This window comes from Astyanax mexicanus, chromosome 13 (assembly GCF_023375975.1).
Source record: "Astyanax mexicanus isolate ESR-SI-001 chromosome 13, AstMex3_surface, whole genome shotgun sequence".
Taxonomy (NCBI): Eukaryota; Metazoa; Chordata; class Actinopteri; order Characiformes; family Acestrorhamphidae; genus Astyanax; species Astyanax mexicanus.
The window spans coordinates 44,628,369-44,699,443 of NC_064420.1; the positions used below are offsets into that span (position 1 = coordinate 44,628,369).

A 71,075-nucleotide genomic window follows, 5' to 3' on the forward strand; every position below is an offset into this window, starting at 1 on the left:
TTTTATTATTTTATTTATTACATTACATATATTGTTTTTAAATGCATTGCAGACAGAAAAAAAACATTCTTATATTATAAAAATCATTCTTATATTTTTTAGCACTGGAATTAGTTCAGGTCTGAAAGGGATGTATTGGATTTTGAGGGGGTCAGACTGTGATGGTGGTGTCTGCAGCAGGTGTTGTGCCGCAGAGTGACCCGCGTGCAGTCTGTGCTCCCGGAAGCGGAATCGGGCTGTATTGTTGTTGTTTTGAATGGCTGGAGTGATGAGCAGAGGAGCCACCGCTAATTCCCTTCATATTCTCACAGTATGACCTTCATATTCACATTTATAGCCTGTGCTGAAACACCGGACTATATTATTCCTATAGCTAGAGTTACAGCGCCCTTGAGTTTTTATTTTCTCTGAAATTCACTGTTTTATATGGAATGTGCAGCTTTAGCACGAGAGCTAATGCTAACGGTCTGTAGGCTTTGCTGGCTGGATACTGGATAGCTAGTTAAAAAACGGGGGTTTTAACTCAAAAACTAATATTATATTGTCGCGTAATATTGTTTTAGCCTGAGGAGAAGCAGGGCAATTATATTAAAACACAGTTAGGTTAACTAGCTGGCTAGTTAACCTAGTAGTGCTGGGTGGTATGACCGAAAATGTCTTTATATCACGGTATTTTTAATATTAATTACAGCTCTGGAAAAAAACAAGGGACCACTTCAGCTTTTAAATTAGTTTCTCTGATTTTGCTGTTTATTGGTAAAAAGTTGTATGTTTGAGTAAAATGAACATTGTTGTATTATTCTACGGACAACATTTCTCCCAAATTCCAAATAAAAATTGAGACGTGTATTTGCAGCATGAGAAATAACAAAAAAGATGCAGAGCTTCCAGACCTCAAATAATGCAAATAAAATAAGTTTTAGAGTTCAGAAATTAATATTTGGTGGAATAACTCTTGTTTTAATCACAGTTTTATGCATCTTGGCATGTTCACTTCCACCAGTCTTACACACTGTTTTTAGATAACTTTATGCCACTGCTGGTGCAAAAATTCAAGCAGTTCAGCTTGGTTTGATGGCTTGTCATCCATCTTCCTCTTGATTATATTCCAGAGCTATATATAAGATTGTATATTAGTTTTTTCATGACTGGAGTTTTAATTAGGTTTCTGACTTACTGCCTTAAATTAAGTTAATTTAGTTCAATTCATATTTAGCTACTTATATAGCACTTTGTAAAAAAAAGTTGTCACAAAGTAGCTTTACAGAGAAAACAGGTCCAAGCATTTTTGAACAAGCACCACAGAGATGCCAATAATTGTGGAGGCAACAGTGGCAAGGAAAAACTCTCTTACATAAAGAGAAAGAAAACCTAGGAGGAACCAAGTCAGAGAAACCCATCCCCCTCGGGTCGACCCACACAGTACAAACAAATAACAGAACAAGACAACATTACAGAGAGATAATGTGGAGCTATAGCTAATGTAAAACAGGTTCTGAGTTATGAGTGTAACAGGTAATGGGCACATAATGGATAATGGAGAGCTATAGCTATTAATATATTTAAAAGGGCTATAGTTACTGGTCTTGAATGTTTTTTTAACCTCATATCCAGTGTTCTGGGGAGTTTTATCACTGGTGCTGAATAAATGATTTTGTATCCAGGACTGATTCTGGCTCGCCTGGGAGACAAGAGAAACTGTTTTCAAACTGTTTGCTTAATTGCTTATTGCTTTTGCTATTGCTATTGCTTAATTCCATTCGTTACTGTTTGCTGTTGTTTTTTATTTTACTCGGACAAAAACACTCATACAGTGAGGAGCAGCAGCAGGAGCTCCTTAGGTAAAGCGCTGTTCTCATTTTTCTCCAGGCAGGATAGCTCTAGACAAGCGTTTGACTCCACAGAGCTGAGCTTCTAGTGTGTTAGCTAGTGAGCTGTGCCAGTTTGCTTTTTTTGTGAAAGAATATGTAAAGAAATATATTTGGCTGTTTATACTCTTTCTCTGGTCCTAGAGACCTTCTCCTACCTTGCAATATTTTTGGTTCTTCCTTTCTCTAAAAGACCTGATTTGAATGATCAGCTGGTTATCAAAAGTCAAAATCTAAATTTAAGTTTGCATATACACAGAGACACCTAAGCTTCCAAAAGTTATATTTTCCTCTCATAAATATGATTAATGGCATTAAGGATTAAATCACTCCTTCAGTGTAATTAACCCAAAAGAGCCCAGACCCATTTCTGAACATTGATACCAATTTCAAAATCAGACCAGACTAAATTAAATAAGCAGCTCATTCACGTTTGTTTCTTATTGAGAGCAAATGACTGTAAATATTTTAGTTAAAATCCTAATGTAAAATAGCTAAAGAGTACAACAACAATTTTATAGAATGCAACATTCTGTATAGAGTAGATCAAACTCTCTGTAGTTTTACCACTCCTGCAATTTAACAATTTGTTCTCTTAGTTAGTTAATCGTTCCTTCAGTTTAATTAATGTGTTGCCTCAATTTAATCAATTGCCCCACAGTTTTAAAAACCTGTTCCTTCAGTTTAATACATTGTTCCCAGTGCAATTTAAGTTCCTTAGATTAAAAAAAAATCCATTTCCTCAATTTAATCAATGGTTTCTCAGTTTAAAGAAGTTTAGTTAACCTGAGCAAATCATTTATTAAATTAAGGGGAGCCTTTTTAGAGCTTTAAAGCTAGCTACCTTGATATTTTAGAAGCTTTCTCTTAACCTGTTGAGGACATATAGTCCTCCAAAGATCCTTATTTGCAGTAGAACTGAGTATTCAGTGCTTTTCAGTATGTTTCAGTATGTCTTTAACTGTATGTTTTGTTTGTGCTCCACAGTAGCACCTCCGTCCTCATGATGAACTTCGAGGGTTTGGATCCAGGCCTGGGCGACTATGCCCCGGGCCTGCACGGGAGCCTGGAGCCCGGCCTGGATTCCTCCCTCGACCCTGCTCTGCTCCAGGGTGTGGAGCTGGACCCTGACGCCCTGGCCGTGCCTGTGCCCGAGTCCGTGCACCTGCTGGAAGGCATGTACTCTGAGCTCCACAGCGTGGCTGCAGAAGTCGGCATTCCTGTGACAGCCACTCACTTTGACCTGCAGGAAGAGCTGCTGTGGATGGGGAACCACCGGGTAAGCTGACACACTCAACCACAGATGACACCATCTATTGTTGTTACTTTGACAAGGGTTGTGAAAATGCAGTCAGTCACGCATGACAGTTTGTGAAGTTTCCAGGTATACACTGGATATGCTTAATACAGTAGTTACACTGTATTGGAAGTGGATGATGACACTTGGGTGACATCAGTCACAGTGGATGTGCATCCTTTTGAAGGGATGTTGCAGCAGCTGGTCATTCCAATTTTGTAATTTCATCGTTGAATGTGATTATACTTAAGACAGTGCAGAAGGTCATGTTTGGTACCGTTTTTTATTTCTAAGGTCAAAATACTGATACACTTTTATGACCTATGACTCACAGGAAGATCCAATTTATTAACAGTATAGCTAATACAGTATTAAATAACAGTATTCACACAGAGAGGGGGTTTAATCTCTTACGGGTAGTTGGCAGCAGGATGGAGCAATCAGTGGCAGCTGTCGATTGCTTCTGGTTGTAGGGTAGATCTGCCAGTGGTGGTGGTGGGCTTGAGTCATGCCTGACAGTGAAGTGCAGTCGCTTTGACAATTAAAACTACATTAGCTTACAAACTACTCTTCACCTTACTAACTTCACCAACATCCAGATCATTACGACATTAAGTGGGTCTAACTTTTGGTGTTCCTTGTACATATTGTAAAAAATTCTTCATAGTTTATAGTACAAAACCATTCTAACATTGGTAACATTAATAGTATAAGGTCGTTATTTGGCTTAATCAGGGGTTCTTATCCTAGAATTTTACTTTGACTCAGTTCAGTTTTTTTAATCAGAGTCTTCACATCCATACTTTAAAAATGGAGAGCTTTTTGGAAGGTGATAAATTGAGGTTGAAACAGAAACTGTGAAATTTAAAATATCAATGTGTTTCCGGCTCTTGAGTTTTTGAACTCTATCTGTCTCCATATGTGTGCTCATCTTGATGAAATGATAGTAAAACAACACTGATTATATCTTCACCATGCATCTGAGCTAACTCCATCTTATTAGCTATATATTTTGGCTAAATAACTAGCATTATGACTGTACTAGCAGCCAATATATATTTGTGTAGTATTTTGTGTAGATAGCTTTTGTATAATTAAATAGGTGCTATTTTTTTCTATGTGAAATTTGCAAGCCCTGATATGTACTAATAAAAGTATTGGACACAAGAAGAAAAAAAATTAAGTTAACAGAAAAATAATAAATCAATATTTTAGTAGAATGCAGAGACCCCTAAGAATTAAGAAATCATGGACTGTGATTAAAGAAAACATAATTTTTTATTACTGGGAATGCATGGTCCGTGGTCAGTAGTTAAAATGTGCTTTCGTTCAATAAAGTTATTAATATGCTAGAACCTCACAGTTAGAAGAAGACAGGTGTGGATGCTTTTATAGCTCAGTTGGTTTTCTTTAAAAAATGACAAGAAGGACGTTTTAGATGAACTAGGTATAAGTGGAAAACAGTGGACTTCTTCCAGGTGAGCTCTGGAAATGGTCATTGTCTTGTTGCATAGCCCAGTTGTGCTGCAGCTTTAGCTCACAGATCATGACCTGACATTGTCTAATGTTTAAATATTTGTTTGTTTCTGTTACCTCAGGGACATGCAAGCTCCTTTTTCGGACCTACCATGGGTCGCTACTCGTCCTTTCAGGTGCACCTGACCGACGATATCCGCCACATTCAGAGCATGGACACGGGCGTCCTGTTTCTGACCAAGAGCAACTTGAAGTGCCTTACACGTGGAGGCCTCATCATGTTCGACTACCCGTTAGTATCTCCTGTTATGCTGCAGTGTGAGATTGTTTAATCTCTGAAGTACTTTTGTTGTAGAGTGCTTACTTACTGCTTACTGAACTGTACAGTTAATAACAGAGAGGAGTTGTTAATGGTTAATATCAAAACTAATAAACAAAAAACGTTTATTATGCAAAAACATGTGTTGTCTTGCTCCTGGGCTCCCTCTACAGCTAGGACGTGGAATCTCCCATTTAAGCCACCAATATAGGTCACATTTCCTGTGCATTTTATATGTTGAGAGATAGAAAAGCATTACATGGTTCTTGTGAGTTTTTTCTTCGCTTTTGAACCTGGAGTGGCAACAATGGCTACACTTTTCTGCATATTGTAGGTGCAGTGAAGCATAACGTTAATTATAAAGCTGTAATATCAACATAAAAATATTGCATGATGTAGCTTGGAAATATGTGTAAGGCTTAATTTATTGTTGGATGCACTTTTATATTTTGTTTTTAGAGCACACTTCAGACTGGTATGTGTTTTATTATTGATATTATTAGAATCAGTTATAGTTAGAGTACTGAACTGAACTAAAAACTGCACATGTGTAAATTATATTCTGATCCATGTGCTTTATTGATTACAAAATAAACTAAACTGTATTAATATTTGGTTATCAATTTAATTTCAGCCTTCAGGTGATCTGGGGGGGTGGGGGTTTAACTGTATGTAGTTATAGAAATAATGTAGGTTTTTGTAGGCTTATGTAGATAATGTAGACTTTTTGTTCACACTCCAGGATGGAAGAGGGTGCCGACATGCACAGCTTGCTGCTCACTGACAACAACACACTGATCATGGGAGGCTTACAGAACTACGTTGCTGAGGTGGATTTAAACACTGTTCAGGAAACACAGAAAGTAAGTTTTTCAGTGTTCTGTAGTTGTAAACTATCCTATAAAAGTTGCTATTTGAATCTTATGAAGCTTATTTGTATATATGTATTTACACCTTCAAAATCAATGATGGATTTTCTTTGCCCAACATACTGAAGCCTTGGTTGCCAATAGTTGTTTAAGAATTATGTATGAACTATTATGTATGATGTTTTGTTAGTTTTATTTGGGCAGATATTTAGGCAAATACGGATTATTTTAATATAGTAATAAAATATGGTATAATCTTTAGGCTGTTTTTTCTTGATGGATAAATAAAGAAACATTTCTGTAATTCTAAAGATGTTAATTTCAATAGCTAAACTGTCCCATTTGACCTCACACCTCTGTTATAATGCAGTTCACTGTAGAGGTTCCTGGCGTGGCCATCATGAGGCAGTCCAATCGGTTCTTTTTTTGTGGACACACGTCTGGAAAGGTATCGTTCATCATATGATACGTTTTCTTGTTGTTTTTGGTTTTGACTTATAAAAGTAAACAAAATTTTTACTATTTCAGTCACAGTGCTGTAAACGGTCTACACACAGTAAAAGGTTCAGCAGTACATTTTTCAGGTCTGTTCCCTCTGTGTTTTCAGGTGTCTCTGCGAGATATGCGCACCTTTAAAATGGAGCATGAATTTGACGCATTCTCTGGCAGCCTGTCCGATTTTGACGTGCATGGCAACCTGCTGGCGGCGTGTGGGTTCTCGAGTCGGGGTCTAAACGGCTTGTCCTGTGATCGCTTCCTCATGGTGTACGACCTGCGCATGATGCGGGCCGTGACCCCTCTGCAGGTGCATGTGGATCCCCTCTTCCTCCGCTTCATCCCCACCTACACCTCCCGCCTGGCCATCATCTCCCAGACAGGTAGGTGGAGCAGATTTGTAACAGTAACTGTTAAAAGTATAATCTTAAATATTTCAGATTAGGAGATTAAGGACTGTTTGGGGAGAAAATGCACAGATACTATTTTACAAGCCTATTTACCACCTATTGTGCCTGAGAATTTGCCTGAGAAACATGCTCATTTGTATTTTATAGAGGGCGTGTAATAAAAATGATAAGCTCTGTTTTTATTTGCTGGTTTATGACAATAGTGCGTCTCACTGGTGCCAAGCAGAATAGTTTAGCATGGTGTAGCTTAACATGCATTTTATTTTTCAGGGATTTCCTCTTCTTCCCTGAGTGCTTATATGGCATTAATAGGCATGTCTTTTCTGCTTTTGTGGTTCCACTGAATTTTATTTATGTTTGATTTTATTATAATTGAATTTTACTTAACTTTGTATTATGTTTAGTAATTTAACCTTAAGATAAACCTTTTTTATCCATTAACCAAAACTTCATTATACTGTGCCATCAGTGGGCTTAGAAGAAAATAGACCACCAATTATCAAAACTGTATTTAATTTGCTATTGAATTCCTGAAAATACTGAGTAACATATAAGTTGAAGCATTGAATATGAAGACAGTGTTTGCTAGTATTTTTGAAGTCTTTACATGCTGCTTTCTGCCCCTGGTGGACTAAAAACAGTATTAATTTACTCTGTAAACTACTAATACATTTTTTTCCCAAATTCCAGATAAAAATATTCTCGTTTAGAGCACTTATTTGCCGAAAATGAGAAATGGCCAAAACAACAAAAAAAAAGCAAAGCTTCCAGACCTCAAACAATGCAAAGAAAACAAGTTCATATTTATTTACTAAACAATACTAATATTCAGAAATCAGTATTTGGTGGAATAACTCAGATTCTTAATCACAGCTTTCTTGCGTCTTTGCATGTTCTCCAGCAGTCTTTCACACTGCTTTTGGGTAACCTTATGCCTTATACTCCTGGCACAAAACTTCAAGCAGTTCAGCATTGTTCTATAACTTGTAACCATCCATCTTCTTTTTGATTACATTACAGTGGTTTCAGTAAAGGTTCAGTTCTGGAGATTGACAGTCACTTTATTCAAATGTCAGTCAGAAACTGCAGGATGACATCAAGTGACCTACAAATACAAAAGGAATGGCAAATGGCAGCTGAGGAATGAACTGTTCAAAACAGACTCCTAGAGGCAGGGCTCAAGTCATGTATAGCTATGCTTTTATTATAAATAAATGATCTCAATTACTATTTTTATTAGGAATTTGTGAGAAATGTGTTCACTAGTTTATAGGACAAAACAACAATGTTTATTTTACTCAAACATATACTATAAATAGTAAAATCATAGACACTGATCATTTTAAGTGGTCTCTTTATTTTTTTTTTCAGAGCTCTAAATATCCTTCTTTATGTGTTGAATGTCTCCCCCTGCAGGGCAGTGCCAGTTCTGCGAGCCCACTGGTCTGGCCAGTCTGGCTGATATCTTCCATGTTAACACGGTGGGTCAGCTTGTTATGAGCTTCGACGTTTCCTCCAGCAAGCAGGCGCTGGCGTTTGGTGACTCGGGAGGAGGCGTTCATCTCTGGTCCAGCGCCCCAGAAGTGTCCTACAATGACTATTCCAGAGAGACAGAACTGGCTCTGACCTGCCTGGTGGACTCTTTACCACATCTGGACTGGAACAACGAGCTGGTGCCTCTGTCCCTGCTGCCCATGCCCCTCACCAACACAGAGCCTCTGCTCTCAGACTGGCCCAGCAACCTTGTTGCTCCCAGCCCCAGGTATCACTTAGCTGTTATAATATACTATAATTATAAAGTTACTATTGATTTATCTGTTGACTCTTCTTCTGTTACTCTGTCTAAAACATTGTAAACAGTGTAAAAACTTCTTCTTATTTTGCCTCCATGACCGCATCAATGTCATTTAAATTCAGTCAAAATGCCATCTTTTTTTTATACAAGTAGTTACTTCATCTAGTTAGCAAAAAATCTTTTTAACGTGATTAAGAAATGCATTGGCCCACTGGCAAGCCAGAATTCCTTTAATTTGTTCCTCATATCTTATATTTCTGAAACTATCTGACAGTCTACATAGTCAATATAGGCAACCACAATACAATCTTAAAGCTCAGAATCTCAGCTTCTAAAATCTTTTGGGTACAGAATATTTTGCATAGGAAGTTTTTTCTGGAAAAACTACACTATGAATTCATATTTTTCATACAGCCATATTTAGCCAAATAGGACATAATTATAAATCAATCAAATGGGCTGACTCTGAGGATTACGATGATGGTAGACAATATCCTCTAAAATGTACAACTATTGAATTAGAATCAAAATAATTTATTAAGTTATTCCAAACAGCATTTTTTTCTCTTTGAGAAAGCGAAAGTAGCATAGAGAAAAAACAGAGCACACAGATCACACCAGCACTTACCCCTTCAAAACAACACAAGACTTGCTTTTTTCCTTCAAACCAGTCGTTAGCAGTGCTCCTTTGTGTGTAATAAGCAACAGGACAAAGATAAAAAAGAAAAACAAAAAAAATAATGTAAAATGAACCCCTAAAACTTGGAAACACAAACCTGAGATACCCGAGACCTTGCCTGGTCAAAAGCATTGCAGGTGTCCAAAGGGCTTTTAGAGACCCACAGAAACTCCATGCAATGCTGCCATTAAGTGTAGATAATACATTAACCTAAGATTTTTTTTTTTTTAAATGTTTGATTCTAAAAAAAAAAAAAAAAAAACATGTTGAGAAACAGCCTGTTTCATGTTTACAGTAGGTAATTTGAGATGACACAGGTTTGGCACCAGTTTTAACTGTAGAAAATGTTCAAGAACAAGGACTGTTAAATTCATAGACTCTAACATTGGAATTTAATATATTTAATATATTTAGTATTTTCTAATGAAACCTTAAATGCAATACTTCATGAAACGCTGCATGAAATACTACTGAAACAATACTTCATGAAACGCTGTTTAGTTCATGTTCTGAGTATAAGGCCTCAAGATTTGGGTGTGCAATTTCAGGCAGAAAATGCCAAAAATGGCTGGCATGTTAAGCGGTTAATCACTTACACTGATAAACACGAACCTGTTAGCTCCATGCCTAATGCCAGGTAACGAACACAGAAATTTATAAATCAATTCCTTTTTTTTATTGTAGACGAGCACCACCCGTGGACCCAGAGATTCTAAGGACAATGAAGACAGTAGGATTTATTGGATATGCCCCTAACCCTCGCACTCGTCCCAGAAATCAGGTAAATGACAATACAGTCTCTGACTACACTTTTAGATTTTACAGCATTGTATTTTATTATACATTGCCTGCTTGACTTTTGAGACCAGATTCATTATTAGTCTTTATTATTGTGTTAATATTTATTTAATACATATATTTTACATATACAAATATTAAGAAAATATTGATTCTGAATGTCTCAAACATGTATCTCTCAGCATGTATTTTGTATGTTTATATATGTGTATTTTATCTTGTAGGTCCCCTATAAGATAAAGGAGGTGGAGCTGGAGTATGACAGCTATAACCAAGTCCCTGAGTCTCCAATCGGTCGAGATGAGGAGCCTCATCTTTACATGGTGCCAAAGAAGTTCAGAAAGGTAAATTATGATGTTTGATTATAGATAATTACTCATTATGCTGCATTAAATTCAAGCCTTTAAGACTTTTGTATATCACTGTCAGGTCACCATCAAATACTCCAAACTGGGACTGGAAGATTTTGACTTTAAACACTACAACAGGACTTTATTCGCTGGACTGGAGCCTCACATACCCAATGCTTACTGTAACTGCATGATCCAGGTGTGTCCACATTCAACACAACACAAATCACAAGGATCATTTTATCTGAATTTGCATAATACTTTGCTAATTTGGCAGTTAGGCTTTCAGTTCAGGTTTTCTAAGTAAGAGATTTGTTGTCTTTTATGGACTTTGACTTCAGGAATTGCCTAAAGACGTTTTCATATCTCTTCATGCATCACTAATATTCCACAAATTCCCTTTGGAGTTTTGTGAGGAATATTGGAAATTCACAGTGTTCGCAGGGAACGGTCCCTCATTTTACTGCTGTGGTTAATGATTAATTTTTCTCTCTGTGGCGGGAAGGTGCTGTATTTCCTGGAGCCAATCAGGTGCCTGGTGCAGAACCACTTGTGCCAGAAGGAGTTCTGTTTGGCCTGTGAGCTTGGATTCCTCTTTCACATGCTGGATCTGAGCAGAGGAGACCCCTGCCAGGTATCTTGTCACCCCTCACTGTTCAGGATTTTTTTTAATACAATGTAAAATATCATGCAATATTATGTTACACTCTCTCAGCTGTTTAACAAGTATGACATTCATTAAATATTCCAGTATTACAGGAATTGTTGTAACAGTCTTTTTATAGGGCAGTGTATTTGGAGCCCTTTCCTTGAAATCATTCTCCAGAAATGCATTTTAATGGTCCTAAAGCCACCATGAAATGTTTAGGTTCTGTCACTTGTCTCATTTTATATGCAAGGGTGTCTAACATGCAAAAACTCACAGATTCTTGTAAAATGGAGAGTAGTTCTAGTAAAAAACTAAAAAGAGTACTATCTATGCTCAATATTGACATTGATGAATAAAGATGATGACTGTATTAGGCCTGTAGCAATAAGTAGGTTATTGATTTATCATGCAATAAATTGACATTAACTCAATTATTTTTAATTACCTTGATATTGTTCATTGTGTTTTCTTGTATATTAGTTTACATACAAATAAACTTGGCCTATTTTGAACTAGTCACACAATGATCAATAAATCACTAATGGCACCTCCATAAGTGTACTGTGACAGGTGAAGAAAAAAGTATGCAGTTATTGTATTGTCCATTAAAAGAGTGTAAAAAATGACAATGCTATTATATTATTATATCGATGGTATACATTTTTTATACTGTTTTTATAGTATGACAGTATTTTAGTTTATCATAATTATTTCTGAGACTGTATTGTCCAAAAAAAAATAGTTATCTAATCATGACAGGCGTAGACTGTAGAAAATTAACTAGATCACAGATTATTTTTTATATACGAGAGTCCTTTTCTATTGGCTTCTCTAAAGAGATTAGACAAGCTTTATTTAGATTGTATCCTTTTTTTAAACCTATTAAGATGGATAGTAGATTAAATGCTTGGATTACTAAAAGAGTAACATCATTTTAGTCATTAACAGAAAAGACACTTGGGACAGTTATAAGATTTTTTTTTTTTAGATGGAAGTATGACCTAGAAAACCCTTTTATTTTTTTTCTCAGATATCTTTAGATGCACCATCATTATGACATCAACATTAACTTAGATACACACAAAGAATATGCCTATACATATAAAAGAAACTATGTCTTCTCTCTCCAGGCCAGTAATTTTCTCCGAGCCTTCAGGACCATCCCTGAGGCCTCGGCACTGGGACTGATTTTAGCAGACTCGGATGAGCAGACAGGGAAGGCCAGACTAGGTCGTCTGATCCAGAGCTGGAACCGCTTCATCCTCACACAACTACACCAGGAGACCCAGGAGCAGGAGGGTCCTCAGGCCTACAGAGGAGCCAGCAGCAGGTGAGAGAGGGCCGCATTGTGGAGCTCTGTCCAAGAGCCCCAGTGTTTTATTATGATATTGGCCACTATTTTACACATTAGTGATTTTAGGCTTCCATGAAAAAAATATTATACATACATCTCTGATAAAAATTGATTGATTTTACCAAATTAAAAACCTCTGGAATATAATCAAGAGGAAAATGGATGATCACAAGCCATCAAACCAAACTGAGCTGCTTGAATGTTTGCCAAAGCCGTGTGTAAGACTGGTGGAGGAGATGATGAAAACTGTGATGCATGAAAACTGTAATTACAAACCAGGGTTATTCCACCAAATATTCTGAACTTTTTAAGCTTTATAAATAGAAACTTGGCATTTTCTTTGCATTATTTGAGGTCTGAAAGCTCTGCATCTTTTTTGCTATTTTAGCCATTTCTCATTTTCTGCAAATAAATGCTCTAAATGACAATATTGTTTTTTTTAATTTGGGAGAAATTTGGCCATATTTTTTTTGAATAAAACAACAATGTTCATTTTACTCTAACATATACCTATAAATAGCAAAATCAGAACTGATTCAGAAACTAAAGTGGTCCCTTAATTGTTTCCAGAGCCGTGTATTTAATTAACAGTTGATGTATATTTTTTTCAGTGTGTTATATTATTTAGTAATGATTTGGGCCACTACCTCTGTTCTGTAGTGTGAATATCTATGTACTTTTGCTAACTGGTTAAAAGTGCCCACTAGTGGTGTGAGAAAATATGAATATTGTGTGTTTGATGTGTTTAAATCTCGCCCAATGCCATTGCATAAAAAGTTCAATTTTCTTTTATTCAGATTTTATTGACAAAAATCTGTTTTTGTTAATAGTAAAAGCTCTCTCTGACTCCTAAGTTTGTGTGTGTGTTTGTGTTGTAGTTCCCTGGGCTCATCAGGGGAGTCTGTGATTGGCCGGCTGTTTGGCTGTGAAGTGGAGAACAGCAGTCTGTGTCGCTGTGGGAAAGAGACAGTGCGATCTTCTCTCACTCTGCTCTTCACCATGCACTACCCTGAGCAGAGCTCTGCTGGTCAGAACACCCTTACTACTCAACATTAACTATAACATTACATATACAACATTACACAACATTAGCCACAAGTCAGCTATAACATTTGCACATTTTTACAATTCCATTTTTTTTAGTTTATTTTTAGGTACTTTGCAAAAAATACTTCAGGAAATATTTAATCTTAGTGTGAGAGACTCTTATTTCATTGTTAAGGGGTACACATTATGCTAGAAGTAATAATGAATTAATATTTTTTGTAGATAAGGTCCAGGAGTATGAATTTACTGAGATCCTGAAGAACAGCATCTGTCTGGAGCAGAGCACTCAGGCCTGGTGTGAAAACTGTGAGAAATATCAACCAACAGTAAGTGTTTTGTCTCAGTTCAATTCAATTAGTCCACCCATTAAAATCCATGTGATTTATTTTTACCCTGTAAACCTCAACTTCATTTGATGCCAAGCCACCCTTACAGTTATTGAGTAATTAAGTAAGTAATTATTACCCACACTGCACTGGGGACTTAGCCTAAAAGATTTTTTAAATACCATACTTTACAAACTTGTATCAGTAAATATTATTGGCAAAACGTTTCATTGAATTCAGCTCATTAAGTGAGGTCAGGATTTTGAATAACCCTCACCACCTCACCTCACCCAAATTTCCCAAACTGAACCCAGAATATAAATGTAAAACTGCTCTAGCCCTTGCCTGTCATTAGACATGGTGCCAAAAGGTGTACTTGTGTTGTATTGGGAGTACTTTTCTACAGGGACTATACAAGCTGTGTGTGTGCGTTTGCACCTCTTTCAAAAGTTAAAGTAGCTGAATTCATTCATTAAAAGGTGTGTCCACAAACATTTGTACATATACATGAATAAAAGAAAATCTGGACAACACATCCACATAACTTTTAAACTGCTTTACCATTCAGCGATCTGAAGAAATGTTTCATACTCTGATCCCAATCACAGCAATTATTTTTGCACAAAACATACAAAGTTCTGGACATTTTTGCCAATTGTTTTTAAACTATTAGGTTGTAGATGAAGCTGAAATGTATAATTTGGGAACCTTTAGTTCCATATTCACAAGTTGACTTTTTCTATAGCCACTTGACTGTGCATAATTTTTTGTGTTTATGCAGGTGCAGACCCGAAACATCCGCTGTTTGCCAGACGTCCTGGTAATAAACTGTGAGGTGAACAGCGTTAAAGAGGCAGAATTCTGGAAGGCTCAAGCAGAGGTCAGCTCTTCACATTTTCACATTTCACAAAGCATATATACAACCCTGTTTTTTGCCAAAGAAGAAAATATGTTGATTTTCCCTGTTCAATGGGCTTGGGAGTAAAAATCAGTAATATCCGGTTTAGGGCATGAGTTACTGCTTACCAAACCCACATATTTGTGTTGCACATATTTATCTTAAAAACTATCATAAATTATGGGTTTGTATGCTGTTTGTCATCAGCTGCCGGAGTGCTTTACCCTCTTAGTGTTGGGTGCATTACTAGAGCTAGGTGGAGACCTGATGGGTGGGTTGGGCAATTGGCCTTCTAAGTTAGAGAGAAAATGGGTTAAAATTAATTCCACTAATTGTCAGGACAGTTTAGTGTCCTTAGTATAGTTGTGTGGTGCACTAACCTTGTGTTGATGTTTTGCCATGCAGTATGCCTTCAACAAGGCCCTGAAGAAGGAGGCAGCAGAGCCCCCAAAACCTAAGGAGCCAATGCCAACAGAGTGGTGTATAGAGTAAGTGCCACTATGCACATATTCACACATACTATCACCTATCATAGGATGAATAGGATATAATAGGATAAACAATGTATCAACAGAAGAACAACAGATCTGCATATCCCAGACCCAGCATCTCTGATAAAAGCCTAACGATAAGTTATATATAAATATATATATACATATATATATATATATATATGTATATATATATTTATCAAACACTACCCACTCCATTATACTTGCCTTTACAGACATTTAGACAAATAGATAAACACACATTCACATTTTTTTTTATTAGTGATCATATTCAAGTATAAATTGAAATCCTTTATTATATTTATTTTTTGTTTTGTCACTTAGCTATCTATCCATCCCTAAGCTAAACCCTTTCCCACCCCAGAGTTGTGACTATGTCTACATGTACATACGCAATACCCTCTTCTGTCAGAACACAACAAAATATTTATTATAAATAAATAAATATTACATAAATAATAGTCCTAGTAGCCTTCCGATGAGGTGGGCTCATCAGGTTTTGATAATTTTGCCTGGTGCTTAGAAAGTACACATTAGTAACCAGACTTGTTTTTAATTATTCTGTTTAATTAAACTAAATCCCACTTACTATATGTAGCCTAGTCAACAGTTTAAAATAATTCTTTATTAATGATTTTCTGTGCTTTGTGCAGGGATGAGCTGTGCAATGTGGAGGGCCTGACCTTTGACACTCGTGCAGAGGACCTAAGGCACGTTTGGATCCCTCTCAGTCTGAAGATGTGCATCAGTAAAACTCACGGGCTGGAGGTGTGCTGCTGGCCTGAGGGCGAGGAGGTGAGACCTGCTTTCGGATTACCAGCAGATCATTAGTGCTCAGTAATGGAGGGGGTTAGAAAAGTCTAGAGATCAAGGGATTTAAACTTTTAGACTACTGCTGCCCTGTTAATATAATTCTAATACCAATACCAGGGTCCGTACGGGCATGAAAAATCTGGAAAAGTCATGGAATTTTTTTTTTGCCTGGATAAGTTTTGGAAAAATAAAAATACCCAGAAAGTTCAGAAAAAGTAATAGAAATTTCTCTACAAATCTTTGTGTTTCAAATAATCGATGGAGAAAATTTTGAGCTAATTAATATGTCAGCTTAGAGTTCATTCAGTAATTTAGCCTACACAATAGAGCTCTCAGAATCTGATACACATTTTATTATTAAAGATTGTGTGTCAACATTTTATCTGATTCATTTTAGACCTACTATAATCAATTTTAATTATATATATATATTTGGTTGCTTTTTGGTTTTGTTGTCTATGTCTGCACTGATGTTTTAAAAATTGTATGTCATGAATATTTGCCTTGAAGGCACGGAAAGGTCATGAAAAATCATGGAAATGTATTGTTTAAAATGTGTTTGAACCCAGCAATACAAATTTAGTCACTAACTAAAATAAAACCAATATGATAAATTAAGGACAGAAAACTGAACCCACATATTTGTTGTTTACATCTTGAGAAGTTAAAATCACTTAGTATACTTAGTATACCATTTTAAAATAGAATATAATACCAAAAATAGAAAATAATTATGAATTATTATTATTATTATTGAATCTCAAAATGTTGATATGTTGATATAGTTTAATGTTATTAATTTTGCATCACTAAATTTGTCTGTCTCTGTGTACTCTTTTAATTAAATAAACTAATTTGTTATTGGTTCAGGAGTTTCAGCTTAATCCATCATGTATGACTTTTTTATACCGTATTTTTACTGTTGTAATTTTTCTTCCTGTAGTTAAGTGCAGCAGAAGAGGCAGAGGGGGCTGCTGTGTATGACCTGGTGGTCACTGTGCCACACATCCTTGATGCCCGCACAGGGGGAAACCTGGTAGCCCATATTAAAGTAGGGGAAACTTATCATCAGAGGAAAGAGGTAAGAGACACTGAACACAATTTCAGTTCAGGTTATTATAGAAAATCTGTGTAAAATATGAGAAAAGGTTTACTTGTTAACCTGTTATTGGGTGTCCACCATAAATGGTTCAGTTATTGCTTTGAATGGTTTAGTGGTTGCTATAAATTATGCATCAACTACTATTAATGATTGATTTATTACTGTAAATGGTTCAGCCACTGCTATAAATGATCTAGTGTTTGCCATAAATGGTTTAATATGTACTATTAATGATTGAGTTACTACTATATGCTATAAATGGTTCAGTAACTAACTAATGTGGTTTGAGGGTAAGATACAGAGGTATGGCCCCACATACATACTTTATGGGAAATAAATGTATACGTTACAGTAAGTTAAATGTATATATATATATATATATATATATATATATATCTACAGAAATGTTAAATTACATTATATTATATTTTCATGTTTGTAGGTAATGAAGTTTTAGATTTTTAGTATAAATACCTTCATCAGAAAGTTTGCCAAATTGATGGATGTAAATGTAGATGGATGGGCATAATTAAAAGCAATGGCAAAATCTGTCGTTTTTTTCCTCTTAAATGGGAAAGTTGACAGTTGCATTTCTTTATGTACAGGGAGTAACACATCAGCAGTGGTATCTCTTTAATGACTTCTTGATTGAGCCCATAGATAAGGTAAGAACATATAAGGGCACATTAGAAGAAGTTATTTAGTTAGTTGTTTCGTGTTTTGTATTCTGAGCATTAATATCACGTTCTTGTATCTGCCAGACTGAAGCAGCTCAGTTTGACGTGAGCTGGAAGGTTCCTGCCATCATTTACTATGCCAAAAGGAACTACCACTCCAGATATGACCTTCGCAGTACGACCTTTAAACTTTAAACTAAAGTGTTTCACCTTGACTTCCTGCATTTTAATGTATGTTTATCCTCTTTGAAACCTTTCCATGCCCCCTTTTCTTTGTTTGTCCTTCATAGTTAAAAACCCTATTGAAGCCAGTGTGCTGCTGACCGAAGCCTCTCTGGCTAGAAAACAGAGGAAAAGTCACGCCACCTTCATCCCTCTCATGGTTAGTGAAATGCCACAGGCCGGAGACCTCGTGGGACTGGACGCAGAGTTTGTCACGCTGAACCAGGTTAGTCAGACACTGATAATGCAAAATTAGGATCATGTTGGTTCAACTTCATATTGTTTTTAGCTGATTAGTTTTATAACTTACTAAATTTAATAATATTAAATATTTCACTTTAGTATAATAATAATTGATTTTATCATATCATAAGTGGTGTATCATTCTTTGTGTAGGTCTGTCGAACGATAACTATTTTATAAGAGATAATATATTTTTGTAATAAATTATATCATTGCCATTTTAAGACCCGGCATTTCTTTGCCACTGATATAATTACAGTGCAACGGCATAATAATGCAGTTACACCCTGTTAAAGAGCAATAAACATTTAATTATTAAGAATATTCAGCACTTTAACTCGTTTTTGTCCACCCTTGTGTCTGTGACATCCACTGATAAGTCTTTGTGTTGGTGCTTGCTTAGGAAGAGGCTGAGCTGCGGAGTGACGGCACCAAGTCCACCATTAAGCCCAGTCAGATGTCTGTGGCTCGCATTACATGTGTGAGGGGACAGGGGCCCAATGAAGGAGTTCCTTTCATTGATGACTACATCTCAACACAGGAGCAGGTGTGTGTGTGTGTGTGTGTGTGTGTGTGTGTGTTCACCATGCATTGGCCATTAGTTTTGCTTGTTTGTTGTTTTTTAAATACTGTTTACTACCTCTTCACTGTTTTGCTGTTTTGGCTAAAATATGAGCTGGACAGGACTAGAATAGTATCAATTTTTTTTTCCCAAATTAAATTGATATGTATAGTGTCACAAAGCAGCTTAACAGAAGTGTGATCAAATGACAGAGAATCAGGCAAAACATTGAACATAAAATACAGAACCCCCAGTGAGCACGGAGGCAAGGAAAAAACATACCACTGCTCAGACAGCTTTTAAATAAATGTTAAAAAGTCATTATACATCCACACAGGTCTAATATTTTCAGGTGAACAGCAACACCAAAGGGTTGGCTAACTTAGCTAACAAACTAACTTAGCCATAGGGTTTGTTAAAAAAAAAAAAAAAAAAAAAAAAACGTTCTCAGAGCCAATTTATCTACTGTGGCCATCTGTGTCACCACATGCCTTTAATGTATTACTGTGAAAATACTTTGTGGTGCGCTGTGGCCCTCTGAGAAATCCAGTGCTTGAAGTCATTAATTATATTCCATTACTTTACAACTGTCAAATGTTTAAATTAATGTTACCTAGTTTAATCTACCTTTGTCTTTCTACTTTTTATTCCATTGTCTTTTTTATTTCTTGTCCTCTGATTGAACTTCCTGAATCCCTCATTGCAAATTAAAAGTCCCATGTAGAGTTTTGTAATCGCGATATAATGACGATTCATTAAATTCTGAAGTAACAATAAAAAAATCATAAATATGTAGCAGAAATACTGTTCCTATACATGCCTTTTATTTCTTACAAAGTTTTTTTTGATACAAACAAAATATCTAGTCTATATCTATAAAAATCTGATCACAATTCTTACACATCAGATACATTTATTAGTATAAATATAACTGTATTAACAATCTAGAGCAGATTAAATGTGAACAGTGGCTGTTTTCCTGGATTATGTTGTATAATGTTGTTCGCATGTAAACATTTCATTTCCCTTTTTTGCTGTTTGTCACTTTTTGAAATAATATGAGTCTGGCGATAAAGATAGCTCCACTGCTACTGCTACTTGTCACTGAGTTTTTTTTTTCTTTCTTCTATCATATCTTGCGTAACAGGTTGTTGACTATCTGACACAGTATTCGGGCATCAAACCTGGGGACCTGGATGCCAAGATTTCCTCAAAGCACTTAACCACTCTAAAGTCCACTTATCTCAAACTCCGCTTCCTAATAGACACCGGGGTCCGCTTCGTCGGCCATGGGTTACAAAAGGATTTCCGGGTCATTAACTTGTTGGTAAGTTTTACATGGACCTCATGTTAGATAAAGAACTATTTACAAAGAAAGCAAAATCCACAAACAAGATATGTTGTTTATAGGTGCTGAAGGACCAGGTGATAGACACAGTGTACCTTTTCCACATGCCCAGGAAAAGAATGATCTCCTTGCGTTTTCTTGCATGGTACTTCCTCGGTAAGTGCATTGCAGTGTTCCTTAAAGTTCTCTTAAGGTTCTTAACTGGTTTTAGCCCGGGACTCACCTATTTTTTCCCACTTTTAAAAGAATACAATCAAACAAATTAATATATTCAAAAATATGATTTCATGAAAAAAAATGTTTCATGCTCTGAAGAAGGCCAAGATGGCCGCAACACGTCAGCCTCAATGTTTTAAAATTAACGTGTTATGACACATTAAATGCTTTTTAGTAATTTCATCATTTTTAATCAAGAGTGCCTTTGACTTATATTTTTTTCATATTTCATTTTTTGCCCGGCTTCAAAAGAGCACCTGTTGGGAGAGATTAACAATTCTAACACTCCTTGTAGCACTTTAGCCTATCTTGTTTGTTTTGTCCAAACAAATTTATTTTTTGAAAAATAGCCTTCAAAAATCCATTTAAAAAACATAGGCATGCAAAGTGAATTTAAGAGCATTTTTTAAAGAAACTGAGCAGGAACATGACAACTACATATATAAAAGTTACTACAATAGAATTAAATATAAAATCTGCTCAAAATAAATAAGTAATAAAATCACTTCTGTGCATATATCTGCTTTTGGAGTATATAAATGAAAACGCTCTCTATTTTTTTGCATTAGTTCTTTAAAAAAAAATATATGTATTTTTTTACTGAGTTGAGAGATTAAGAGAGTACAAGTTGAGAATTGCTGCCTTAAAGAATCTTAATATAGCATAAAAAAACATTGCCTTTGCTTTTCGCTCCAGTTTTATTTGATTAAGTGATTGAGTGTTTTGGTGTCTCTTTGTTCAGAATTAAACATTCAGGGCGAGACCCACGACAGTATAGAGGACGCTCGCACGGCCCTGCAGCTGTACAGGAAGTACTTGGATCTGAGTCGTGGGGGACAGGATGAGTTCAGGAAGGTGCTCAAAGGATTGTATGAAAAGGGACGTAAACTGGACTGGAAAGTGCCTGATGCCGATACTGGTGACGGACAGGGAAGCCCAAAAGGTACGAGACCACAGCTTCTACAGCTAATTTTAGAATCGGTGCAAATAACTTTTACAAAAGTGGTGGCTTTTCATTAAAACATTTCCAAAGCTCTCCTCATAGAGTCTGCTATTATTTATAGATAGAATTGGATAGTGGCATGCGGTTAATACAGTGGGTACCTGCAAGAACCACTAGTTCCTGTTGCATGATGTGTGGCATGTTGATGTATATTAGTTATGCAAAGGCATGTTTTAGGCTATTTCTCACAAAGCAGGCTTTATGTATACTATAAGGGGTTTGGCCTTAATGTTAATTGTTTTTTCCCCCCATGTATTTTACAGGTACTGCTGTGTTCCCTTCAGTACTAGGCCTGTAATCAAAGTGAACCCTATCTGGCAACTGCAACATTCCTACCAAAGGGACTTCTATTCTTTACTCACCCATCCAGGATATCTCAGCATCACTGACAAGAGTGTTAATCACAAAGTTCTTTGTCAAGCTGTTACAAACATTGAATATTGTTGGGAAAGGTGATCCTGCTTTTGAGAGAAATGCTTTAAAATGATGAGTTTTTCTCCAATACAGAGGAGTACCTTTGAAATGAACTAATAAATATAGATTTTTCAAGCAGAAATTCAAAGCAGAATTGAAACCAAATCAAAAAAATGCCAAGCATCAGTATTTTACTTGCATTTCTTTCTGAGTTTTGCATATTGACCACCCATTAGGCCTACACTGTATATATCTGCTTTTTGTTATACACCACTTTAATGCTATGGTGTATGGAATGGTGCAGTCATTTTCAGTGGGCTCTGTATTTTTTTAAAAGTGTTCCCAAAGAAGCTTAAAACAACTACTTGGACTATATTTCCAACAAACATTATTGCCAATATTTTGAAACTGGGTCTTACCCACAACATGATGTTGAATGGTCCAGTTTGAAGATGATATCAGTGTGTATTCAAATGCATTAGATGCATATTTTTTTTGAGTGACTTTTAAAAAAATAAACAAGCTAATTGTTCAGTCACTGTAGCATCACAGAAAAACATTTGGTGTATGCGTAAATCTGGAACATATTTAGGATGAGACAGTTCTGCATTAGCTTTTCATACTGACATGCCTGCCGAACCTGACATTTCACTTACTGAAAGGTATTGGCGGACAGACCAGGTAGGTAAAAGGAAATGAAGTGTGTTGAAATTTTTTGACTGTTTTTGTAACTTTAATGTACACTTTGATATTGAGGCAGCTGAATAAAATATTTGACTGTATATATTTGATCTTTTACTGTACAAACATCTAATATTACACATTTGCCTATAAAGCCATTAGAGGGCATTTAGCTTCAGTGTTTTCAGGGTTCCCAACTTTTTGCAGCTTAAAGCCCAATTGACCCAACACAAAAGGTTACATGGGTAAAATAAAATTGATTTGACCATTCAAAATCTTAACAATACAGCACAAAATTTTATATAGCCTATCAATCAGCTTGATAGGCTACAAGAATTGAAAAGTCATCATTTATACATGATGGATATAATGCACACAATGAGATATAATACAACTCTTCACTCAGACCTTGTCAGTCATGTGAGTGTGCTATACCAGATAAATCAACAAACGTAGCATAAATATGTTGTTTTATTTTTGTGAATAATTTCTTTTCACATCTTCCTTTTACTTCTTTACACTTGTAGAAGTATCTATATCACATAAACTCGTGAGCACCCACTTGCACTGATACAAGTGTCTGGAGCAGTGGGCAACCTTCACTGTGGCACCCAGAATAAAGAGAGCTTTAAGGGCATGGCTCAAGGGCGTAACAGTGGTAGCTTAGTGAACATGGGTATCAAACCCACAACCATGTCATTAGTTGCCCAGTGCTCTATCCAGTAAGCCACTATCCATGAGCTAAGCTGGTCACCTTGTTGAACCAGTTTGACCTGCTTGAGCTGGCTGTTTTTTTTTTATTCCTCAAATTCACATAAATTGTGTTAGATAGTAGAGTAAAGGGAATTTTACTTTATGAAACAAAAAAAATACCAATTTTTTTGGGCCAGTGCCCCTCAGCAGTACCACTGAGGCTTACTAAATTGTGTCTATAAATGACTATTGGCTGTGCTTCAGGTTACTGCTAAGGCCTACAGAAGTACAACAAGAGGCCATTTAAGAACAATAACAGGCCTGAAATCAGATACAGACTAATTAAAAGTGGTTAATGCATTCTTTATGGACTCATGTTTATTTGTTACTATTAAAAAATGAAACTAATGAGACTAATATGTTGTGGACTACCTGGATTTGTTGTCCTATTTGTCTTATAAAGGTAAATATAGACTATAGATCTGATATGACATTTCAGTCTGAACGAGGGCTGCTTTAATTAATTTGATGATTATTTTTTAATTTAGGTGATTAATCATGATTATTTTTATGTGCTCATTGTATCTGTGTGTGTGTGTGTGCACGCCCAACAGTGTGTGTTCCCTTAGAAAAGTTAAAAGGAGATCAAATTAGTGCTGGGCGATATAACGATATCGATTTGTTTCGCGATAATTTTTCCCTCGATGACGATGATAAGCCTGTGCAATAGAATTCGATAAACATTCATTTCCATTTCCGTCTAAGTGGCGCGGCAAACAACGAAAACACAACGTGTAATCAATCCAGAAGACGCTGGAGCAAATTAATAAATAGTTAAGAAAATTGTAATAGTTATTCTCATGCATGCAACAAAAAACCCTAAAGAATAGTGGAGTATGGCCCGACACACGCAAACAACCATAGTGTTTGGACTTTGGGAATAAACGGCCGCACTGTTCAGCACGTTTTAAATAAATTTTAAGTAAATTTTAAGCACTAAATGTAATTAATTCAATTTATATTAGGACCTCGGGGCAGGTGCTGCAAAAATGTGTATGTGGGGCGCGGATTAAAGGAAGAGGTTTTTTTGCGGAGCGGTAACAGGACAAAAACACCTTAAGAATGATGTCTAAATGACTTTCCTCTAATCTAATATAATTTAACATGGTTTAAGGATATAAAATAATTTCTAAACAAACGAACTTTTTAATATTGAGCTTATGGCCCAAGTGCAAAAACACAAAATCATTTATCATTTAGATTATCTGCCTGAACGCGAGCCCGAACCCGAGCTTGAACGCCAGCCTGACTCAGGCGCTGCATGAACTCGGGCCGGTCGAGAACACCGCTTTCCTCTCAGATTAGGCGGAAGAAAATGGTCTTTTTTTTAATGTAACAAATCACACTGTGATTTTTGTGATATTTCCCCAATTACAGCTCAGCTGCGCGTTTAAAGCTCAACGCATGAATTAATCGGTGCGCTGTGCGCCGCGCGTGCTCGCGGGGGATTTGACGCGTCTGTCAAGCAAGTTAATGGACCATTTTGGGGGCAGAGATTAAGAAGTACAGCAGGTACATCTCAGATTTGTAGTTTAATGGGCCCTTTTCACATTTCCGGGTTTGGAATGCGGAAGTAAAAAATAGCAGGGTAAACAACGCGTGTAGAACGTATAGACGAAATGGAGCAGCATAGGAAATGCTACTGCAGCGAGCCTTTCTGCTCAAACAGCAAACGCAAACAACCAAACCTGAGTTTCCACGACTTTCCAAATGTCACACGTTTACGCGGTAAATAGATAAGAGCAATTAGGAGAGAGGAAAATGCCACATTTACGGTTCTGCGCGGCAGTACATATGCGTGTAGCCAGCACTTCAGGCCGGATGAGCTATATGTCAAAGCGGGAGGGAACAGAGCCAGGAATCAGTTTCACCACGATTCGCCTGGAATAATTTTGGGAGTCGATATGAAAACCGCCTGACACCCTACGAGAGGGCAAGTACTCGTCTCGGTTTGAACACTGAAGCTGCCATGGGACAGAGAGACGAGGAGGACCTGAAGCTATGCTAACCGAGCCAAGCACGATTACTGCCGTCCACCGTCTCCTGGTGAGTAATTTTACAACTCTTATATCAATTTACACAATAAATACACAAGCCAGCTACCTAAATATCCATTTGAATAATTAATAATTACCTGAGTAATAGTCTCAAAACAGGATACCTACCAAAATAACATTGGAGATACAATATATACTGAATAACCGTATAAACTTACAATTCATAACTGAATAAAGTCTTAATATGATATAATTATTTGGATAAAGTCTTAATATGCAATATTTACTTGAATAAAGTTTAAACTTACAATTAATACCTGAATAAAGTCTAAATATGCTATACTTATTTAAATAAAGTCTTAATATGCAATACTTACCTGAATAAAGTCTACACCTACAATTCGTACCTGAATAAAGTTTAAAATTGAAATACTTATTTGAAGTCTAACTTGCCTAAATAAAGGCTAAATATTCAATATTTACCTAAATAAAGGGTCAATTTGGCATGTTTACCTGAACTACTGACTTGTGTCCGAGATATCATTTGTTGTTTAAAAACTTTCCAAGCACAAGTATGGTTTATGTATTATACCAAAGAATACCAGTATTTGTTAGCTAAACATAGCACAGTAAAATATACCAGTTTACCTAATTAATAATTGGTGTACAATATAGGTCAATTCAGAGTTTGACTTAAATTTTGTCAGATTATCTGTCAATATAAAACTAAGCTAATGTCTTTTTCCCCCCCTTTTGTCGCAGGCAAAGTGGACGCTGCAGCTGCACGAATAAGGGAGCTGGAGCAAAAAGTGATTGAGCTGGAGAATTAAATAAAACAGCTTGCAGACCAACCTAGGCTTAACCATTTCTGCTCAACTAAAGAAGAGTTCCACTTTTTCCACACAATTTCCCTTGACTCAGTACAAAATTCTGTCTAAATATTTTAGCTTTAACTTACCATGTGAGCTTCATTTGTTTTTTGTATTTTTAGATTTTTTTAATGTGAGTGTTTTATAAATATAATAAATGAAATACATTTTAATCCTCTTGTCCCAGGTGCTTTGTATTTGTTTTATCTGTAGACAAAGTCATAGATGATTTGGTTACGACTGTATTCACTAGGCATACCATTGCAGGAAATACAATATTCTAAATATACAGTTTAAACAATATAGCTAGTTGTCAGAAATTATGCATTTTTTGAAGCACAACCAAAATGTTATGTTTACCCAAAATATCCTGATTTTTAAAGTTAATTAAAATGTAAAATAGTTCCATGACACCCAATACAAATAGATTGATTCAGTAAACAAAATGTCAATGAACTGAAATGTTTTCTTGCTTGTTGCTGGCTCTGCGCTACATAAAAAGACAATTCAAGCAAAGAATACAAGTTTATTTAGAAAATTCCATATTTCCACAAAAAACAAACTATAACAGAACATGCTGCTGGGAGAGAGACTGTTTTAAAGCCCATGGTGCTTTAATGGGCAATCTGATAAAGCAGAGCAATAGTATGATTGGAAAAGGCCTTCCCCGCAACACTTGCACGATGTCTTTATTACCTCCACAGGATCTGGGTGGTATGAAGTCACCTGTAATGCAAAGCACAGACATACTGTCAGCTCTGAGAAACATTTTTTAAACGGTACAAAAAGCACCAAATGTTCATATCTATATTTAAGCCATTCACAATTACTACTACATCTTTAACCTCTTGGCTGACCCTAAACAATCTACCTGAATAAGTTAACCTCCTAAAAACCAAGCAAAAATTTAATATGATGGACAAATTAACACTTGACCTTCACATTCTACAAGTGGTTGGTATATCTGCTTCACTACAGACGACTAACTTTGGCCACTGGCTTAACCTACCTAGTGGGAAGCTAGCAACACATATAATCATCTTAGGCTTACCTGAACTGTTTCACCTACGTACAAGATAACTAGGGTTAAATGTGGTTTAATATTTTTTTTTTCTCCCTGTCGATTAACTTTCCTAAACCACCTGCACTGTGTTTGAAACTGTATATACAAGGGTAAAACAGTTCTGTCTTCTATCCAACTCAAAGCCTTAAATAAGCACATCAGATCCTGGGCAGTAGCTACAGTAATTGTTAAAACAGAAAAGAAAACATTAACTAAACAGCTACTTAGCATTACTTGACGTACTGTTGTCTATCTAAGTTAGCAAGCTCGCTAGTTAGCGGTAGCTAACCTAACTGAATTGGAAGCCTCGCTAACTTGTATAAAAATAACTACTTACCCTCAAAATTAAAGATGTATTCCTCGACAAAAAGCTTGTAATCCTTTTCAACCTTCGATATTTTCGCTACTGATACCTCATCTATAATCAGTGAGATGTCGGAGAAAGAAATCAATAGAAGTTTGTGCAGAGACAGCAGTGAACTCCATTCTAGCGCCGCTGTGTTTACCCTGCTAAACCAAACCGGAAACACGTCATCAAGCTCTGTGAAAAGGGCCCAGTTTAATGCTCTACTAAATTACTGGCTTTAAAACTGGCTCATGATATGGTCGGTTCTGGCTGGATTTTTTCCTGCCTACAGGCTGCATTTGACGGAAAGCAGCTCCTCAGTCAGACAACAGTGTCAGCATACAAATCGTGTGCGTTTCCTACAGGACAAACCATTTAAAAGTGCAGATAAACTCATTAAAAAATCACACAGTGTCTGTCTGGCTTAAAATACTTTTAATAAGGTACAGCTTTTAAATTAATAAATCAACATTCATTAAAAATCCGTGAGAAGTTCTGTATGCTAAATGACAAGCTAAGCTAATAAGCTAATAACATTTAATAATAACAGAAAAATAGATATGAATTTGGAAAATAACCAACTAAAGTGAGCTCAAAATACAATAATAAATATAATCTAACGAATTTCAAAATATAAATTAGAAATATTGAACTTCAATATTAAATTCAACTTCAACTACAAAAAACGCAAGGACCGATAGAACATAACGAACAGAAAAAAATAAATTTGAAATTGGAAAAAAAGTTCAAAATGCTAAAAGAAATAAAACCTAACGAATTTCAGAATATAAAATCTAAATATTGCACTGCAGCAGTACAAAAGCCTAAGTGCTTAAACAAACAAACCAAAAAACAGCCTATCACAAATCATTTTTTGAGCCCGACCCAGCTGAGGAAAAGGTGGGAAATCTTTTTTTTTCGGCTGGGTCTTGGAAAACTTTGTGGTGAATTAAAGGGGCCGAGTTGCAATTTTTGTTTTACTTTAATCAGTTTTTAATCCGTCTTTTTAAAAACAAATATTCCAATATTGGCTGCCAATCAGTGCCCAATATTCTGAGCTCAAAAAACGCTATTCGGGCCAGCCCTACTAATCTAATATAATTTAACATGGTTTAAGAATATAAAATAATTTCTAAACAAACGAAATATTTAATATTGAGCTTATAGCCCAAGTTTTTTTTTCAGTCATGGAAAATTGGAAAAAATTGGAAAAAAGCCCGAGTTCATGCAGCGCCTGAGTCAGGCTGACGTTCAAGCTCGGGTTCTGGCTCGTGTTCATGATTAATTTGTTTTTTTTAAAAACTAATATTGGAATATTCGCTACCAATTACTGCCAAATATCCGGAGCTCAAAAAATGCTATTCGGGCCAGCCCTAATAATTATGGAGATACAGAAAAAAATATTGTGATAAAACTTCCATCACTCCCTTATTCTCTCACTAATAAAAACAAACCTTTAAGTGTGACACAAAGTGATTTGATTTATATCGTGATACATATCGATATCGACTGATATGGAAAACTATATCGTGATAAGATTTTTTCCCATATCGCCCAGCTCTAGATCAAATTCAAATTCTGTTTAACAAACACAAATGTTTGTTTACTGGTTATTTTTTGTATTTCTGCAGCTTTTTGTTGAATGTTTTAGTTTGTCTACCACAATTTTGACTAAATTGATGAACCAGTATGCTAGTAGTCAGCTTGATAAGGTTATGCAGCATACTGTTGGCTGAACTGGAACAATCCAGCATTGACACAGTTACATTCTACAACATGAAGATATCTTAGATGTTCCTCAGGTGATGAAGTGATGCCAGTTTTGATTCTGCTCTCTGAATCTGTACACTATAGGTTCCACTAAATTTCTCTTCTGTTCTTATTCTTTTGGCTTTTTTATTTTTATACCCCCAGGACAGTGAATATACATACACACTTATGAGAACACAAACATGGTGCTGCTGGGTAGCAGTGAGGGAACCTTATTATTAATAATGGCTTGTGCCAGCACTGCCCAATACATTTTAAATTCAAAGAGTAAAACCATATACAAAGGAAAAACTATGGCATTAATCATCATTATAATATCTGCGGGACATATAGTCAGATTGTTCTGTTCACTGTATATCTACACTGAGTTGATGAACATTCACAATTAGTGCAATTAAACAGATCTATTGCCAGATATGTGCTGGCTCTGTGCAGTAGCTGTGTTAGGGGTGTGCTAAAACTGAGTGTTGTGATAGGCTCAGTTCATCCCTAAAGAGTGGATGGGCTAATTGGCTCAGCTAAGCTAGGGTGAAAGTATGAATGCCATAATAACTCTATGTGTGTATGGAGGCCTGCTGTACACAGACAGCAGATTTAACAGAAGATTGATAAACAAGGTCATGAATCCCATATGTATCGTCTTCTTCACTTGCCGCTGCTCCAGTGCTCTGGATAGTACAGTTTTCATTGCTCTGATGATATCCATTAATATGCTGTGTGTCCATTAGGCCGGGCTGTATGAGGGGAAATGTGATGTACAATATGTTTTGTCGCTGTGGGGCATCCTCCTGCCTTTGTCTATGGCCATTGTCTCCACGCCTGACGTCATTTCCTCATTGTTAGTCTGTACTGTTTGTGCTATTGTGATTTTGCTCTCACTGTCTAAATCCATGAATGTTTAAAAAGCTGCTTCAATAAGCTGCAGACCATGCAGTGCAGTTTTGAGTTTGTGTGCCACATGCCTGGACGTGTGCTTTTTGTGTTTGTTACACTGCCTGAATGTGACTAAGCACATGGAAAGAGATGTGGAGATAACTGTTGCATCTGCATTAGCATTAGCATTTTTCCTCATATGTCCTTGTTGTAGGCTAGATATAGTTTTTGATTTAACAATATCTTTAATCTTACGTTTTCTCAAAATAAAGGACTAAGATATATTACGTTTTTTATTACAATACACGCTTTTTATTAAGATATTTTGACAATAAATATACCAGCAGAAGCAGAAACTGCCAAAAAAAACAACTATCCAATAATGTGTTCCATATAAAGTCGTATGTTAAAACCTCCAACTTCCAATTAGTAAATTTCAACTCAAACGCCACCACAAATTAGATTTTCTTCACAGAAGGAAATCACTGAAGGTCTTGGATGCTGAACCCCAAGGCCTAGTAACAAGTATTTACTATTCTATATTAGATGGATCTTACTGTTCCCTGGAAATAACCTTAAAGTTGGAAATGGAACTGAAACTGTTTGATTTCCAGACAACATAAGAACATATATGGTCTAAATTGACCATATTTTCCTTAAGGAATTTTGCCGATCAATTTATAAACTATACATATACAGGTATGCACGGGGCTCACTTCATATCATAACACAGACATAAAAGGTGTAAGGTTCCCACGCTTTATTGTAGTTTTTGTAACACTGATTCTGTCTGCACATTTCTACATATGTTTCGGGATTGCAGTGTGATTTCTAAATGTTGGGATCATATCTGATCCATAATGTCTGATATGCTTGTAATTCATATTGACGAAAATCCATGTCTATGTTCATTAAGTGATGATAGTCTTTTACATTAGCTCAAAAGTTATTAATCTTTGTTGGCTTGACCACTGCTAAAATTATTATTATATGCAACTGGTTTGATCCCAAAGTATGACTCTTGCAACAACAGTTATTATTCTTTTATTATATTGTTTTGCCTTAACAGACGACTTCAATGATACATTAAGCTAAATCAGCTACAGATCAGCCCTTAATGACAAATTTATATAATAATACTAGTATAATATACTAGTATTATACTAGTACAAGTTTGCATTGTCCATACTTTGTATGTGCTCTGTACTTATTCGTGTTTTCTATATTAAATTGTAAGCTTTACATACAGTACAAGTCAAACGTTTGAACACCCCTTCTCATTCAGTGTTTTCCTTTATATATTAAACACATGAAAACAATTAAGGGACACATATGGAATTACACTGTAAACAGTAAAAAACAGTAAAAATGAAAATAAAAATCTCTGGAATATAATCAAGAGGAAGATGGATAATCACAAGCCATCAAATCAAGCTGAACTGCTTGAATATTTGCACCAAGAGTGGCAAAAACTATCCAAAAGCAATGTGTAAGACTGGTGGAGGAGAACATGCCACAGTGCATGAAAACTATGATTAAAAACTAGGATTAGGATTATTCCACCAAATATTGATTTCTGAACTCTTAAAACTTTATAAATATGAACTTGTTTTCTTTGCATTATTTTAGGTCTGAAACCTCTGCATCTTTTTATTTTAGTCATTTCTCATTTTCTGCAAATAAATGCTCTAAATGACAATATTTATATTTGGAATTTGGATAGAAATGTTGTCTGTAGTTTATACAATAAAACAGTGTTCATTTTACTCAAACATATACCTATAAATAGCAAAATCAGATACAGAAACTGAAGTGGGCTCTTAATTTTTTCCTCCAGGAACTCCTTCAAGACTGCTGAGAAAACTGTGAGTGTGCAGATCTGTCCTCAAAGATAAATGTGCTAACTTACTTAGAAGAATCTAAAGTATAAAACATTCTGTTTGTTATCACTTGTAGTTCAGCATGTGTTCCTATATAGCTTTAATATGGTCTTCAATATTAAAATTACAATGTAAAAAAAAAAAAAAAAAACATAAAAAAGAAACACACTGATTGAGAAGAGGTGTGTCCCAGTTTTATGGATTTATAGATCTGTTGATCTAATAGTATTACTAGTGAACATTTCATGGCTGAACTGCATTACAGAGATCTGTAATTTTACTTTTTTTTACTAGTAAAAGTTACAGCTTGTATTGCTAGTGTGATGTTAGGCTAAAACTGATATAAATCTACTCGACAGCCTTTAGCTTTCCACAGTGAGTTCAGATCATTGAAATGTGCCTACCCTCACTGCAGACCTGCAGGTATAAGTTTTAAACGCCTAACTCGGAAAGTCGGGTTTTATAAATAAACTGTAATAAATAAATGTTTTAGTGAGATAATCTCGTAGATAACTGCGGTATTTCAGACACGACCTGAAGACAGCACCTGGCGCCCTGTCCGCCTCGTTTATAGCCGGGCTCTTTTTGTGCATTAGCTCTGTTTGCTAGCTAAACCCGCTATGCTAGTTTTGGGTGTTAGCTAACGGCCTGAGTGGGTTACCCGGCAACCGACAGAGCGACTTCCTGTGAGACTGAAAACAGTTAAACATGAATTATTTTTTATTAATTTATAATTTATTTGTAATTTTAGAACAAAAAGAAAAGCAAGACATAAAGCTAGTTTATTATATGAAAATGCGGAGTGTCATAATGCTAAAGAAGGTTACAAATAAGCAAAAATGACGACAAAAACGAAAAAAAAAAAAATAAAACCGAAATCATTATTTTTTTAAATGTGAATAATAATAAAAAGAAAAAAAAAATTATTTGTTAAATCGTTATGGCGAGTATATGATCACTTACATTTCTGAAGAATATATTCTCTATTATATATAAACTACGTAAAAAAAACACCTGAACGAAATCTAAATTATTATTATTATTATTATTATTATTATTGTTATTATTATTATTATATACTTTTCCATGGATATACAGACAGGAAAACAAAAACAAAAAATAGGGGGAAAATGCACATTTTTAAATACAATGTTAAAACTGTAATAAAACAATTGAAACAGTGAAAATATTTCGAAAACATGTTTTTTTGTATAGAAATATACATACATAGCATTTATAGCATTATTTGTATTAGTTGTACTGCTTTATTTGTTTACTACTTTATTATGGTTGTATACAAATCTATTCTGAAATCTATACAGATATATAACAGATATAGTAATTTGAAAAATAAGAAAGACATTAAATAAAGCATTATAATTTTGAGAGTATTTAATGTTTTTATGTGTTTAGGTACATTCAGGTTTTGAATAAAAAAATTAACAATGTAGTATTTTTTGTTATTTTCGTTCTTTTTATATTGTTTAAACAGTACATTAACTAAACAAAGACTAAACTAACATTTAGTAATATCTGTCATAAATCTACACAAATCAGTTTCCAGTGTAAAAATAATATATATACATTTCTGGAAAAGAAATAAGAAACCACATAAAAATTAGTTTCTTTGATTTTACCAAATTAAAAAACATCTGGAATATAATCAAGAGGAAGATAGATGATCACAAGCCATCAAACCAAGCTGAACTGCTTGATTTTTTAAATCAGAAGTGGCATAAAGTTATCAAAAAACAGTGTGTAAGACTGGTGGAAAAGAACATGCCAAGATGCATTAAAACTGTGATTAAAAAACAGGGTTATTCCACCAAATATTGATTTCTGAACTCTTAAAACTTTATGAACTTATTTTCTTTGCATTATTATTTGAGGTCTAAAAAATATTTTTTGTAATTTCAGCCATTTTTTCATTTTCTGCAAATAAATGCTCTAAATGACAATATTTTTATTTGAAGTTTGGGAGAAATATTGTCCGTAGTTTACAGAATAAAACCTATAAATACCTATATACCTATAAACAGCAAAAATCAGAGAAACTGATTCAGAAACTGAAGTGGTCTCTTAATGTTTTTTTTTTTTAGAGCTGTGTATATAAAAGATCCCCCCTCTCTGGGCAAAGCGGCGTGACGTCACGTTCCCACAATGCACGCGCTCTTGAACTCGAGTGCTGCTCCTGTGTTTAGAGGGAAAGAGTGCAGGCCCAGAAAAAAAGCTACAAAAATACAGAAAAAAACCCTAAATGTGTAGATTTGACCCGTTTCTGGCGGAGTGAAGGCGGGATGGCCGAGCGGCGGGGTGAATGCGGTGTTAGCGGGGCTCTGTTGGTGTGAAAGAGGAGGACAAAGTGGAGTTCTGCGGCGCTTTAAAGTTTTGTGGTGAGCGCGAGTCTGTTTTTAATGCACACTTTTACTAACCGATCTAGCGCTGAGAATAGCGCGGATTAACTGCCCAGTTCTGGCCTTTAAACCTTTAAAACGTTTATTTTGTCGAGTTAGAAGTGATAAAATGTGCTTTGATCATAGTATAGCGTTAGGAGTCCGACATTAGACGAACGAGAACAGCGTAGCTGCGGAAAAATAAGTTGTTTTCAGCTGTTTTGTGATTTGTAACTACAAAAAAAGCGCTTTTTCGATCATCCTAGATATTAAATCCATGTTTATGTTTATTACTGTGTATATCTGATAGGAGTCTGTGCTCTGATTGTGTGTGTGTGTGATAGTGAGTGTGGCTGCATGGTGAAGCGGGTGATGGGATGTAAATCAGCTACAGGCTTCTGCTGACTAAGAACAGAGCGAAGCCTCCCCTAAAAAGCATGAAAAATTCTCTAAAATACTCTAAAAACGTTTTTAATATTTCACGGTGGCTGTAACATTTATCAGTTAAATTTTCGAACCGTTTAAGGCTAAGTTTAAGTTGGAAATAAAAAAGTGTGTTTAAAGCTTTAAACATTAAGTATATATATATATATATATATATATATATATATATATATATATATATATATATATATTTACTATAGTTTAGTAGTTTCTTCCACACAAAGTCTTTATTTTTTTATTTTACCATCTTGCAACTAAAACCTTGTGGCGTAATTAAAATCTACTTTTGATTCAAGGTGCAAAAATTGGGAAATCAGAAGTAAAAAAAATATATATTTTTTTATGAATTTGAGAAAAGTTGAGAAAAATTAGACACTTTTCTTTGTTACTGTAGCAAATTAAAAAAATGTTTATATAGCCGCAACGCTTCATAAATTAAGCTGAGAAGTTACACTGACCATGAAAGATTCAAACATGTGTTATAGAGTATGTTTGTTTTTATTCAACAGAAGAATAATTTGTTGAATAATTTTCTGTTTTTGCATCTTGTAAAAAAAAAAGGCTTATACCATCAGTAAAATTAAAATATCTGAAGATCTAAAATTTTCTGAAAATGTTAATTGTGAAATACAAAAACTAAAAACTAGAAATTGAAAAAATTGATAAAAATCCACCCCCAAAATCTAAAAATCAAAATAACATTGTAATCATAACTATATAATAACCCAATCTTTTATTTCTGTATTTAGCTTCAGGCAGTCAAAAAATAAACTGATAAACATGTTTAAATTTGAAACAAATTTGAGAGAGAAAGACACTAATTTGTAGTAAATATTTTGTAATGAATGTTTACCTAAAATCAATTCAGTTCACTGTCTGTTCTTTTTATATATTTTATAGTTTTATTTATTTATTTATTTATTTTACCAATAATGTCAATATTTCTACTGCATTGTTTTGTTACAAAAATATGCATCTGTTAAGTTATGAATGAAGCATGTTTATTTATTTTATTTGTCACATTGGTCTTTGTGAACTTGTTATAGGTTTATTTTTTTCAATTAATTTAAAAATCATACATATAAGTCCTGTACTGTGATTTACTGATTGGCCTTTTAGAAGAGATGATGTAATTATCACTAATATTTCAATGTCAGAGTTTTTTTCCCCACTATTAAACAAGGTGTTGTTTATTATACATTGCATTTCTAACTTAAATATTAAATAAATGTGTTAGACACACTGATTTAAAGTGAATAAAAGAAATTAGGTTAGGTTGCACATTGCAAGTTTCTGGGTGTTTAAAAACACGAAGGCTATATAAAATAAAGGAGAAAAAGAAACGTGTAGTTATTGATGGTGTTTTAGATGTGTAGAACTTTATTTTCATTTTTAAAAAAAATATTTATTCATTTATATCTAAGTCTAACTGAATCAGAATTTAGAATATATTTTACTACTAACCTCAAAATGAATGACTGCTATTCTAAAGTGTCCAAGCATACCTGCTAGCAGTATATTGTAGCTGTCTTTTAACGAAATCTAGCCTTTTTTAAATTTTTAAAAACTTTACATGAACAGTAAAAACATTCGGACATTTGATTGGTAGATTTCATAATAAAATTTTCACAGAGCAAAATGGTAGCTAGTCCTGATATATATTTTTTAAAACAAAATTATAAAAAGAGCTCCAAAAAGCAACACTGGTCCTTTTTTCCTAATCCAATTTCATCACTGAATTCTCTGCTTATATTTAAAATAGTTAGTAAATTATGTCTTCACTGTTAATGATGTATAGTCTAAAAAAAAAAAAAAACATAGGCCCTATATAAAGATTTTTTTACCTTTTAACTTTCTGAACCCTGAAAATACCCTTATAGTCTGTTTCTAATGGTTGGAATGTGCCTTATCTCTCTCGTGTCATTTGGGTTTTCTTTTTTTTGGTTCTGTCCACCGCATAGATCCTTTCACGCACCTTCAGATCAGTTGCTAAACATCAGTGTTGCGCACTAACTGGTTTTACTTCTTTTTTTCTTAGATGTTCAGGATATGAGACAATGTTTCATGGGAAGGACCAACTTAACAGCCACCTACAAACCCATGACTCCAACAAGCAGGAGCTGCAGTGCGAAGAGTGCGGAAAACACTACAACACTCGTCTGGGCCTGAGACGGCATGTGGCCACTCACACCACCTCGGTCAGTGGGGATCTAACCTGTAAGGTGTGCCGCCAGGTTTTCGATAGCATGCCGACTCTGCTGGAGCACCTGAGCACGCACACGGGGCGTCCTCCTCCGGGTGGAGTTGTGCGGGAGAGAAAGCACCAGTGTGAGCGGTGCGGCCGACGCTTCTTCACCCGGAAGGACGTGAGGCGTCACGCGGTGGTGCACACGGGCAGGAGGGACTTCCTGTGTCCTCGCTGTGCCCAGCGCTTCGGCCGCCGTGACCACCTCACCCGCCACCTGAAGAAAAGCCATGCTCAGGAGCTGGATGTCCTCACCTCCGTGCCTCCTAGCATTGTGAAGGAAGAGCCGAGCCCCACCATGTGTTCCTCTGGCTCGCCTAAAGATGCCTCCGAAGCCTTTTCTATGGGCATGTTCAACCCCCAAGGCCTGCAGAGTGCCTCTACCTCAGGGGTCAGTCACCATCATTCGTTAGTGCCTGGCCCCCTGCCCAGCCCAATGGGCGTGGGCTGCTACCTTGAGCCAAGCAAGCACCAGCCACCGCAACAGTACCAAGAAGCTCACAGATACCAGCCTGGCTCCGCTACCTCATACCTGAAGGCAGAGATGGAAAACTTCCTGTCGGAACTCCAATGTGGGCCGATGCCGCCACAGGCTTCGGTTGCAAGCTCCACCTCCAGACCTGGCGACCTTCTCCCTGAGGGTCTAGGAGGTCAGGCTGCCCACTTCACCCTCAGGAACTCCGCCTTCGCCACAGCCGAGCCTTCACCCCCTGCTGCTAACATGGACCTCTCCCACCTCTTGGGCTTCCTGCCCTTCGGCCTGCCGCCGTACAGCGCCCCCTTGAGCTCAGGAGGCCTCGTGATGGGATACTCCACCACCACTTCAGCCGGCTCCCCAACCTCTACCTCTCAGCTCTCTGGGCCACTTACCTCATTTCAGCCTCAGCCGCTGCACGAGCCTCAAGCCTCAGGGCATTTAAACCAGCTGTCTGGTTTCTCTCCTACTCTACCTCGATTCCACCAGGCCTTCCAGCAGTAACGCTGCTGATCGGATCCTTCGTGTTTCTGCCTCAATGATTTGAGAAGCTCCATTGTATCATTGCCAAATGGCTTTTTTTTTTTTTTTTAATCATTTAACGCAGTGTACTCAACGGTGTTGTTTTGGTTTGACTCATACACTGCAGCCTGAGACTGTTCGTATGGATTCTATAGAATGAGATGATTACGAGAAATTTGCTCTAGTTTGAATAGAGATTGTTTTTTTTGTTTTTTTAGAATAGTTTTAAATATTAGATTAGATTTCCTGTTTCCTAGTAGGTGTTCCCTATATTGGCTTGTAGTGATTTTAATGATTTTTTTTTTTTTTTTTTTTTTTTGCATCCATTTACAGAGAAATCAAACATTGACTGACTGAATCTTAAGAAATACCTCATAATATTCTTTTGAAGAAAAAGAAGAAGAATTTCAGTGTTCTCCATTGTAAAATGACGCACTTTTTCCGGTCAGAAGCACTTCCTTGACTATAAAAGGTCATTTTGAACTGTGGTCTTGTATACACCATGAACTCGCAGCCTTTACACACCACACATAACCTACCTCTTTTAGTGGCTCCTCTTCAGGATAACTATGAAAATATTAATTAGAGAAGCAAAAATGCGTCCCCGTGTGGAATAGTGTGTGTAGAGAACCTCCAGCGGGGATTTTTTTATTTAGAGTGCCTTTCATTAGTAATGAAAGTAAGAGAAGTAAGTCATAAGAAGATTAGAGTGAGGAGAAAGTTAGCGAAAGTTAGCATATTCATATTGTTTTTAGCCTTTTAGGTAAAAGATAAAGGTGCTGTAGCGTTTCGGACGTTCATAATTTACGGAACGACGATAATGAGTGAAGACAGTTTTGCTTGTCTTGTTTCCTGTAGCTCTTCATTTCTCTCTGTTCATTCCATAGAGTTAAAGACGTAACGATCCAAAAAGCAAATTTTGCTGTTTGTGATTGTGAGAATAATTGGCCTACTGCAATGTGACATTAATCTGCTGTTCAAAATGAAGAAGCTTTGAGGATATATGTTCCTAATTGATGTGCTCATTTTTTTAAGGAAGCATAATAATAGATTTTACAGTGAGAGCCATTCAGAGTGGTTTGGTGTACAATTTAGAGAAGCTAACAAGCAGCTTCAGTGTGTTGGGGATGGGAATCAAAGATATCTAGATGGATAATTGCTAATCAAACTGGTGTATACTGGTATATTTTTAAGCATAATGGTTTAAAAACAAATTCCATTTTAAACTATGTCCCTTTCAGCCCTGTATGGCTTTTACACTTTGAACCAGAATCCTTTCCTGAATCATGTCCAGGACAAGACCATATACCATATTTGTTCTGGGCACAGACTGAATGTAGCCTCCGCCTTTAACCCATCCGCACTCATGGGTACACTCAGACACACACAGTGATACACATATGTCCAGAGCAGTTGGCACTGGTGGAGCATTAAGTGTGGACAGCCTTATTTAAGGGCCCCAAACTATGAAGAGTAGATTACAGTACCAATCAAAAGTTTGGACAAACATTCTCATTAATGCGTGTTCTTTATTTGTATTATTTAAGACTTAAAAACTATAGTTACACTTAGGAATTAGAGAAAAAAGGAATTTGGCTTCACAAATGCCTGATATAAAAACCCAACCCAGGTGATTTGGGATGAATTGGTTCTACCTCATGTAGCAAATGAGAGAATTTCAACAGTGGGGTCCTACTTTGAAGTAACTAAAGTATAAAAAAATTATGGATTGTTTATCACTTTTTTGTTTACTTCATAAGTGCTATGCATCCCTTCATAGGTTTAATGTGTCCAATAATAATGGAAAGGGGTGTGTCAACCTTTGACTGGTACTGTATATTGGCTATATACCTTATAGTGTTATTGTGTAGTGTGCAATTGGGACAAAAACAGTGTATATCTTGTCAGTTGAATTATAAAGAAGTTTAAAGATAACTAATTGCCATATTTCCCATATCCCCATACTCACAAACATACACCCTATTGTAATACTATAGGAAGTATTTTTTCTAGAACTTGTTGCTGTTACTTTTTTCTTCACATGCTCTGTGAATCGGTGGCCTGTGCAGTTACTGTGATAAAGGGTTAGGGCTGGTTTCATCCAAATCTCTAAAAAAATATTGTAAACCCCTGGAGAATAATTCCATTATTTCAGCTTATTCAACAGTATAGTGAAGAAATGGCTAGAGCTGATATGGACCGGAACCCAGCCTTACTGTGAAATGTTGGGACTCAGACGTAACTACCTCAGAGCTACACTCTCTGTGCACAGCTGTACATGTACTGTACTCACAGTGAGAGAGATTTTTTATGTGGGTATCTCACTGGAGTAAGATGTTTTACTTCTTTAATATGTCTAACATTGGCGCTTGTTGTGTTTCAGTTGGCCTTTTGTTCGGTTTTGTTTCCTAACGTTTTGAGGAAAAGAAAAAGATGAGATCCTGTAATGTACTTAGTATCAAATTCATGGATGACAGAGAAATAAAGCATCTTCTAGACATCAGTGTCTCTTCACTCTTTTGTATCCTGTGTGTGTGTGTGTGTGTGCGCTCGTGTGTGTGTCTGTACCGTAATTAATTTTGTTGTAGGTTATTAATCCATAACCCAGAATAAATGACTAACCTTAAACATTTTGGAGAAAAGTTAGTCTTGGACTATACATCATTTTGAATGGAGATTTTCCATTGAAAGAAAAATTTAGTCAACACAACATTTTAATAATGGCTTGGTATCTCAAAATAATGACTTGGTATCTTAAAATACTGACTCAGCATCTCAAAATAATGACTTGGTATCTCAAAATAGGAAATCAGTATCGCCAAAATAATCTCAGTATCTCAAAAACTACTTAAATTAGTATTTCAAAGCAACAACATGGTATCACATAAAACGACTTAGTATCTCAAAATAACGACTTTGTATCTTAAAATGATTTAGCATCTCAAAAAACTACTTAGTATTTCAAAGTAACGACATAGTAAAAATACTCACTATCTCAAAATAATGACTCAAAATAGTGATAGATATCTTAGTATCTACAAAATACTTAGTGTTTTAATGTAACAACATAGTATCTTAAGAAACGACTTAGTATCTCAAAAAAATTACTTAGTATCTCAAAAACGAATTAGTATTTCAAAGTAACAACAGTATCTCAAAATAACAACTTTGTACCTCTAAATAACGACTTAGTATCTCAAAACAACGACTTTTTGTCTCAAAGTAATGACTAGGTATCTCAAAAAAATTACTTAGAATTCTAAATAACGACATAGTATCTCATGAAACGACTTGGTATGGCAAAAACCAACTTAGTATCTTAAAATAATGACTTGACACTAAAATTCAGGCGCAGAGCACACAGAACGGTGCAGAAGTTTTAGCTTCAACCACACAAATATTTAAAACCATTTATTTGTGTGCGTTTTAAGGTAAAAGCTCAGTATCCGACTAGAACATAAGAAACTAAACATACATACAGTAAAAACGATCAAGGATTTCTCATTTTAAATAAAGTAGTAGTAGTAGTACAGTAGTTGTGCGTAAACACACAGGCATATCCTGGGACGACTAAGCGCAGAGGCAGGAAGGGCAGGCAGGACCCGGTGTTGATTCTCGAGAGAGGGCAGTGTTGCTGTTTTACAGGCTTTATTAATAATATTATTCAGTGTTTTACTGGGAAGACATGCAGCAGTTATTATACTAACACTGCTGTCTGCCTTCTCGCCCGTTCCTGCCCGTGTTCGCTGATGATTTGCGGTTAGAATCCGGTGTTTTAGCGCGGAGATGGCGGACGAGGCTCTGTTTCAGTTCCTCCATAATGAAGTGATTCAGTATGTGAACAGCGCGGAGAGCGGAGACACTGTGGGTATAACTCTAATAATCACACGGTGGAGTCTCACAGCCACGAGTAATCTACTGGATTTACTCTACTGGCTCTTACAGTGCTTTAGTTATGGTGATGAATGTGGCTGCTGTGATCTAATGTACCTGGTTTTATGTGCAGGAAAATGGACGGTGTGTTTCCAAACTGGAAAACATGGGATTCCGTGTTGGACAGGGACTCGTCGAAAGGCATGTAGTTACCCTTAAATTCACCTTAATCTATAAACACTCACATTTATCCTTCTTCAAACTGAGTTTTAGTAATGCTTGCTCAAGCAAAGAGTTCATTTGCAAAAAAAAATAGATAAATGCTATAGTACACTACTATAAAATCCAGCTAAATACCAGCTGGTCATCCAGAAAAATGACTAAGTCATACCATCTTATTATTTTGACATACTAAGTCATACCATCTCTTTATTTTAAGATACTAAGTCATACCATCACATTATTTTGAGATAATAAGTGGTTACTTTTAAATACTGTCTCATTATTTTGAGATATTGTCTCATTATTTTGAGATACTGTTTCATTATTTCGAGATACTCTCTCATTATTGCGTGATACTATCATTATTTCAAGATACTATTTCATTATTAAAATAACACTGGGAATAAGGGCAAAACTGCATTATCTGCATGCAGCAACTGAAGAGGGAGCTAGCTCCTCATGCTGCAGACTGTTGTCATGTGACATAACAAGGCTGGAGGTAGAGCGAGGTCCTAAACTAATGTAGGATTTAAATTTATTGCCTTCCACATCGACGTTAAGATATCTAACAGCCTTATTGCATATCGCAGTTGTTGTCCATGTCATGCACCCCTACTATAAACATACGTTTATCTGTTTTTGTAAATGAACCATGGTCACAGATATTTTTGTTATTAAACATATGATTATATTGAATATCCTGTATTTTTTGTGGAATTAAGAATAGACAGTTGAACAGTTTTAGTGTTTCCCATTTCATTTTTTTTTAGAAGTAAATGTTAAAACTGGTTTAAATGGTGGTGGTCCCTGTCTTTACAGGTTCACTAAAGACACAGCACGATTTAAGGATGAGCTCGATGTCATGAAGTTCATCTGCAAGGATTTCTGGACCTGTGTGTTTAAGAAACAGATTGATAACCTGCGAACAAACCATCAGGTAGGTGGTTGTGTTTGAATTTTCAGAATTATTAAAAAAATTATGACAGGGTTCCACTGATATGCGTTTATATGCAGTATTGCAGAAATATATATTAGATAATATATTAAATATATTAGATAATCTCAGTTTATGTAAAATCATTATTTAAAGACTTAGAAGAGAGCTTCTTGGTAAAGCAGCAAAAATTAGCTTTGGCATCTTAAATCTTAACTTGAAAAAAATAAATAAATGACAAGATTTATTTTAAATTAGGCATAATATATATGCCATGTGAGTTGTAATGTGTCTTTATGTTGTTTAGGGTATTTATGTCCTACAAGACAACAAGTTCCGGTTGCTGAACCAACTGTCCGCTGGTAAACAGTATCTGGATCATGCCCCAAAGGTACACATGTTTACATGTTAAAAACATTCAGGATGGAAACCAATCCTAATATGGACATAGTGGTAAAATATTTGATGTTTCTTTTGTTAGACATAGTTATAGCAAATGTAGTTTATAACCTTCATATTAATGTCCAAAATGGCTGAATATCTTTTTGGATTTATGTGATAAGTTTGTTACTTAAGTTTGTTATTTGCTTTCTCCTCTGCAGTATTTGGCATTTACCTGTGGCCTGGTGAGAGGAGGACTGTCCAATCTTGGAGTGAAGAGTATTGTAACGGCAGAAGTTTCCGTCATGCCTGCTTGTATGAAAAGCTTTTTATTTTTATTTTTGCCAGTTCTTTATTTTGTGTCCACACGTACATTATTTGTGTTTTAAGAAAAGATGATTATAGAAAATATTAAAATATTAGCTCATATGTTTATTTTATATTATTTTGGTTTTGTTCATGTAATTTGAACACAGACACTCAAACACATTTTGAATGAACAGTAAATTGTTTGTTAAGTAAATTAAAATAACCTATTAATTAAAAAGTAGTAGATTTTTATTAAAAAAAAAAAGTTAGGTGGAGCCCTACTGACAAACTTATTTTGTTATTCTCTTTCCAGGTAAATTTCAGGTCATGATCCAGAAGATGTAAAGAAGAACAAAATCCTCATAATATATATTGTTCTCATTTGTTTCACTTTTTTTGTTTAGTTTGTTTCCATTTAAAAGACACTTGAAATTTCCTTTCATGTAAAGTATAGCATGTTGAGGTCCAGTTTTAATTTGTACATCTTTGATTTATATATATGCTTTTACACTTTAATTATGTTTGATTACACTTTATGAATCATGTTTACACTAAATGCAATTAAAAATCTAATTTTGCTTTCAATCCATGTGTTTACGTTTTATTACTGTTATATATTCGGTGCCGAAAACTGTATAGTTTTAATTATTAGAGTGTCTTATTCTATAAAGTTGCATTTATTAGATGTGGTATCTGCAAACATATAGTATATTTAAGATACATTTATTTTATCTGATCAATTTTAAGTCTGATAAATACACCAAGCACAAAAACATCAAACCAACTGTTCTGATATAACATTCTGTGTGACAGAACTTTATCAGTGGTTGCTGATTTCTACTGTCAATATTTTAGGTATTACCTTATGAACATGATTTAGATTTGTTGGATTTTCATGAAACATAAAGTAAAAAAATTAACTACTAAAATGGAGCCAAATCCAGCACTGGTTATAGTAGAAACCTTGCTTCTAATGTAATTTGGATTAATTAGAAGTTGAGTTAGAAACCTGACAATCTCCACAACTTGTTTGCCACTGATTGCTTCCAAAGTGAATTAGTTTTCTATACAGCACAATTTGACAGATTCTTTAAGAAAATGTTAATGATAATTGAACATTCAATACTATGTACCTTTAACAATCAAAAAAATATGATTGTGTTATAAACAAGTGATTTATCACTTTAAAATCTACCTGTAGTTCATTCCTCAACCTTAAACATAGTTCCATACTAGTTTCATAGCAATTATTTCATTATTTATAGTAGATATCGAATCATTTATTTTTAGTTTAGTCTTTGAACCATTCATTGCATTTACTAAATTACCTTTATTAATAAGAAGTAAACTTTACATTATAGTAAAAATCTCGTCACCAATTGGGGATGTATGAAGCACCATGTGTTTTTCATCTACATCACATTTTATTTTGATTAGGCATAATGTAAAGTTTACTTCTTATTAATAAAGGCTATAAATATGGCATAGTGTTATGAGTTTTTTGGGTCTGCATTTCAGTGAGTAAAATAGCAAAGTCCATAAAGCTATTTAGAAATGCTCTACAATGCTAACATTTTAACTTTGTTTCTGTCTTTTCAATGAGTGTATTTTTATATTGTAAATTAGGATTAAGGATTCTGGTTTGTTCTAGTGCTCGACTGTATTTTAAACTACCCTGTATATTGCTAATGTTTAAATAGCCATAACAGCTTACAATTGTTTTTCCGTGTTTTTCCAGAAAATAAGTTAGGCGATTATTTTATAATACATATATTTAATATGTTAAAAATATACTAATGTTGTTATATTATTATTGTATTAAAAATACTGACGCCTGTTTTAAATGCCCAGTGTGGCGAAAAAAGAGTCACGTGATACATCCGTGCCTTACACGTTAGCCCCTCCGCAGCCAATGGGAGGCCGACTTCGTTTTTATTAGCCTGTGATTGGCCGATTTTTAAACTCGACGCTAACGGCGCTGATATTCAAACGTATTTTTTTCATTTGGTTCGGTCGGTTTGGTGGAGTCGTTGGAGGAGGAGAAATAGCTGGGATATTTTGGGGTTTTATCCTTTTATATTCAGTTTGGGAGCGAAGAATTCGTATTAGAAAGGTATGTAGAGCCGAGAGATGTTGTTTATTTTGTATAATGTGTCGTTAATATCCGTGTTTCGCTTATTTTATTCAGAATAATAACAGCTAATATTCAGGTAACACTAGCTAGCTTAGCTTAAGTCAACTGTCTGGTTCTCAGCCTTGTTGTATATTAGAGTTAGTCTTGCTAGAGTAGCTAAAGTAACTTATATGGTTAGCTAGCGGTGTATCACAGAATATATAAGTAATATATCAAAATAAAGTAACTGTTAGTTGGGTAAATTAAAGTTGTTTTTTGCGTAAATTTGCAGGCTTGTTTTTAGCTAAACTGTTAAGGATGGACGTGCAGCAGCAAGGCGACTCTGCTGATCCTTATGCCTACGACGCCCCGAACCATGTGATGTGTGACTTTGAATTGGATCGAGAAGATAATGCAGATCAGTGGTTTGGTATGTTATTAGTTAATTAACACATTTATATATGTGTCTCTCTGCTTTATTTAGCCACTTTCTTTAGCTATTTCTTCCAACCCCTCCCCCATAAATGCAGGCCTCTCAGACCTTCTGCAGTTTTTACTAAAAGTCTTTGTCTGAATCTTATTTTCATAATAATCTTGTTACTCTTAAAATAATCCCAATGCAGGTCGATTATAATATCGTTTTATGTTTTAAAGATTTAATGATTTAGCTACTGTAAGGGCTAAGTAACGTCAATTGCATTACTTGGGTGGTTTTGCTTAGTGTACTGTTTGCCAAAAAAGAGAGCTTTCAAACTCAATTTCTTTGTTTCCCTGTAACATTCTTTGTTTATTAGAGTTGGACAATATATCAAATAGGGGTGGGCAATATTATATCGTATACAATATATCGTGACACAGAAATATCATGATATTAAAAATCCATATCGTGATAATAGGGCTGTTCTGTCTTAAAAGTAGTCTTTTATTTACTGTGAAGCTTTAGGTGTATTTATTGTATAATTGTTTTAGTTTGCAGTTTATATGCATGCACTAAATATTCTGCAGTATTTTTTGCTGCATTATATTATTTTATGCTATATTTATTTTGCCATATTATGATTATTCTGTTATACTATTATACTATATTCCTGAAATGAATGAATTATTTTAGTTTTCCTATATCGCCAAGTATATCGTTATCGCAAAAATACCCTGAAATATCGTGATATTATTTTAGAGCCATATCATCCACCCCAATATCAAAATGGAGTTTTTTCATGGAGTTTGTTCATTGTAATAAAATGTACAATTTCGTTGGTGTTATTTAAGAGCTGATATCCTCAATATGCTTCCAGTCTGTACAATAAGAAAATGTTTTTAAAAATATTATTATTGTCCAGCTCTTGTTATTCACAATATTAGCCATGTGTTTCTTTAGCATGTTTCATACATCAAACATGCAGCTCAAAATGTATTATGTACAGCTTAAAAGTAACAAACAGCATATTAATAAATTCTGTACCAATGCTAATATTGCACATGTATATATCTGCCTATATAAACATGTCATAATTTACAGGGAGACTACACACCCTTGTATATAAAATTATACTGTTTACTCTAAATTCTAAGGTATCACTTCCAGAGTTGGCCAATACAATAAATGCATCTGCAATTATCTGCTTAAAATATCAATTGTTGGCCAATACCAATATAATACTAAGATCGTTCAAATTATTTTACACAAGATTAAAATAAGACCATAATCCATTGGAATTTGTTAATTACTGGAGCAAAAAAATATCCTTTTAAAGCTTTTAATCATGTTTTTAAAATGAAAAATACAGAAGTAAATGGACCAACGTTAAAAGCATATTCTTAGTTACAGGCTTTATTTTTTTTAAATGCTTCATTTTGTTTTATTTGATTTATCTATTGCATTTATTGTGAAGTACAGGAAATCTCCCCATAGATTAAATATTTACTATGTTATATTAAATATGCAGTACATGTATTAAAGATTAGGGTATGCATTACAATATGTTGGCCACATGTAGTCTGCCTCTGGAAGATAGGTCGGGAAAACATGTTTATTTTTTATAATTTTTGTGACAACAAAAACATGCTCTATAATCTGCCTTACATGATGGTGACTCGTCCTTTAGTATGACTAATGCCCATGCACACATTGTAGTGGTGATGCTGAAATGAATGGGCATGGGCAGCCCTAAAACTGTCTGAAGGCTGTGGATAGGGACCTCATGTCTTGTGCTATGTGATTTAGTTTTGCTATAAAATGGTTTAATCGTGTATTCTGTCTGATGATTTATTGTTTTTTTTTTTTTCTTTTAGATCTTCTTACCCCTAATGGTGAAGTTGAGCCACTCACAACCCCTCTTAGAAAGCCTTTTGATGGTACACACAGCGAAGATCTACCAAAGGCTGTAGTCACACCTATTGTCAAAGGAGCAACCTCAAACACAAGTAATTTTTTCCTCTAGTCAGGATACTCTTGTAAAAATCAAATTCACACACTCAGTGTTTTATTTTTTAAGTACACTTTTCAAAATAAGTGCTATAGAATGCACAGTGAATGGGTGGTATCACTACTACTTGTTTTTGTCTGAAAGGTTTCTATTTTTGTGTATTATTACCAGATCATGCATTTATTGATTTGTTGTACAGCACATGAGCAGCTGTTTTGAATTGCATGTTTACCCTTTTCTTTCCCTGCAGATTCAAATAGTGGAGCCCCTGAACCTCCATCTAATATTGTGACGTCATGGGGTAGCACAACTGCAGCCCCAACTCATAAGACCACTGTTCCAGCACAACCACGCAGGTACAGAGAACATGGCTGTCCTTTAAGTGATTAATATTTTGTGCAAAAAAATATAAGGTTGTCAGATTAACCAAAGAATCTGAGAGCAATGTGACTAAGATTGCATTAATAATTCACTATGTATCAGTGATAAAACATTTGACAAAATGTTTTATCACTGATACATAGTGTACCATAGTACCATAGTGATACATAGTGTACCAAACATTTTACATATTGTTTCCTATTGTTTTTTAAGCACGGCAAAAAAAAGGCCTTGTGTGCGTGAGCTCTAAATATATCTAGTTACAAAAGGGGATTTTAATAACACTGCACCTTGAAAATGTATTATTGTCTGTCTCTACAGGGTGTCTAAGCGCCCAGCAGTAAAAAATGAACGACCTCAGGCTCCTTCAACACCACCTGTAAAGAAGAAGCGCAGGTAAGTCTGTCTCTGAGATTCTGATACTTTGTGAAATTTTCTGTGACTCCCGTATTCAGGAGTTCATCTTCCTGCTTGCAGAGTTGTTCCAACTCCAAAAAGGACAGTTTTCCGTCAACCACGGAGGTAAAATAATTGGTGCACAATGTTTATGTTGTGTAATGGGCAATCACTGGTGACGTGAGCTTTACCTGTGGTTTTTATAACTGGGTTCTTCATATACACACTGCTAGTAACACTGAGTAGCATTGTTAGCCCTGTTGTTGGCCAGTTTTGGGGCAAAAATCTTAAATTTGGTTCTTCTATAAAGACATTAGCCACTGGTGATGCACTGCTTGCCCTGAATCACTTGAATCACAGGAATATGAACACTTGATAAACTCTTGTTATTAAACCAAAATATAAATTCTCTAATAAGAATATAATTGCATATATGTAAAAAAAAAAAAAAAAGCATATCCCACCTTTGATTATTACTTTGCTCTTTCTGCAGGAGCTCCACAGGCCAGAAGCCTGCTCGCCGCAGTGCTGTTGCAGCCAGGAGGAGCATCAGACAAAAGAACAAGGCACCTGTCTCCTCTGCTGTCACTGCTCCATCTACCTCTGCTGCTAACCAGTGAGTTACAGTATTGTGCAGTTAAAAGTACTATAAGTGTTAAATACTAACTGGGACAGCTAGACCTTGTTTTACCTTTTTTTTTTTTATGTGACTGTGCATTGCATTATTATGTCGACAAATCCATCTACAGTGGTATTGAAGTCTTATTGCTACACTGTCCCTTTAAATGCATTTATCGACTTTTATTAGCACCCATTGCTAAAACAGGTCTTAGCTTTTGTTTACATGTAAGAAGATTTTACAGATAGAATAGGACTCTAAAGCAGATAACCATCAAGTAATTTGAACCTAAAGGCCCAAACCAATTTATCTAGTCTAACTGTCCATATGATTATGCCTTTTCATAAGATGTAAGAAAGAAATAGCAGTGGTCAGGATATTCTTACTCTATCTTCATTTTTGACCTGCAGGCACAGGAGCACAGAGCAGCAGGAGCTTGAGCGCATCGAGGCTCTGCAGAAAGAGGTGGCCGAGCAGCGCAAGAGAAACGAGGCCAGCTACAAAGCGGCACTTGCAGGCAGTGAGTATACAACTTTCCTATACCTGAACCTTTTCAGGCAAGCTTGGTTATGTGTAATGGTGCAGATTAACACAGAAGCTGTACATGGTCTCTCTAGGTGAATTGTACTTTTACATTATGGAATCAAGCACAGTTTTTGAAAGTTATAAATTGGCACAAGCTGAGAGTCTGAATTCCATTTCAAAGCTGCAGCTTAGGAAAAAAACACATCCTAAAAGGGCTGATTATCTAGTGCAAAAATGCACCAGACTTTCTGAAAGATGCTGCTGCTTGTTTGCTGATTTGTGTGGTTAGTGGGGTCTCTCTTTACTGAGCTGATTGATTAATTGTGAGTAATGGATCTCAAGAGCAGTATCTTGTTAGTGGCTATAGGTCTTTGTCCAGCCATACAAGACCACCCTCCTATTTTCTTAAACAGGGAGCCAAATTTCTGTTAAGAATTTTTATATAGCTGAAAATTTTACCAATATTAACAGGTCATCTGTTAGCGAGTTTCGCATATTTAAACAAGTGGCAGGTCTTCTGTCTGTCTGTTTTTTTTTTTTTTTTTTTAAACACAGATTACAGGATTGGCTAAATTGATGGAGGATACTAATGCAAAGTCATCTTTACAATGTGCGCCCTAGCAATTGCCTGACTTTTATATTTTATATTCTGTATTTTCTTTACTGTTTCTGCTTTGCTGTGTTTTTAAATAGTCATATCCTAAATTCATATTTATTTTTTATAGGTCATCTTCCGAAGAAGCAGGTCCTGTCCACCACAGTTCCCAAAGAATTTAACTTCCGCTCGGATGGTAGACTGAAAAACCAACCGGATGTTACAGATGCTTCACACAAAGAGGGTGACTTTGCATCTCAGCTGCGCAGACACCCTGCCTCCCCTGTGAGTGTGTTTCCTTTAAAGGAACTTTTAATTCAGCTTCTTATATGGTCTTAATGCAAGAAGCATAACTAAACCAACTGATTCAGTTTCTTATGACCTGTATGAGGTGTAATTTTGCTTTTTTTTTACATTTAAGTTGAAGGCACCTAGGGGTACCACAATCCCTAAGCCTTTTAACCTCTCTACTGGCAACAAGAGGAAGCATGAGGAGGGTGAATATGTGTCCATGGCCCAGCAGATTGAACAGTTTCAGAAACGCACTCCAACTCGTTATCACCTGCGCAGCCGGCAGTCCCAAGACAGAGGTGAGACCTGATTTCTCCCTGCCAATTGTTTTTGTGTATTGTGTGGAGTTGACAGATCTCATAAAATTTTGTTTATGGTTGGTCACAAATTATGGGCTGATAAATTGTATGTACATAAATTCTAGTAGATTTGGAGTAATGGCACGTTTTTTTGGTTCCAAATATAAGAATAATGGGAGAAAATTCAGGTTTAATTTTTAGGTGTATAGTTTTACAGTCAGCTAAACATTTTATGCTAGAGTAATTGGGTTGTAAATCATTCATGATTCTTTATATATTCATTGTTTTCTTCAGGCCCATCACCAGTGAAGACTGACAAGCCTGCCATCACTCATCCTCATACCCCTCAGCTGCTAACTCGCCAGAGGAGTCGTCCTGTCATGGTGAAGAGTGCTGCAGAGATTGAGGCTGAAGAACTGGAAAAAATGCAGCAGTATGTACCTAAATGTCCTTGGGCCCAAAAAAAAATTATAATTAATACTATTTGCCACATTAAAAAAGGCAGTATAAAATAAGGCATCAAAAACACTATTTGACAGATACATTCCATAAAAGGAAACTGCTTCTTTTCTCTAAATGTTTGGTTCCTATGAGCATTTCATTCATAGTTACATAAGTTTTGCTCTAAACATGAAAATAGTATGTAGTATTTTGGACTACAGAGTTTGATTAGTCCACAGAAAAAATAAATCTGTTTGTCAAATTTGTTAAACAGCATATTTCTATAGGACATGACTGATTGCTTTCTATTGCCAGCCAGAGTGTATACAAGGTAACGAGGTGAATTAGCCTTGATCAATTTTATAATTCTCTCCTCAGGTTTAAATTCAAAGCACTAGAACTCAACCGTAAGATCTTGGAAGGTGTTGTGGCTCCTAAGAAACCAGCTCCTAAGGAAGCCACTCGCCCAGAAGGCTTCCAGCTCGAGGTGGAAAAACGTCTGCAGGATCGACATGTGAGCAAAAAGCCAGAGGAGCCTGAAAATCACACCTTCCACTCCAGGCCCCTGCCAACCCGCATCCTGGAAGAAGTGGTGGTAAGGAACTTTTGTTTGTTGTTCTCTTAGCATGAATATGGTTACGCTTTTGCTGTTTTCTTACCCATCTGTTTATTTAATTTAGGGTGTCCCAGAGAAGAAGGTGCTGAATCCTACAGTCCCTGAATCTCCAGCCTTTGCACTCAAAAATCGTGTTCGTATGGAACGCAAAACAGAAGAGGTATGACCTTTGAAGTGTTCTTGCCATAAGCTTTTCAATAGCTTGGTAAGCATAGGTGTTTCTATTGTTTCTAAATGTCCCTCTTTTTCACATACACAGGTGAAACCTCCAGCCCCTATTAAGGCACTGCCTGTGCCCCACTACCTGCCGTTTCACCCAAAGTCTGTAGCAAAGAACCATGTAGAGATGTGCCCTTTCTCTTTTGAGCAGCGTGAGCAAGAGCGCAGAGCACAGAAGGAGAAGCGCTTGGAAGAGTTGAGAAATGAGGAGGTATGATGCTTCAACTCTAAGTGGATGCTTATGTATTTAGTATATGCACAAATGTGCATTTTGAGCGTCTTTTTGTGCAATGCTTCCTTCAACTTAACCTACAAAGCTCCATGTTGCTCTTTACTCTGTTCGCAGATGCCGAAGTTCAAAGCTCGACCACTGCCAGACTTCCATGAAGTGAGTCTTCCAGAAAAGAAAGTGATTGAGCCCACCAAACCCGCACCTTTCAAGCTGGTAGTTGATGAGCGGGGAGCTACAAAGGGTGAACGCTGGGAGCATATGGTACTTTTATTATTATTATTAGGGTTCAAGCACCGAAGGTGCGTAGAACCCTATTGTTTTTGCTAAGATTTTTCTTATTATTATTAGGGTTCAAGCACCGAAGGTGCGTAGAACCCTATTGTTTTTGCTAAGATTTTTCTTATTATTATTATTATTCTTTTTCTCCTGTAAAAACAGTTGTGCAGCCTAAACCGTAAGTCACAGAGAAATGAAACTTGGTAGGTAGATGTAGGATCAGTGCATCTCGGTGGACAACAAAAATGGCACCGATTGGTCAAGTGGTGGCGCTATAAACAAGGAAATTCATTTTTCACAATTTTCTCAATAACTCAAAAACCATAAGACCTACATTCAAAATTCTTTGTTTGATGGATTCCTTGGGTCAATACCTACAACTTTCCAATTTGGACCATGCACTTCCGTCTATATAGATTTTTTGCTAATTTGCATAATATGCAAAACATACTTTTGCGAACTAGTCCTAGGAATTTTGATCAATCCTGGCATGTTTGGTATCAAAACACTCGTGAGAGCATGGCCTTCAATATTCATTAAGAAAAAGTTGAAATTTGTAAACAATATGGCCACCATATGCAAATTAGTCCTTCCGGATATATGCCCCATTCACTTCAATTGTTAAATTTGGAACACTGTTTCTCAGCAACCGTGCAACCTAGCAAGCTGAAACTTTGCATGCAGAATCTGTCATACAGCCTCTAAAGGATGTTCAAAGGGCAACTTAATCAATCAACATGGCTGAACACCATCAGCCAATCAGCATTCAGCAGACATTTTGGCAGGCTGAATGTTGCCCAATCTGGATGACACTTGGCAGTTATGTTCAGGTGGAGACGCTGTAGTGACCTGCAAATTGCTGAAACAATCCGACCACTGGGGGGCGCTGTTCCAACAAATCGAATACATGTCAATCATACTATACTATTTTGACATCTAAATGTTTGTGCCATATTTAGTACAGTGGCTCTGACAAATTTGTCAATACAACTATGTTTAAAAAGTGCTTTGTTTATTCAGAACTGCTAATTGTTTGAAAATAGCAATATTGATACTAGTCTCTGGATATTTGGCCTATCACCGCCATTTCAGACTTGTTGCACACTGTAGAGTCTCTAGGTTAAGATTCAATAAAAACATTTGTGAAAATTTCACATACAATAGTGTCCAGGCATCAAGCAGTCTGAGCGTCCTTGAAATTTTCAACCTAAATTGCTGTAACTCTGCAGTATTTGCTTTAATCTCACAATGTCAAAGACCTCTGTACAATATCACTCTGATGAAGCGCCATTTAATACAGAACTAGATTTAGAATATATTTGTAATTACATGTCATATCAGAACATGCACTCCTTTGTGCCTCTTCTCAACATTAATAACAGGTGAAAGACTTTTGATAATTTCTCAATGTGACAGAGTGTCTCCAATTGTGTTACACCTTCTTACACATCACCATCCTATGCTCTAGTAGGCACCATTGTGCCAGTTGCTGTTTGATGAAGCGCCATTTAATTCAGAACTAGATTTAGAATAACTTTGTAATTACATGTCATATCAGAACATTCACTCCTTTGTGTTAATGTAAACTTGTTTGGTAAAACATTTCAGCTTGTTTTGCAAAGGTCAAAAGGTCAATCTGAACACCACTTTGTAAACATTCTGGTTGAAACCACCTGATCAATACCAATAACATGTAGACACATTTTGACTAGATCTAACTCACTTGATGAATATCCTACAAACTTCACTAGATTGACATTACAATTACAATTTACAATTTAAGCACTGATCACGTTGAAAGGCTTCTGCTCAACATTAATAACAGGTGAAAATTTTTTAATAATCTCTAAATGTGACAGGGCATCTCCAATCATATTAGCCCTTTTTACACATCACCATTCAGTTCTCTAGTATGCACCATTGTGCCAGTTGGTGCTTGAACCCGATGATTGCCGCTTGCGGCTATATTTAGGGTTCAAGCACCGAAGGTGCGTAGAACCCTATTGTTTTTGCTAAGATTTTTCTTATTATTATTATTATTATTAGGGGTTCGAGCACGTAGTGCTAGAAACCCTATTGTAATTGTTCTGATTATTATTCTTATTCTTTTTCTGCCATAGAAGTGATTGGGCAGAAGAAACCGTAAGGCCTACAGGGCTGAGACTTGGTCGTATGGTAGTACTTCTCACCGCTACTCAGATTCAAAAGATGAGCCCGATCGGCCTCAAGGGGGCGCTATGGCGAAGGTCAACGCGTTTGGCCTGGTTACTCCCACGCCCTGATAGCTAGATCAAAAATTCTTGCATTATATGATTCCTTGGTTAATGGCAAATCAAAAAGGTCAATAGAACCACTAAGCTCCGCCCACTTAGATTTTTTGCTATTTAGCATAATATGCAAAACCTACTTTTGAGAACTTGTCCTAAAGTCATTGACCAATCCTGTCATATTTGGTGTCAAACGACTCAGCAGAGTCCCAACCTCAATAATTATCGAAAAAATTGAGAAATTTTTAAACAATATGGCCGCCATATGCAAATTAATCTTACCGTGGCACACCCAAATTTACTCTAACAGCTGTAACTTTTGAATGCTTAAACCTACACTAATGCCACTTTACAACTTTGATGCCAACATGATTCTGAGGTAGCCCTTCAATCTGTGTAGACATACGCCCCCAGGGGGCGGAGCCAAAGCTAAAAATCTGTTTCTCAGGAACCGTACAAGCTATGAAGCTCTCCTTTGGCATGTATCATCTATGGCCTATGTCCTAATGTTTTACAGAAGGAAAATTTGATATGCAAATTTTTGCGATCGTTATTAGCCAATCAGATTCCAGCAAGCTTTTGACAGGCTAAACAATGACCAATCAGGACGATACTTATACCCTACATGTATCTCAGGGGCTTCTATCATCCATTAAAATATGGCGTTGATTGGCCTCAAGGGGGCGCTATAGCAGAAAATCAGTTATATCTAAAGGTACAAGTGGCCTAGGCTTGTTATTTTTTTTTAGTTGTATACTTTGCTGTAGCCTTTACAACTTTGTAATTACACGTGTTTACCAAAAATGCAAAGATTTTCATCAGTGGCCAAAAGAATAAAGATTGCTCTTTTCGAACTTGTCTTTAAGTCCTTAATCAATCAAAACAAATTTGGTCTTGATGCAATCTTGAGACCCTGTAGGTAAATAATTATCAAAAAAATCTTGACATTTTAACTATTTGAGGCCCATAAACCTTGATCAAACATGTACGTGAAAGCCTTTTCAGAGTTATTTGGCCAAAACTCTGTCAAAGTTTAAAACATGCCAAAACTGTTGAAGCTACTAATTAACAATGACATTTGAAGTACATGTGCCAAGTATGAGCCAAATAAGTCTTCAGTAGGCTCTACAGTGAAAAAATAGCTATTTTCAATTTATTCTATTTATCGCTATTTTCCAACCTAAATGGACAGAAGACAGGAACCTTTCACCCTATCAACACACAAATTTATACACATATATAGACTGATAATCTGATCTTGATTGCAAATTTTCAGCCAAATCGGACATGTTTTGCCTCTACAACGGTTGGAAAACTACAGCGATTTTGTAGGCCTCAAGCCTGTATTATCGCTTTTTTCAAATCTAAATGGACAGAAGTCAGGAACCTTTGACCCTATCGACACAGAAATTGACATCCATATATAGACTGATATTGTGATCTTGATTGCTAATTTTGAGCCAAATCAGATTTTTTTTGCCTCTAATATGGCCAAAGAGCAACAGCCATTTTGTAGGCCATAAGCCTGTATTATCGCTTTTTTCAAGCCTAAATGGACAGAAGTCAGGAACCTTTGATCCTATCAACACACAAATTTACACACATATATATACAGACCACTTGATCATGAGTACCAATTTGGAGCCCAATCGGACTTTTCTTCTCTTTTTAATAAATAGAAACACACTGATAGGGAATGTTCTGTCTGACTTATAGAGTGATAAATTTCCAGCAGGTTATATGTGGTCTCTTGCTGCGCTCTGGTGGTCATTTGGTGAAACAGCTACAGGTGAATTATTCTAAATTAAAGCTCTGCTGAACTTATTTAATCTTGCTTGTCTTGCTTAATTGAACATCTTTATCCTTCTTGGTCATGCTGCTCAGCCACCTGGGTCATTCTTGTTTATGCTCCACCCAATATTTTTTTTTTTTAATTTGCATAATATGCAAAACCTACTTTTGAGATCTTGTCTTTGCCTCCTTGACCAATCATGACATGTTTGGTGTCAAACAGTTCAGCAGAGCTTACTCCTCAATAATTATAAAAAAAATCTTTACATTTATAAACAATATGGCCACCATATGCAAATGAGTTTTACCATGGTGCAGTAAAATGTCTTTAACACTTAGAACTTTTGAATGCTTAACCTGACACTAATACCACTTCAGTCCTTTGATCATTACATGATTCTCAGATACCCTGTCAGTTTAAGTAGACATACACCCCCAGGGGGCGGAGCCAATGCTCGATAGCTGTTTCTCTAGAACCATACAAGCTATCAAGGTCATCCTAGCCAATTATCATCTATGGCCCATGCACTAATGGTACACCAAATGAAAATTTGATATGGACACTTTTGTGGTCACTATTAGCCAATCACATTCCAGCAAGTTTTTAACAGGCGGAATGTTAATCAGGTCAAAACTTATATACTATATACGGGTTATTTATATGCCCTTTTTATGCCTTGTGTTTTTTCAATTTAAGAACTGAATTTGTTTCACCAAATGCCCACTAGAGTGCAGTAAGACACCACATAAAACCTGATGAACACTACAGCTCAATTTATCAATGCTTTTCAACTAGTTTACTCACACCACTCATCTAGCATTGCCATTATGGTCTTTATGGTCACGCTGGTCACCCAGCTTGGTTATGCTGGCCATCCAGCTTGGTCATGCTGGCCATTCACATTGGTCATTATGGTCCTGCTGGTCATTCAGCTTTGTCCTCATAGTAATGGTGGTCTTCCAGCTTGGTCATACTGGCCAACCACCTTTGCCATACTGGTCATCCAGTTTGGTCATTATGGTCTTCCAGCTTGGTCAATATGGTCAACAAGTTTGTCATCCAGATTAGTCATGCTGGTAATCTAGCTTGGTCTTCACGGTCATGCTGGTCATCCTCATCCAGTTTGGCGATGCCGGTCAACCAGCAACATGTTTTAAGCCTAACTGGCCTCCAGGGGTCTCTTTGCCTGTAACGCTCGAACCCCGTAAATCGCCGCTTGCGGCTATATTTATTATTATTATTATTCTTTTTCTCCTGTAAAAACAGTTGTGCAGCCTAAACCGTAAGTCATAGAGAAATGAAACTTGGTAGGTAGATGTAGGATCAGTGCATCTCGGTGGACAACAAAAATGGCACCGATTGGTCAAGTGGTGGCGCTATAAACAAGGAAATTCATTTTTCACAATTTTCTCAATAACTCAAAAACCATAAGACCTACATTCAAAATTCTTTTTTTGCTGGATTCCTTGGGTCAATACCAACAACTTTCCAATTTGGACCATGCACTTCCGTCTATATAGATTTTGTGCTAATTTGCATAATATGCAAAACCTACTTTTGCAAACTAGTCCTAGGATTTTTGACCAATCCTGGCATGTTTGGTATCAAAACACTCGTGAGAGCATGCGCTTCAATATTCATTAAGAAAAAGTTGAAATATGTAAACAATATGGCCGCCATATGCAAATTAGTCCTTCCGGATATATGCCCCATTCACTTCAAGAGGTAAATTTGGAGCACTGTTTCTCAGCAACCGTGCAACCTAGCAAGTTGAAACTTTGCATGCAGAATCTAACATACAGCCTCTAAAGGATGTTCAAAGGGCAACTTAATCAATCAACATGGCTGAACACCATCAGCCAATCAGCATTCAGCAGACATTTTGGCAGGCTGAACGTTGCCCAATCTGGATGATATTTGGCAGTTATGTTCAGGTGGAGACACTGTAGTGACCTGCAAAGTGCTGAAACAATCCGCCCACTGGGGGGCGCTGTTCCAAAAAAACGAGTATATGTCAATCATGCTGTACTATTTTGACATCTAATTGTTTTTGCCATATTTAGTACAGTGGCTCTGACAAATTTCTCAATACAACTATGTTTAAAAAGTGCTTTGTTCATTCATAATTGCTAATTGTTTGAAAATAGCTATATTGAAACTACTCTCTGGATATTTGGCCTATCACCTCCATTTCAGTCTTGCTGCACACTGTAGAGTCTCTAGGTAAATGTTCATTAAAAACATTTGTGAAAATTTCACATACAATACTCTCCAGGCATCAAGCAATCTGTGCGTCCTTGGAATTTCTAACCTAAATTGCTGTAACTCTGCAGTATTTGCTGTAATCTCACAATGTTAAAGACCTCTGTACAATATCACTCTGATGAAGCACCATTTAATACAGAACTAGATTAAGAATAACTTGACATTACATGTCATATCAGAACATTCACTCCTTTGTGCCTCTTCTCAACATTAATAACAGGTGAAAGACTTTTGATCATTTTAAATGTGACAGAATGTCTCCAATTGTGTTAGACCTTCTTACACATCACCATCCTATGCTCTAGTAGGCACCATTGTGCTAGTTGGTGCTTGATGAAGCGCCATTTAATTCAGAACTAGATTTATAATAACTTCGTAATTACATGTCATATCAGAACATTCACTCCTTTGTGTTAATTTAAACTTGTTTGGTCAAACATTTCAGCTTGTTCTGCAAAGGTTCAAAGGTCAATCTGAATACCACTTTGTGAACATTCTGGTTGAAGCCACCTGATCAATACCAATAACATGTAGACACCTTTTGACTAGTTCTAACTCACTTAATGAATATCCTACAAAGTTCACTAGATTTACATGTGAATTTAAGCACTGATCAGGTTGAAAGGCCTCTGCTCAACATTAATAACAGGTGAAAAACTTGATAATTTCTAAATGTGACAGGGCATCTCCAATCATATTAGACCTTCTTACACATCACCATTCAATGCTCCAGTAGGCACCATTGTGCAAGTTGGTGCTTGAACCCGATGATTGCCGCTTGCGGCTATATTTATTATTATTATTATTCTTTTTCTCCTGTAAAAACAGTTGTGCAGCCTAAACCGTAAGTCATAGAGAAATGAAACTTGGTAGGTAGATGTAGGATCAGTGCATCTCGGTGGACAACAAAAATGGCACCGATTGGTCAAGTGGTGGCGCTATAAACAAGGAAATTCATTTTTCACAATTTTCTCAATAACTCAAAAACCATAAGACCTACATTCAAAATTCTTTTTTTGATGGATTCCTTGGGTCAATACCAACAACTTTCCAATTTGGACCATGCACTTCCGTCTATATAGATTTTGTGCTAATTTGCATAATATGCAAAACCTACTTTTGCAAACTAGTCCTAGGAATTTTGACAAATCCTGGCATGTTTGGTATCAAAACACTCGTGAGAGCATGCGCTTCAATATTCAATAAGAAAAAATTGAAATATGTAAACAATATGGCCGCCATATGCAAATTAGTCCTTCCGGATATATGCCCCATTCACTTCAAGAGGTAAATTTGGAGCACTGTTTCTCAGCAACCGTGCAACCTAGCAAGTTGAAACTTTGCATGCAGAATCTATCATACAGCCTCTAAAGGATGTTCAAAGGGCAACTTAATCAATCAACATGGCTGAACACCATCAGCATTCAGCAGACATTTTGGCAGGCTGAATGTTGCCCAATCTGGATGATATTTGGCAGTTATGTTCAGGTGGAGACACTGTAGTGACCTGCAAAGTGCTGAAACAATCCGCCCACTGGGGGGCGCTGTTCCAAAAAAACGAGTATATGTCAATCATGCTGTACTATTTTGACATCTAATTGTTTTTGCCATATTTAGTACAGTGGCTCTGACAAATTTCTCAATACAACTATGTTTAAAAAGTGCTTTGTTCATTCATAATTGCTAATTGTTTGAAAATAGCTATATTGAAACTACTCTCTGGATATTTGGCCTATCACCTCCATTTCAGTCTTGCTGCACACTGTAGAGTCTCTAGGTAAATGTTCATTAAAAACATTTGTGAAAATTTCACATACAATACTCTCCAGGCATCAAGCAATCTGTGCGTCCTTGGAATTTCTAACCTAAATTGCTGTAACTCTGCAGTATTTGCTGTAATCTCACAATGTTAAAGACCTCTGTACAATATCACTCTGATGAAGCGCCATTTAATACAGAACTAGATTAAGAATAACTTGACATTACATGTCATATCAGAACATTCACTCCTTTGTGCCTCTTCTCAACATTAATAACAGGTGAAAGACTTTTGATCATTTTAAATGTGACAGAATGTCTCCAATTGTGTTAGACCTTCTTACACATCACCATCCTATGCTCTAGTAGGCACCATTGTGCTAGTTGGTGCTTGATGAAGCGCCATTTAATTCAGAACTAGATTTATAATAACTTCGTAATTACATGTCATATCAGAACATTCACTCCTTTGTGTTAATTTAAACTTGTTTGGTCAAACATTTCAGCTTGTTCTGCAAAGGTCAATCTGAATACCACTTTGTGAACATTCTGGTTGAAGCCACCTGATCAATACCAATAACATGTAGACACCTTTTGACTAGTTCTAACTCACTTAATGAATATCCTACAAAGTTCACTAGATTTACATGTGAATTTAAGCACTGATCAGGTTGAAAGGCCTCTGCTCAACATTAATAACAGGTGAAAAACTTGATAATTTCTAAATGTGACAGGGCATCTCCAATCATATTAGACCTTCTTACACATCACCATTCAATGCTCCAGTAGGCACCATTGTGCAAGTTGGTGCTTGAACCCGATGATTGCCGCTTGCGGCTATATTTTTATTATTATTTTTTTTAACTAATTGATTATTTTAATGGTTAAGTAATTCAGACTAAGACTATGTTCACACAGCTAGTAAATGTGACCCAAATTTAGTCTTTTCCATCATATGTAATGTGATTTGTCACGTTTGACAATGTAAATGGCTCTGATTTGGGCTAACTTTCATATGGTAGTAAAATATGATCTCTGATTTGTAACAATGGTACTCTGCCAGATCAGAGCAGAATTTGTATAAAGGAGAGGTAAGTAAAAGGGAAAATAGAGAACGGCAGTGAGGGATGTTTTCATGGACTTGGTGTTTCTTAAAGAATGTCAGAACGTGGCCACAAAAGGTGAGGGAAATAGAAACGTGCTTTTAATGCGTATTGGGTGCTAAGTGCCGCTGTGGGCCACTGAATCTTCTTGATGGCTCCTGTCATGCTGGAGAGTATGAAAGAAGCTTCTTAAAGCATTACTGTTAAGTTTAAAAGCTTGTACTGTTCCAACAAATGTTGGAAATGGTCATTATTCAAATGATGGTGTAAAGAGTCTAAAACAAACATTGGATTTGGAGAAAAATCAGGTTTGGTCCACTTTTACCTGCTGTGTGAACAAAGCTTAAAAACTACTTTACTTTACCACACCAATTAAAAACCATCTCTCTAACCATTCTTTTTTTTTTATTAGGTAAAAGAGGAGCTGAAGCAGCAAGCAGAGGCCGCATGCTTCAAGGCACGACCCAATGCAGTCGTACACAAAGAGCCATTTGTACCAAAGAAAGAAAATCGCTCCCTCTTGGGTATGTTTTATATGAAGCACTTACCGTCATGCACAAGGACTCTCCTTTTGCTGTCCTCTCCCCTGGGTTTGCTACTTGTGTTGGTTTATGTAAAGCTGTTTGCACCGCTAACTCCACCTTATTTTGCTTTCTTCCAAATTTCATCTCTTCCGAAACGTCACAATTATTACCATTCCTTTACTTGACCACTCTATTTGGTCCTCTTAAATCTTTTGGCACTTTCTCAAGCCAATACTACCCATTCTGCAGTCCCTGAAGGCTTCCAGCTGTCGACGGAGCGGCGGGCTAAAGAGCGGCTGGAGTTTGAGCGGGCGCTGAAGGAGAAGGAGGCCCTCAGGGCACAGGTGGAGGAGCAGGAGTCCAGAGATCGAGAAGAGCATGAGAAGGAAGAAATAATCAGACTGCGGCAAGAACAGGTACGTCACAGAAAAGCCACTTTTCACAATTAAGCCTCAAGTTATTTAAGTGCATGTGAATGAATAGCTCTTTGTCGTCCTGGATTCTAATCTGTTCTCGTCCTCTGCAGGTGCACAAAGCTCAACCTATCCGGCGCTACAAACCTGTGGAGCTGAAGCACAGCGAGGCCACGCTCACGGTGCCCCAGTCACCCAAATTCTCAGACCGTTTCCGCATGTAAATTGGCTTGTGGTGCTAAAATGTACATAAATGAAGCTTTTTATTTTCGCTTTTGTGGCTTTTTTTTTTTTTTAATATTGCAAGGCTGTAAAATGATGCTTTTATAATTGCATACATATAAAGCCCTAACCTTTGACCTTCTGAGGCTATGTATTCTGTTGGTAAACATACTTGCACAGCTGTTTACATGTAGGCAATTATGGAAACTGTTGTCCCATGTTTCCTTTCACTCATAATGTATATGTAGCTTCTTCTTACATATTTCTGTCACTTCTTTTCCTCTAATAAATCTTTTTTCTTTACTCCTTTTTTATAAAAAAAAAAAGGTGTCATTTTATTTTCCATTGTCAGTTGTATTAAGAATGAGCAAACCTGACTTGAGGCAACTCCTTGCTTTTCATTTCTGCATGTGGTTTCTGGGTTTGGGCTGGGTTCCCTGGATTCTTTCGGTCAGCTTGAGTGCAGTGTGACTCAGGATCTCTGTTCCCTTAGTTGGTATAAAGCACAGTTGATACGGATTGGGTAGATTAGAAAATTGTATTGTATTTAGTATTTTTGCAGTTGTTATGACATAGGAGTGATTTTAATTTAAAAGCAGTATCCACAAACTCAAAAGTGAGCAGAAGATCTTCAGTTTGGCAAAAGATGTGCAAAAGATACTGCACAGATTACAAAGACATGGCCATGGAGGAGGGTGAGGGCACTGGAGTGGCCTGCCTGCAGTCCTTACCCTTTTCCGCTAGAAAATGTGGAGAAATTAAAAATGTGACTTAGTCTGGTACTGTTGCACACTTTAAAATGTGTTTGCAGGATGACTGGGACAAAATAAAGCTGGAGTCACCTTATTCGATATATTTACTGTTTGTCTTGTGAGAAGGATTTTGTTGTGGATTGTAATGTAGGCCTAAAATGCAGTAATGAATGTATCTAATGTCAAAAATATTTTTCATACTGTCTGCTATCGGGTAAAGCCTAATCCTGTCTTTCTTCAGAGACCTCTAATTTAGTTCAATTAAGCAGGGCTCTTTTTTTTTTTCACAATAAACAGCTCACGTGGCAATTATTCATACTAGAGACCACAACTAGACATTTTATAATGAAAAAAAAGGATGCTTGAGGAAACAATGTCTATGCAAACACTTTAGATGACTCATCTTACAGCTGAAAGAATTCTGCATGATGGAATAGGAGAAAATGCTATCACTTGATGTCAGAGACTGGTAGATGGTTATTAGAAATGTCCAATGGACCCCAGCAAATGGGTTTTTTTTTTTTTCCTCCCATTTTTGTTCATTGTATGTGACAACTTATGTTCAAAAGTAATTTCTTCAGTTTAATTTTGTTTAGTTATAAAAGCTCCATCTCTAAATACTGTTCAAATGCGGCTTAAGATTGCATGGCTGTATATGTATATATGTACGTATAAATGTGCGGTAACGCTTTATAATACAGCCCACGTTTTAGAGGGTAAGTTTCCTGTACATTCAAAATTCTTTCCGGGTCCTACAGGTACTTTAACTGTAGGTATAAATAAAGAACAACCAGGAACAACAGTGTAACAACTAGGTAACTTTATAAAACTTACAACACTTATAGTGTAACTGTTCACTATGAATCACTAAATACAAAATACTTATGGGGTCCTGCTCGTACTTAAATGTAGGTGCGAATAAAGCACAGGATAATCTGCAATTTCCCTAAACTTGTGGTGCAGTTTTCATATAAAATAAAATATCATTTTGCTCTTTGGTTAAGGCTTTATTCCAGTCACACTCCAGGGAATTATTATTCTAATTTTGAGTTTGAATAAGAAGATGAGAATTTGATTTATGCTTTTAAAACTGTCAAGGGTGGAGCAGGAAAAAACATATAGTTTTTAATGTCAAGACAGTACAATACAGTAATATTTATATGTCTTCAATAACACAATCAGGAATGTGAGATTTTACAGAAAATGTATTTATTAATGCACAGAAACCGCAAGGTTTTATATTCATGATTAATAAACCCACACCTCACCTGATTTTTACTGTTCTTACTCTCTAAGTACACAGTACTTACTCAGTAATTACTCAGAAACAACAGGGAGCAGGCTGTATTATGTAGTGTACAGTGTTGTTTTTACCGTTCTCACTCTGTAAGTACACAGTACTTACCCTCTAAAATGCGGGCTGTATTATAAAGCGTTACCAAATGTGCTTATAAAGTAATTATGTGTGTGCCCCCTACTTGACACTGCTCAGGCCAGCCGTACATGCCTCTGTTATCGGTTACTATTCGGAACTGTCCTCCCCTCCTGCCCCCCGGCCTGGCCTGCCTATTTCTGGTGTGGAGGCTACAAGGCTCAGATAAAGCAGGAATCTGACAGGCTGTTCCTGTGGCTGTTTGCGTGGGCAGCAGTAATATTCCCTTAGATCACTCTCTCTCTCTCTCTCTCTCTCTCTCTCTCTCTCTGGCTGTGCTGGAGTCTCATTTTAAAGGTCCTCCTGTGGACTAGCTGCTGACTCCTGGGTCTTCAGGTAGGGCCATGTTCTGTTCTTTCTGTTTATGATCATAAAGCTTTACAGGTGTGTAACATTAGTGAGTGTTCAGGTTTGTATAATTTTTGTAAATATTGATCAAGGCTGATTATGATTTTAAGCAAGATCACATTTTTTATCTTCTGATCTTCATTAAATGACCTTGGTGGGTTAGAAATCTACCTGTGTATTGGCAAAAAGTGGGTGATACAATAAGTATCATGATATAGGGGTCATAATTCAATATATCGCAATATATTGTGATAGTGGAAGCAGTGATATAGGTTGTGATTGTTTGTCATAGTTTAAAACATACAACATATTTATAAAATCTGAGTAAAAAGGAGTTTACTTTGTATCCAATCAGAGCAGAGGGATCTAACACCACAGTAAATGGTGCTTTTTTAGTGGGTGGGACTTATAAACAACACTAAAAGAGCTGACACCAATCTTTACATCTAAACTAATAATTAGAATAAAAAATCGATACTGTGTTTTTGAAAATGGCAGCAGTATTCAAATTGATATCAAATATTGATTCAATATATCAACATTTTTTTACACTGCTAGTGAACAGTAGTGCTGGGCAATTAATTTGAAATGGAATAATGGAGATTATACATTTTTACATATAGAGGCTGTCAGACGGAATCTCAGTAGAAAAGCTTGTGTTTTTGTGTTTTTTGCTTCATAAAAGGGATATTGTGCTTACATGGTTTTGACTAAATAATTTTTTAATTAGTTTTTTGATAAATAAAATAAAAAGGAAACAATAGTTTTAATAGTATTTAATGTGATTTTTCAAATCTACCTAAAAAAAAGGTGTTATGTAAGAACTAAAACTAAATTCAAATCAAGAATTGCTTGTATATTTAAAGAATATCGAGTTTTTATATTCTTCTATTTTACCCAATCCTATTTAAAAGAAACCGTGATCCCTTGTATAATAATTGGGCCATTATCAGAATATTGTAACTAGTTTTGGCCCTTAAATAAGATTTTTTTTTTGGACAATCATAATTATAAGACTTCAGACTATACAGAAATTATATTTTACAGCTTAATCACTTATAATTTCACTATTCACAGTTTCATGCATTTGTCCATCCTGTTATGGTAAGATGGATGACAGGGTGGACAATCTTTAAACAAGTTTAAATGCCTAAATTATTAACACACCTTTATAAAATATACAAAGGTTCTTTAAAGTAAAGGTTAACTCTATTTAGCCCTATCCAGACAGGATTAGTTTCTCTGGGGGTCCTGGGGTAATTTTCTCCTTTATGTGGGTCCTCTGTGATTTTATTCCCGTCCGGAACGACCATGTACGTGTTTTTCTCAGACGTCCTCTGAGAAAATTACAGGCTGAATTATCTACTGTTTTTTGCTGAACTCCGTGTTCCTCCGGTGATTTTTAGTCCTGTCCGGATCTACATCTCTGAGTTTTGTCTCCTCACATTTAATAAAATAGCTATTTGTCCACTGCTGAGCACTGTAATTACACTTTGGGTGCACGTTTCCACGGAGATCCACATAAACACAACAGCAAGTGGAAATGGAGGAGCTACTGAACGCGATGTCTTGTGACCGAGAAAGCCTGAAAAAACTCACTGGTCCTCCTGTTTTTTTTAATTGCAGTCCAGATGCAAGAGCTTTTTCACTGAGCGAAATATTTTTCACAGACGTCCCCCCGAGAACTAATTCCATCCACATAGGTCTTTTATTTATGTGTGTAATAATGTGTTCATTCAGAGAAAATGTTGAATATGTATTGTTATGCATTGTTTGTATGAAATTTTAACAGCTACCCTGCTAATAGTTTTTGGTTAGTAAACGTTTTTTGAATGTTACTTGTTACATTCTGATAATGTTCAACCTGTCAGATTTTCTGGATGTTTTTAAAGCTTTTTGGTAACATTACATAACATTAGTATCCATATATCTGTGAATGTAGTTGGAGAAACGTTCTAATAACATTGTGATGTAAACCATTAATATGTCACCCATTTAAGGAACGTTCCTGGAACATTATATGTGTAATGTTACAAGCTTAAAACAATGCTAAATATTCTTATAATGTTCTCTGTTAGCTCTGTTAGTTATGCTAAAACACAAAAGAGATGTCATAGTAATATTCAGTTGAGGTTAACGATCAGAAGGTCAGAGTGTAGAATATCTCAGTTAGTCTAACACAGGTTATAAAAGCTAAAAAGACAGACCCCTTCCTGTCACTGGTCACTCTGCACCTGTTAACCCTGTATTGCTCTGGTTCTAATTAGCTCTCAGTTCTGCTGCTGGCTGGGTTTAGTGCTGCTGAGCATGCTCTCAGGGAGGTGGCCTGCTCCCCGTGCCCATGACCCGGCCACCCTGGAGGCCAGGATGGACGACCTGCATCGTAAACTGGACCAGCTCCTGTCCCGCAGCCCTGCAGGAGGCTGCTCCATGTGTGGGATCTGCAGCCACCACAGCAAGCAGCAGGAGAGCATAGCCAGCCAGCTCTCAGCCCAGGCCAGGCTGCTGGACTCTCTGGAGAGGACGGTGGCGGAGGTGAGGACAGCACTGGAGGATCTAGCAAGCGGTACGTTCACCAACATCACATCACACCCAGGCCTCAACTGAAGTGCACTAATTTAAACTGTGTGTGGTCCCACACTTCTGTTCCTTTACTGTCATATAAAGATTATAGATTAACCCCACTGTTTCTGATTTAACTGATCAGCTCATTAATAAGCCCTTTTAAAATTACAGGGGGTGTTAAAGCAGGAAATTTAACTTCTTATCCTTTTGTTTCTCTGCATACATTATTATAATCCTACTTTTACCCTGAAAGAAATCCACCACAGAGCAGCTATAGCTTTGGAAAAAAAAATAAGTTTAAGATTCAGTTTCTGAATCAGTATTTCTGATTTAACTATTTATAGGTATATATTTGAGCAAAATGAACATTGGTGTTTTATTCTATAAACTACAGACATTTTGCCCAAATTACAAATAAAAAATTGTCATTTAAAACATTTGTTTATAACAAAAAAAAAAAAAGATGTAGAGCTTTCAGACCTCAAATAGTGCAAAGAAAAAAACAAGTTGATATTCATAAAAAAATTAAGAGTTCAGAAATCAATATTTGGTGGAATAACCCTGTTTTTTTAATCACATGCATCTTGGCATGTTCTCCTCCTAATCTCCACCAGTCTTACACACTGCTTTTGGATAACTTTATGCCTTTACTCCTGGTGCAAAAAATTCAATCAGTTCAGTTTGGTTTGATGGCTTGTGATTATCCATCTTCCTCTTGATTATATTTCAGAGTTTTTTTAATTTGGTAAAATCAAAGAAATGTATAATTTTTAGGTGGTCTTATTTTTTTCCAGAGCTGTATTATAACTTGATGGGTGATGGGTCTTCGACTCTCAGTGTTAGTGAGTGTTGTTGTACTGGTATGTGTGGATCTGATACAGTAGTGCTGCTGGGGTTCTTAAACACCTCATTGTCACTACTGAGAACTGAGAATATGGGCTGTGTCCTGTGAGCCCAGCTACCAAAGAACCTTATAAGAACGTTTATAAGATAATTATGTTACAGGAATGTTATAAAAATGTGTGTGACATAATCATTAGCAATACAATGTTATTAAAATGCTCACATAACGTTCTTAGCTAGATGAATACTAACATTACTAACAATACTAACAAGCAACATTCCTAAAACAAATTCAACCACTGACACAAGTGGCATTGCAGCGACATTACCAGAACTTTTAAAAACGTTAAATAAAATTTAAATGTTCTAAGAACATCTAGAAAACCTGACAGATTAAACATTCTAAGAATGTTAACTGTAATGTTCAGAAATGTTCTATAAATCAAAAATTGTCAGCTGGGTTAAAAATCAGGGTGTTTCTTAATAACAAGTAGGCAGAGAAAAGGCTTGTGTTGTTCTTGGGAAGAATGATATTGACAATTTACTTTATATATATATTTACTGAACCACTGTAGGTCTGGAGGAGAGATCCAGTGACAGAATATCTGTACCTGCAGTCGCTCTGCAGAGAAGGAAATCCCTGCCAGTCAGGACGTCAGTGGTGAGTGCAGATATATTTTAAGCTTTAAACCTTAATTCAGTGTTTAGCTAAGTACTTGGTTTTAAATGTGCTTTTTAAATCTGACTCAGTCTTATTTATAATTGTTTTATTTATTTATCCTCTTTATTACTATATGACTTGGTTATATTGCCCATTTACCCAAATCTTGTTGCTTTTTATGCTTTTTTTTATTTCTCTTTTATTCATGCCTGTCATGATAATGACATAGATTTAGGTATCAAACAATATATATAAATTAATTCGATTTTTTTTTTTTTGCTAATCTCAATATTGTTCATTATTGTTCTCATAGCAAGGGGAGCCTATTAGCTTAAATCATGGGTCAGAATGTATGGTAGATTTTATTTAGAATACATTGAATTTTATTCTATGTTGCATGTTTATTTTTGTTATTTGTTTAAACTTTTTTATTATTTAAAATTTGTTTAAATTTGTTATATTTCGATTTATATAATATTACCTCTGCAATACCTTCTTTAAAATGATGTTATTTTGTATTATTATGGTGTAAATTATTATTATTAGTGGCATGAATTTAAATTTTTTTTAGTTTATCCCAATTGTTTTTGGTATTATAGGAAAATATTGTCCAAAAAATTAGATGTTATAACAGATCTACTTTCACTAGTTCATATTATCCTGTATATTAATTTGATACTGTTTGTTTATTGTGTAATTGTGTAAAGCTGCTTGTGCTATTACTATTACATGATCAGGGACACTCTGTAAAGCAAGCTGAGTTGAGCTATACTGAATCTCTAATAAATTCCATTCTGTTAATCATTACAGTCTATTATATTAATCTATGAATATTAAAACAATGCTAGATTTATATGACAGTTCTGACTGTTGCGTATCTCTTCTCCCGCAGGATGAAGTGTATGTGCGGCTGGATTTACCCAGAGAGA

The 71,075-nt window shown here is 36.0% G+C and overlaps 5 protein-coding genes and 2 long non-coding RNA genes across 10 annotated transcripts in view; 6 read left to right on the plus strand and 1 right to left on the minus strand.

Annotated features, from left to right (window-relative positions):
- Positions 1–207: 207 nt before the first annotated feature.
- pan2 (poly(A) specific ribonuclease subunit PAN2) lies at positions 208–22,524 on the plus strand. Its single transcript, XM_007235715.4, has 26 exons — positions 208–310; positions 2,856–3,147; positions 4,764–4,933; positions 5,703–5,823; positions 6,200–6,277; positions 6,437–6,707; positions 8,151–8,496; positions 9,893–9,989; positions 10,231–10,350; positions 10,436–10,555; positions 10,862–10,990; positions 12,136–12,335; positions 13,238–13,386; positions 13,629–13,732; positions 14,514–14,612; positions 15,036–15,118; positions 15,796–15,937; positions 16,899–17,036; positions 17,663–17,722; positions 17,819–17,909; positions 18,025–18,182; positions 18,603–18,746; positions 19,909–20,088; positions 20,172–20,265; positions 21,068–21,268; positions 21,592–22,524. Exons 2-26 carry the CDS (start codon positions 2,872–2,874, stop codon positions 21,624–21,626), a joined length of 3,606 nt encoding a protein of 1,201 aa, XP_007235777.3. The 5' UTR covers positions 208–310; positions 2,856–2,871; the 3' UTR covers positions 21,627–22,524.
- Positions 22,525–24,712: 2,188 nt separating this feature from the next.
- LOC125780549 (uncharacterized) lies at positions 24,713–26,215 on the plus strand. The gene is made up of 2 exons (XR_007423774.1): positions 24,713–25,222; positions 25,936–26,215. It is a non-coding gene; the product is annotated as an uncharacterized LOC125780549 (long non-coding RNA).
- Positions 26,216–26,554: 339 nt separating this feature from the next.
- On the minus strand, positions 26,555–27,656 carry LOC125780548 (uncharacterized). Its single transcript, XR_007423773.1, has 2 exons — positions 27,443–27,656; positions 26,555–26,768 (listed from the first exon to the last, which is right to left on the minus strand). It is a non-coding gene; the product is annotated as an uncharacterized LOC125780548 (long non-coding RNA).
- A 6,448-nt stretch (positions 27,657–34,104) lies between these two features.
- On the plus strand, positions 34,105–38,371 carry plagx (pleiomorphic adenoma gene X). Its single transcript, XM_015602023.3, has 2 exons — positions 34,105–34,367; positions 36,850–38,371. The coding sequence occupies exon 2, from the start codon at positions 36,869–36,871 to the stop codon at positions 38,033–38,035; it is 1,167 nt and encodes a 388-aa protein (XP_015457509.2). The 5' UTR covers positions 34,105–34,367; positions 36,850–36,868; the 3' UTR covers positions 38,036–38,371.
- Positions 38,372–41,622: 3,251 nt separating this feature from the next.
- Positions 41,623–44,357, plus strand: trappc6b (trafficking protein particle complex subunit 6B). Its single transcript, XM_007235723.4, has 6 exons — positions 41,623–41,917; positions 42,060–42,127; positions 42,968–43,085; positions 43,390–43,473; positions 43,685–43,778; positions 44,086–44,357. The coding sequence occupies exons 1-6, from the start codon at positions 41,840–41,842 to the stop codon at positions 44,115–44,117; spliced, it is 474 nt and encodes a 157-aa protein (XP_007235785.2). The 5' UTR covers positions 41,623–41,839; the 3' UTR covers positions 44,118–44,357.
- Positions 44,358–45,738: 1,381 nt separating this feature from the next.
- On the plus strand, positions 45,739–63,848 carry tpx2 (TPX2 microtubule nucleation factor). 3 transcript variants are annotated; one of them, XM_022676838.2, is made up of 18 exons: positions 45,739–45,885; positions 46,178–46,315; positions 48,178–48,309; positions 48,562–48,667; positions 49,014–49,088; positions 49,170–49,214; positions 49,582–49,704; positions 50,118–50,227; positions 50,958–51,112; positions 51,249–51,417; positions 51,712–51,850; positions 52,237–52,453; positions 52,539–52,634; positions 52,734–52,904; positions 53,040–53,186; positions 62,799–62,910; positions 63,139–63,326; positions 63,437–63,848. In XM_022676838.2, the coding sequence occupies exons 2-18, from the start codon at positions 46,204–46,206 to the stop codon at positions 63,545–63,547; spliced, it is 2,208 nt and encodes a 735-aa protein (XP_022532559.2). In that variant the 5' UTR covers positions 45,739–45,885; positions 46,178–46,203; the 3' UTR covers positions 63,548–63,848. The 3 variants fall into 3 exon arrangements, with proteins under 3 accessions (XP_022532559.2, XP_049319183.1, XP_049319184.1); XM_049463226.1 differs by having other exon boundaries at positions 63,160–63,326; XM_049463227.1 differs by lacking the exon at positions 49,170–49,214.
- A 2,109-nt stretch (positions 63,849–65,957) lies between these two features.
- mylk2 (myosin light chain kinase 2) overlaps positions 65,958–71,075 on the plus strand; it is a 19,160-nt gene continuing 14,042 nt past the window's right edge. For both annotated transcript variants that reach the window (XM_049463228.1, XM_049463229.1), the window contains exons 1-4: positions 65,958–66,065; positions 68,345–68,643; positions 70,061–70,146; positions 71,039–71,075. The exon at positions 71,039–71,075 is cut by the window's right edge. In XM_049463228.1, the coding sequence (XP_049319185.1) occupies positions 68,385–68,643; positions 70,061–70,146; positions 71,039–71,075 (382 nt within the window). In that variant the 5' untranslated portion in view covers positions 65,958–66,065; positions 68,345–68,384. The remainder of the gene's footprint in view (positions 66,066–68,344; positions 68,644–70,060; positions 70,147–71,038) is intronic.

What these genes read in the sequence shown, in the direction of transcription:
- trappc6b (XM_007235723.4), top strand. Translation starts at nt 41,840, where the DNA reads ATGGCGGACGAGGCTCTGTTTCAGTTCCTCCATAATGAAGTGATTCAG. An exon ending in GGACAGGGACTCGTCGAAAG is followed by an intron (nt 42,128 to 42,967) that starts GCATGTAGTTAC and finishes CTGTCTTTACAG; the next exon opens with GTTCACTAAAGACACAGCAC. An exon ending in AGTTTCCGTCATGCCTGCTT is followed by an intron (nt 43,779 to 44,085) that starts GTATGAAAAGCT and finishes TTCTCTTTCCAG; the next exon opens with GTAAATTTCAGGTCATGATC.
- tpx2 (XM_022676838.2), top strand. Translation starts at nt 46,204, where the DNA reads ATGGACGTGCAGCAGCAAGGCGACTCTGCTGATCCTTATGCCTACGAC. An exon ending in CCTGTAAAGAAGAAGCGCAG is followed by an intron (nt 49,089 to 49,169) that starts GTAAGTCTGTCT and finishes TCCTGCTTGCAG; the next exon opens with AGTTGTTCCAACTCCAAAAA. An exon ending in GCATCCTGGAAGAAGTGGTG is followed by an intron (nt 52,454 to 52,538) that starts GTAAGGAACTTT and finishes TATTTAATTTAG; the next exon opens with GGTGTCCCAGAGAAGAAGGT.
- pan2 (XM_007235715.4), top strand. Translation starts at nt 2,872, where the DNA reads ATGATGAACTTCGAGGGTTTGGATCCAGGCCTGGGCGACTATGCCCCG. An exon ending in GCACTCGTCCCAGAAATCAG is followed by an intron (nt 9,990 to 10,230) that starts GTAAATGACAAT and finishes TTTATCTTGTAG; the next exon opens with GTCCCCTATAAGATAAAGGA. An exon ending in ACTGTAACTGCATGATCCAG is followed by an intron (nt 10,556 to 10,861) that starts GTGTGTCCACAT and finishes TGTGGCGGGAAG; the next exon opens with GTGCTGTATTTCCTGGAGCC.
- plagx (XM_015602023.3), top strand. Translation starts at nt 36,869, where the DNA reads ATGTTTCATGGGAAGGACCAACTTAACAGCCACCTACAAACCCATGAC.